The sequence below is a fragment of the Nicotiana sylvestris genome, chromosome 8 (assembly GCF_000393655.2).
Source record: "Nicotiana sylvestris chromosome 8, ASM39365v2, whole genome shotgun sequence".
In the NCBI taxonomy this organism is placed as follows: Eukaryota; Viridiplantae; Streptophyta; class Magnoliopsida; order Solanales; family Solanaceae; genus Nicotiana; species Nicotiana sylvestris.
The window spans coordinates 20,538,385-20,610,190 of record NC_091064.1 but is presented as its reverse complement, the minus strand read 5'-3'; the positions used below and the strand labels follow the sequence as shown (position 1 = coordinate 20,610,190).

Below are 71,806 nucleotides of genomic sequence, written 5' to 3'. Positions count from 1 at the left end.
TCTAGTAAATTATCGTGATTACTCGGGAGAGATTCACGGTAAAAAGTGTGTTCATGGTTGATAGAGATGTGTTGGTAAATCTATATGAAACATAAACAGAAGGGATTCCATCAATAAGGGAAATCACTACCTTAGAACCTTCTCATTATTGTTCACAACTTAAGCATATTTAGTTTACAACTGTTTATTGACATTCAATCTTAGTTATTAAATATACCATCAACTTTTATTCACAACATTTGGGGAAGTTGATTCTAAAGAATTTAGTAAGTCCAACGAAAGTAATTGATAGGTTAATTCTCTGTGGATTCGACTCTGGGCATAAATACTCAGGTTATATTTGCAATGTCCGCATTGTCCTTTTATAAGGCATAGTTGGGCGTGATCAAATTTTTGGCGTTGTTGCCGGGAAATTAACAGTGTTATCAATTACAATTGAATGAAGTGCATGCCTAGAAACTCATCGAGATCTGGTGAAGTATTTGAAGCATTATTAGATCTCGAAAAAGTTTTCAAGGCCTTGAATCGGGCTAATCGGAAAAACAAACAACAACCAACAACTGCACAATTCGAAACAGTCATGGGGGATCACGAGGAAAACCCAGCGGTACCAATAGTGCCAGAGGCTGCTCTCTATGACTGGGCACAACCCACAGCTAAAAATCTATCCACAACCATTGTAGTTCCGCAGATACAGGCTGAGTCATTCCAAATTGTGAATAACATGTTGCACTTGTTGCAGAACAAGGGACTATTTTCGGGGTCGCAAGTCGAAGATCCTCAGCAACACTTGAAGAACTTCCTCTCTATCTGCAAAACCCAAAGGCAGCCCAACGTAACTCCTGAAGCAATCAAGCTGTTATTGTTTCCATTCTCAGTGACAGGAGCTGCCCAGACTTGGATAAACTCACTTCCCATAAATTCTATAACAACTTGGGATGAGTTAGTCAGGCAATTTCATAACAAGTTCCACCCACCCAATAAGACTGCTCAACAAATTCATAAAATTTTGAGTTTTAAACAGAGACCAATGGAGACACTGCATGAAATATGGGAGCGCTTTAAAGGGATGCTGGTTATATGCCTGTACCATGGTATTCCAGATCTGATGTTGGGGCAACGGTTTTACATGGGATTGTCAGATAGAGTGAAGAACATTGTTGATGCTTCAGCTGGTGGAGCATTTTTGAGCAAAACATGGAGAGAATGCCAGAGTCTGCTTGACAAGATGGCACAAAATTCGGGATGGACAACCAGGAATGCACCGATCACTCCAGTAGTTCACTCAGTGCCCTTAGATCCATCCAAGTCTATGGCTGAAAATATGGCCACCTTATTGACACAGATGAGTATACTCACCAAAAAGGTGGAAGAGTTAGGGCAGAAGCAGCAGGTACACATCGTAGATACTACCAATGGGGGCTTGTGCGCATCTTGCATTAGTCAGCCAATCGGTAACCAATGGAATGCAGAACATGATCATCACTACTACCCTGAAGACATGAATTATGTGCCTAATCATGGAGGCCAGAGACAGGGTGGTCAGAATTGGGGCCAGCAAAATCAGCAATACAGGCTAGTCCATCCATAGTTCAACAATGGAAACATGTGAAGTTTGAGACCCCCTAACAATATGGCACCTTATCCAAGGCCACATGGATATAATAATTAGAATCAGCAGCAAGGGTATGACCCTCCTCAGCAGTAGCATGGTGGAAGGCAGGAAGATGGGTTTGCTAGACTTGAGGTAATGATGCAGCAGGTTATTGGGTCTAATTCAAAGATTAATGAGAGAGTGGATGCACATGATGCAGAAATCAAGAATATTGAAGTGCAAGTGGGCCAAATTTCTATGTCTTTGAACAATCGTCCTCATGGGACACTACCTGCAGACACCCAGATAAATCCAAAAGATCAAGGCCCAAAGCAGCTGATGGCAGTAAGTCTACGTAATGGCAGAAATCTGGATGTAGAGCAAGAGAGGGCTCGAGAAACTAGACAAGCTGAGACACTTATACCAGTGCCCATTGAGCTGGATGAGTCAACCAAACTGACGGAGGTGCCAGTCTAGACTGCCCAAGAACAAAATAGCATTCAGAATGCGACCGAGAAAAAAGCTGAGACAGTCCAGGAACCAGTAGTTAATGTAGCAGTTGATAAGGATCAATCCCAGTTGATTGGGAAGAAGAGACCTCTTACACCTTTCCCTCAGAGGCTGGCTAAGTACCAAAAGGAGGAACAATACAAGAAGTTCTTCGAAATGCTGAAACAAATCCGGGTAAACATACCATTGATTGAAGCTTTGAAGGAGATTCCTGGGTATGCAAAAATGATGAAGGACTTGATGTCCCAAAAGTTTGATTTCCAAGACTTGGCCACAGTTACTCTTACTCAGACATGTAGTGCAGTGGTGCCTAGACCAATTGCAGAAAAGTTGTCTGACCTAGGAAGCTTTACAATTCCATGCACTATTGGTAATTTTGCTTTTGCTAAAGCACTGTGTGATCTAGGGGCCAGCATCAATCTTATGCCCCTGGCGATTTACAAAAGGCTGGGCATTGGAAGAGCTAGACTCACCTCTATGTTGTTGCAGCTGGCTGACAGGACAGTGAAACGACCCTCTGGTATACTGGATGATGTGCTAATTCAGGTAGGGAAATTTGTGTTCCCTGCAGATTTTGTGATCTTAGACTGCAGAGTGGATGAAGAGATTCCCATAATTTTGGGAAGATCGTTCTTGGCCACAGGGAGAGATCTCATTGATTGTGAAACCGGGGAGCTCAAGATGAGATTGAACGATGAGGATATAACATTCAATGTGCAGAAATCTATGAGGCGACCAAGTGAATTCGCCAGTTGTTCTCTTATTGATGTCGTTGATGTAATCGTAGAGACTGATGATGAGGTGCTAACCATTGAGGACCCCCTTGCTGCATGTTTAATGAATTTGGATGAGGTGAATGGAGAGGAACTGACGGAATGGGTGTTGGCATTAGAGGGTAGAGGGTTCTGGGATAGAACTCTAGAATTTGAGCCCTTGCACTTGGAAAATCGAGAGACTCCTCCAGCCAAGCGATCTATCAAAGAACCACCAAAGTTGGAGTTAAAGCCATTGCCCAACCATATCAGGTATGAATTCCTTGGACCTAACTCCACATTACCTGTTATTATCTCATCTAGTTTGTTAGGTGTGCAGGCGCAACAACTCTTGTAGGTACTTAAGGAGTGCAAGACTGCCATTGGGTGGACCATGGCAGATATAAAGGGGATCAGCCCCGCCTACTGTATGCACAAAATTCTATTGGAAGAGGGACACAAACCTTCCAGGGAACACCAAAGAAGGCTGAACCCTAACATGAAGGAAGTGGTGAAGAAGAAAGTAATAAAGTGGTTAGACGCGGGAATTATCTTCCCAATCTCTGACAGCAGCTGGGTTAGCCCAGTTCAATGTGTACCTAAAAAGGTTGGCATGACGGTAGTTAAGAATGATAACAATGAATTGATCTCTACAAGAACAGTCACAGGCTGGAGAATTTGCATGGATTATAGAAAGCTAAATCTAGACACCCGGAAAGACCACTTCCCACTTCCCTTCATTGATCAGATGTTAGACAGACTGGCAAGAAGGTCACACTTCTGTTTTCTGGACGGGTACTCAGGATACAACCAGATCTCCATTGCACCGGAGGACAGAGAGAAGACCTCTTTCACTTGCCCTTATGGCATTTATGCCTTTCGGAGGATGCCCTTTGGCCTATGCAACGCACCCGCCACATTCCAACGGTGCATGATGTAAGCACGTGATTTTTGCCCAATATGAGAATTACTCCCAAAAAATTCAAAATTAAAATAATTTTCCTTGGTGTGCAATTTTGTGATATTTTGTGATATTTTGAATAATTATTTGTATTTGTCTGTGCATGTTTATTTGCTAAATTAATAAAAAAAATACAAAAATATGTCGCATTTTGCATGTAGGATTTAATTCTACAATTTGTTAGTAATTAAGTTTGTTTACAAAAAAATAAAAATTTACAAAAATAGGCATCGTTTGCATTTTTAGCATTTAATGTCCAAATATACAATTTTATGCTTAATTATTACTTAATTGTGCGTTAATTGTTATTGGAAGTTAATTTGCGCTTTTATAACTTAATTTAGTTCTTAATAATAATTTAAGTACTTTTATAATTTAGTTTTAGAAAAATAAAAGAAGAAAAGAGAACAAAAATACAAAGAAAAATCGGATTGGGCCACTTCTTCAATTTCAAACCACAGGCCCAAATAATTGCCCAACTTTCCCCATGACCCGGTCCGTTTCAAACCGGGTCGACCCGGTCCGCTCCATTAACCCAACACCCCATCTTCATTTTTGTCCAACACAAAACAAAACCAAAAAAATAAAAAATAAAAGGTGAATTATCACTATTAATAGTTTTATTTTTTGTTTTTTTTATTAGCAGCCATGGCTGCCCTACCCCCTCACCCAACGCCACCCCCTCCAGCCCTTCCCCCTCACCCCGTCACACTCACACACACATGCACCAACAACTCCATAGCTGCCCTCCTCCATCGAGCTTCGTCATCGTCGAGTTTGAGCTCATCCATGGCTTCCCCTACTGCATCGTCTGCTCCTCGTTGCTGCGTTTGCTGCTGCATTACAGCATTTCCGAGCAGCTGTTGCTGCGTCTCTTCTCTTCGTGTTGCTGCTGCTCGCGACCGCTACTGCTTAAGCAAAAGCTTCGTCCAAACGAGCATCGTCGTCTCCATCACTGCCACTAGTTGAGTAGCGTTGCTACTGCTGCCCGCGTCGCCACTGCTGCTGCGTTTTTTCCAGCTATTTGCTGCTTCACTTCATCGTCTTCTTTGCTGCTATTGATGCTTGTTGCTTTGTCGTCTTCAAGTTCGTTTATGTCCAAGTTTCGTTGGTTTCGTTTAGAGTTCGTTCGATGTTCGTCGTTGATCATTCACGGTTAGGTGTTCTAAGTTTTATTTCATCCATAATTTGTTTGATATTTTCAGATTTGATATTTTCAGATTTGGAATTAGTATAAGTTTGCTTTAGTTTTCTTATTTATTTTAGATAAAAATTGTTAGTTTAATTATATTGTTGTTAGATTTAAGTTGAAGATCCGATTTAATTATTTTTCAGCTTGTTTTATTAATTTTAAGAGGATTTAGTTTTAATATAGAAAAGGTATTAGTTTAAATCGTTCAAATCCGTTGTTGGTTGTTAATATAGATTTAGTTCGTGTTCATCTTGTTTGAAGTTCGTTTTTAATTTAGTAATTTAATGCGAAGTTATGTTTTGGTTTTAATTTTTGGATCATGCATCTTTGTTATAAGTTTTGTTGGATTTAATTTAAGAAAGATTAGTTGATTATTTGAAGATTAGTGATTTGAATATGTTTATTTGTTTTGTTTAAGTTTAATTCGAAGTTTGAACAAAGTTTGTTTGTTATTGTTATTGAATATTTTCATTCATGTTCATACTTTGTTTGGTTGATCTTGAATCCGAAATTTGTATAGTTTGATTTCTTGTTTATCATTTATGATTATTTCTTGAATTGGTCTCATAATCTTGTTTAAGTTTAATATAGGAATTGTTTGTTGTAATGTTGTTAGAGTTGATTTTAAGTTCAATATTATTGAATTTGGAAATCTAAATATACTTGTTTGATTGTTGTTGTTGAATCTGAAAATAGGATTGTTTGTTGCTAAAAAATATTGTTCAATCAAATTTTAGTTGTTCTTTGTTGTTCAATTTGTGTTCATGTGATTTGTTGTTGAAATATTGAAGAAATCATGTTCATGTGATTTGTTGTTTAAACATTGTTAGAAATTGATCATATTGTCTATATTTTGGTTAAGTTTGATTAATTGATTGTTATAGCTGATGGGGTAGTTTGGTAATTTGTAGTACGTTCGGGGGTAAAATAGTAATTTGCAATAAGGTCGGAGGGGTAGTTTAGGAATTGTACATTTTGTATTTGTTTATATGAAGCATGGGGGACAAAATGTAATGGGGTGGGTTGTGATATAGTTGTTTAATATAAAGGGGGGACAAGACAAAATTTAGTGGGGAGGAATCTTGTATTTATTTATGTTAGGCATGGGGGACAAAAAATAATGGGGTGGTGTGATATATTTATTTAATGTAATGGGGATAAGTGGGAAGATAATGGGTTTGGTAGAGAAAATGGATTGATTTTAATTGATTAAAGGGTTGGGATTATATATAGGAAGTCTTGAACACAAGACACGGACAGATACGAGAGAATACAGAAGAGAAAGGACGAATCTGAACAGAAAGAAAATAAGAGAGAGAAAAAAAGGCTGAACATTTAAGAGAGAGAAAATTCCGAAAAAATATTTAAACTTTCAAAAAAAAAACTAAAAAAAAATCTTTTGCTTTCTTTCATTGTTTGAAATCAGAATTAATTGTTTTTCATCAAAGCTTGGAGCTTTTGTTTTGAGATTAATACTCCATCGGTTTGCAAACTCTGTTCCTGGGTTGTTACTGCTATTGGACTTTTGTTGTTGTGCTGTATTGTTATTACTGCGTGGCTGACTTTCTTCTTCTTATATTGGCAATACCAGGTACACAACTGTAATTTTGGCATTTTGTAAGCTGAAATGAAGAACGGAATGTTAAATTTTTAATTTAGTTTTAATTTTTTTTTGTATTGTATTTAGATTATTCATGTATTATTATTCTGTCAATCACTGTCATTTGGCATAATTAGACATGTTATAGAGATATATTAAATAACGCCTTAACCGGATTATTAGGAAATATATTCAAGACGGATTACTAATTAAAACTATTTAATAATCAAAATAGAAGAAATAACGTAAAAAATGGCGTTATTGAATCAGTTTGGCAAAAAATTGATTAATTCCTTATTCATAAGGTTTTTTTGTCAACATTAAGTTAATCGGAATCATGTAGTTAATTTCAGTTAAAACATGAATTAGTTTGCGAATCAAGTATTAGGACATGATGTGAATTAAAACAAAGTTAGTTAAGTTTAAATTGTTTAACTTTTAGAAATATGGTTTAGTAATCAAGTTTTTTTTTAATTTTCAGTATTTGTAAATAATTAATTTCAATAAGCTTAAGTCATACTAACAATATGTTTTAATCCAACTATGGGATAATTAGTTTTTTTTTTACTTTTTGGGCAATTCCATGTTGTTCGTAATTATCATTTTAGTAATATTACTTTCCATTAATATTTGTTTTGAATTAGTAATTAATATGTTATTTTTAAGTATGTAGAGATTGACTTCATAATTATGGACAAACTTAGTAATAATAAAGATATAGTCATTAAAGGGTATTCATAAAATAAGGGAGGATCTCGCTAACAAATAAATAAATATAAATAATACAAAAAATTGCAGTCCTCCAATCTTATTTATTTATTTTTTTATATAAGAAAATACCTAGATTTCAAGATGGGCGATTTAGTAAAATTCACGGTCTTACCTAATAATATCATAACGCGTAGTATTTTGGCGCATATTTAATAAGGTTATTTTCTTGAATACGGGTGTACATTTATGTAACCCAAATCACGATCTTGACGAAGTCAAAATGCGTCAACAAATCACGCGTGCACTGGTTGTGGCGTGGCTCGAGATGCGTTTTCACGACGTTGCAATTTTGTATAAAATAAATAATGATAAAAGCGGTTTTTAAAAGTTAAATTTGCACATAAGTTTATAATACGTATTATATCAGATAGTCAAGCCAAATATAACAGTTGAGCGACCGTGCTAGAACCACGGAACTCGGGAATGCCTAACACCTTCTCCCGGGTTAACAGAATTCCTTATCCGGATTTCTGGTTCGCGGACTGTAATACAGAGTCATTCTTTTCCTCGATTCGGGATTAAAATTGGTGACTTGGGACACCCTAAATCTCCCAAGTGGCGACTCTGAAATAAATAAACAAATCCCGTTTCGACTGTCCTTTAATTGGAAAAAACTCCTTGTACCCTCGCGGGGCGGAAAAAGGATGTGTGACACATAATGGACATATTCACTTACATGGTAGATGACATAATGGAGGTGTTCATGGATGACTTCTCAGTGGTGGGGAATTCATTTGATGAGTGCCTGATAAATCTGACGCGTGTGCTGAAACGGTATATCGAGACTAACCTGGTTCTGAACTGGGAGAAGTTCCACTTCATGGTATAAGAAGGCATAGTCTTGGGGCACCGAGTGTCAAGCAAAGGAATTGAGGTGGATCGTGCTAAAGTGGATGTAATAGCAAAGCTACCTCCTCCAACTTCAGTCAAAGCAATCAGAAGCTTCCTTGGGCATGCCAGTTTCTACTGGAGATTCATAAAAGACTTCTCAAAAATTGCCAACCCTCTCTGTAAGTTATTAGAAAAAGATCACCTTTTCTTGTTTTTTGATGATTGCAGGGTAGCATTCGAGGAGCTAAAAAAGAGACTGGTCACACCACCTATCATTGTTGCCCCCAACTGGGAGCAACCATTCGAACTCATGTGTGATGCCAGTGACTACGCAGTGGGGGCAGTGCTGGGACAGCGGAAGGACAAGTTGATGCATCCAATCTACTATGCTAGTAGAAGGCTGAGTGGAGCCCAGCTGAACTGTACTGTGACTGAGAAGGAGATGTTGGCTGTGGTGTTTGCTTTTGACAAGTTCAGATCATATCTGATTGGTTCTAAGGTAATTGTATACACTGATCATGCAGCTCTCAGGTACTTGATTGAGAAGAAGGAGCCTAAGTCGTGCCTGATTCGTTGGGTGTTGCTGCTGCAAGAATTTGACCTTGAAATTCGTGACCGTAAGGGCACAGAGAACCAAGTCGCTGATCATCTATCATGACTTGAGGGAGCTGAAAATGCAGTTGAGGTTGAAGATATTCTGGAAACCTTTCCAGACGAGCAGCTGCTCGCTACTAATTTTGAGGAAGCGCCATGGTATGCAGACTTTGCAAATTACCTGGCCTGCGGTATAGTTCCCTATGACCTTTCATCTGTACAAAAGAAAAAGTTTTATCGTGACTGCCGCATGTATTATTGGGATGAGCCTTACCTGTTTAGAATTTGTGTTGACAATATGATCCGGAGGTGTGTCCCCGAGATAGAACAATCTTCTGTTTTGCAGGCTTGTCACGCATCGGCTTATGGAGGACATTTTGGAGGGGTCAGGACAGCTGTGAAAGTGCTTAAGGCTGGATTCTTTTGCCCAACAATGTTTAAAGATGCACACCAATAGGTGAAGGGATGCAATGAATGTCAGCGGATCGGGAACATTTCCCGTCGCCATGAGATGCCCATGAACCCAATTCAAGAGGTGGAAGTGTTTGCTGTCTCGGGGATTGACTTCATGTGTCCCTTCGTCAGCTCTTATGGCAATAAGTACATACTTGTTGCTGTGGATTACGTGTCCAAATGGGTAGAAGCTACAGCGTTGCCCACTAATGATGCAAGCGTGGTGGTGGGGTTTTTGAAGAAGAACATATTCACCAGATTTGGGACACCAAGAGCGATTATCAGTGACGGAGGCACTCACTTCTGTAATAGAGCTTTCGAGAAGTTGCTTGCAAAGTATGATGTACGCCACAAGGTGGCTACCCCTTATCACCCGCAAACTAGTGGGCAGGTTGAAGTGTCCAACAGAGAGATAAAGAGTGTGCTAACCAAGACTGTGAACACCATAAGAACTGATTGGGCGAAAAAGTTATATGATGCACTCTGGGCCTATAGAACTGCTCTTAAAACACTGATTGGTATGTCACCATATAAGTTGGTGTTCGGGAAGGCCTGCCATTTTCCAGTGGAACTTGAACATAGAGCGTGGTGGGCACTAAAACAGCTGAATCTAGACATCAAGGCTGCGGGCACAACGAGAATCACATAATTGCATGAGCTCGACGAGTTCAGACATCTTGCTTTTGAGAGCACAAGGTTGTACAAGGAAAGAATGAAGAGGTTGCACGACAAGAATATTGTGGAGCGAAATTTCAATCTTGGAGATATGGTGTTGCTTTATAACTCACGATTAAGGTTATTTCCGGGTAAATTCAGGTCACGATGGTCTGGACCATTTAGAGTGGTCGAAGTTTTCCCTTCAGGTGCTGTCGAGATTGCCACAGAGAAAGACTCTCGTACATTTAGAGTCAATGGGCAGAGATTGAAACTATATGTGGGCATGAGCGAACCAAAGGAAGTGTCTGAGCTACACCTGATTGAACCACAGAGGTCGAGCGAGCCTTAAATGCGCTCATCTGCGTCGTGCCGCGATGTTAAATCAGGCGCTGCATGGGAGGCAACCCACGAATGTGTTGTAAGTGTAATGCATAAAAAAAAAGTAGCAGGAACATGCCCAGACCGTGGTCCCAGCGTAACCGCAGTAGGACCGCGGTCAAATACCCCCTCTAAAAGAGGTCTACCGCGGTCCCAACGTAACCGCGGTAGGACCGCGGCAGACCAGCGCGGGCTAGGTAAGTGCAGAATTTTTTTGGGGAGGGCTTGTCATGTGGATCCCAGCACCGTCTCCGACTCCGAGTGATGCTCAGGGAAGTCTTCTTACCCTTTTGCACTTTATTTGTGTTATGACATGGGGACATGCCATATTCTTTTTGTGTGGGGTAGGAGACTTGCTTTAGTGGTGTATTGTTAGTGTACATATACATTGAGTATGTTGTAGTTCTATATCTTTATTGTTGTGTATAATTGGTTGTACTCACCTTAGAAGTAACTAACTTGGCCCAACGACGGACACTTGTCGACGGGTCTCTTGAGGGTCAAAGTCGGGTTTAAAAAAAACTAGTGTAGTCCATTTATATTTTATTTTATTTTTCATTTTAGGTAGTGTAGTAATTCCTCCTTGGTTTTTCTTTTGATCACGGTTCTTTTCCAAGGGCTTTTCTTGAACCGGGTTAGGTAGATTTTTCTTTAATATTTTTTAGGACCCTTAGGACTCTATTGGACTAAGATGGGTGAGGGCAAGAATGCAACCGTAATGTACACACCTGCAAATAACTAAAACGAACTTAAGGGTGCGACGTGTAGGCTCGTTTGTAGACTCATAATTTTATGCCCTAATTCTGCACACCTTGTCTTTCTTGAATGATCACATGAGTGTCTTGACAAACTAATTCGGAATGAGTTACATGCCAAGTGTGTGTGAGATAATACTTGTATTCTATGCTTGCATGCGATACCTAGAACTTGTCATGTGTGTTTGCAAAGCGAAAGAGAAGTTGTTTGGCCTTAGAGATGATTGAGGCATTTCCTTGTGTAGCCTGTACAATTATGAATCCACCTGTACATATTGCCATAGTTAACCCCTTCGAGCCTAAAGCCTGTTCTTTGATAACCTTACAATAACATACATCCCTGTGTTTGAATAGTTTGACTGTTTGAACCTGTACCTCCTAGAAGCACTTGAATCGTTAAAGAGCATATAAAAGTCAAAGTGTGAGTTAGTAATGGAATGGGAAAAGAAAAATCAGGAAAATACTTGAATGGTGCAATGGCTGTTAAAAAAAAAAAAAAAAAAAAAAAAAAGGCCAGTTGCACCTAAAGAAAATTGGGGGTAGCCTATGAAACAAGTGTGGAAGAATGATTGGTTTGAACATGGAAATTGGAAAAAAAGGGAACGATTGTATTAAAAGTGCTTAGGGAGGTTAGTCACTATATCCAAATATATCCTACCCGTCCCTTAGCCTACATTATAACCAAATAAAGACCTCTTGATCTTGGACTGAACAACTCGATTAGTAGAGTATTACACTAAGGGCAAGCTTATGGTGTATCTGTGTGGCATGTGAATGTTCTTTGCTGAGAGTGAGTGGATTTGTTCTATCTATAGTTCCTTGTTGCTTGATTTTATGTGTGTGGAACTTCTCTCAGAAATGTGATGTGAGGGCATGTGACTCAGGAAGAAAAGGCAAGTTTTCACCTCTGTTTAGAGTAAGCACGAGTGTGGCATGGCATTAGAGTCTTCATCTGAGGTGTGACTGTTGCACTGCTTAGATTGTTCTTTCATACTGGCGGGTGTGACATAAACTGGGTAATGCATCGAACGATTAGGCCTAGAAGTGTGGTTCAACTTGCTCGAGGACGAGCAAAGATTTAAGTGTGGGGTGTTGATAATAGGTGAATTGGACTATAATTAGGCCCTAAAGAACCACCTTCTTGTATAATTTTTATGGTAAAGAGTGATAACAAAATGCTTGATTAGTGCTTTTCATGCGTTGCAGGCTATATACAATAAAAGAAGTCTATGGAGTACTTTTGGGATCAATTACAGAGAAAAAGAGGCCAATCGTACAATATCCGCTAAGTGCACCACGCGAATGCAGCAAAACTGGAGATGGACTGCCGCGGTCCCGACGTAACCACGGTCGGACCGCGGCAGAAGGCTGTTGCGAATTCTGAGAGGCTAGTTGGCCGCGGTCCTAGCGTAACCGCAGTAGGACCGCGATAGGAAGCGGAAAATTGAGGGACTGAAGTGCAAAAATACGGGATTTTTAGCCCAAAACCCTATATTAAACAATAGAACTCGCCCAAGGGAGACATGTAATGTTTTAGAGAGTACTTTGGCAAGAAAAACAAGTGTGAGAGATCACCCAAAACATCATATTTTCTTCTTCTCTTTATTTTTCTGGCAATTTTGATCATGAATATTTTCATAGTTTATTTACCCATTGTCATGAGTAGCTAAATCCTTTGTCTAGGGTTTTGATGGAACCTATTGAAGGATGAACTTCTTGATTATGTTAATATAGTTTGCCAGTTTAATCTCTATTTGTTCAACTACGTGTTTGTTGTAGTTATTTGACAGGATCCTCAATTAGCTGTGCCTATTTAGTATGCATAACTCGGGAGAGAGTGCATATTTAGGTAATTGTTGAACAACATCACTCCCAAAGTATAAGAGGGATCTATAACTGCGGGTTTAAAGGCGGGATTAGGGATAACGAAGTCTTGGGTGCAATCTAAAGTGAACTGTAATAAACAAAGCCAGGTAGCGTATCTCGGAAGAGTGCGTCTAGTAAATTATCGTGATTACTCGGGAGAGATTCACGGTAAAAATAGTGTTCATGGTTGATAGAGATGTGTTGGTAAATCTATAAACAGAAGGGATTCCATCAATATGGGAAATCACTACCTTAGAACCTTCTCATTATTGTTCACAACTTAAGCATATTTAGTTTACAACTATTTATTGACTTTCAATCTTAGTTATTAAATATACCATCGACTGTTATTCACAACATTTGGGGAAGTTGATTCTAAAGAATTTAGTAAGTCCAACGAAAGTAATTGATAGGTTAATTCTCTGTGGATTCGACTCTCGGCATAAATATTCAAATTATATTTGCAACGTCTGCATTGTCCTTTTATAAGGTATAGTTGGGCATGATCACTAATACTTACATTATTTTTTCTAATACTTGCCAAATGACCCCAACAAATTTTCAGTCTAAATGGCCGGCTAGTCGTAATAGTTTAACGTATTTTAAACGTGCGAAAGGGGCTTCTTGACTTTATCATTTTATGGTTTCAGCCGGTAGATGGGGACAACCTACAAATTATGTGGCCAAGGGGACAACCCAAATGTGAAAAACTAATTATTATTTCGTTCATTTCAATTTATGTGTCTTATTTTATTCAAATTTTTTTTATCTTTTTAAATAGTAGTAAATTTTTAATACCAATGTTTGTATTTTACTCTTAATGACACCCGTTATAAGGAATCATATGGCATATATATATATATATATATATATATATATATATATATATATATATATATATATATATATATATATTGACTTGAAGAGTACTTTTTATAGCTTATACACACCTTTAATTTAAGGTAAACAATATTAAAATTCATTTTACATTTTAGTCCATTTAAGCTATACCCACCTTTCATTTAAGGTAATATTAAAATTCTTTTTACATTTTAGTCCAGTTAATCTAGAACATATCAGATGAAACTGATCAGAGAGTAACGATTTAAATTTTCTCTGAAGCAGCTTCAGTCATATGAGGCGCAATATCAAATTTCTCCTTTTTGGCTAACGAAATAAAAATAAATGCGTTAGAAGTCTCTGGTCCGAATAGTAGTTGTTCGTTTAAAACGTTTATAAATTTAAAGTTCTACTGTAGCCGAACACGTTTGTGTATAACTATATATATAGACAAAATTAATAGTCAGCCACCAAATCAGTAGGTTAATCTTTTAAAATGAGGCTATTTAACTAAAGCTATAGTCTATGTACAATTTCAGGCAACCCTATGCTACTTCAACAACCTTGGTCCCCTTGAAGATCTCAATATCCCACCTTATCACCTTATCTTGTTGATGCTACAACGTATTGTATTTGATTCTTTTACTTTTATCCTGAGTAGTGGATTTATTGGAAACAGTCTCTCTACCATCACAAGGTAGGAGTAAGGTGTGTGTACACTCTACCACTCCCAAACCCCACTTTGTGGGATTACATTGTCTTTGTTATTGTTGTTGTTGTCGTCGGCGGCGGCGGCTTGAAGTTCTCATTATATTAGCAGCCTTAAGTTCTTGTTCATTCTTGTTTCTTATACTGCCAGAACAAATTTTTCTTTTTGAGAAAAGACATTATGGCATGTAACATCGAAGTTATTTTTGGTCAAGCAAAATTTGCTACATCTGGTGAGCCAAGATTGTCATATAGCAGAAAATGGAGTGGAAAATTTGCTATATTTTCTGTAGCTACTGGCCCGAGCCAAGTTACTGAGTTACAAGGGAAGCTTGCTTACCATGAAAAAAAGAGAGCAATATTTAGCAATGAAAAGTTTGGGATTTTTGGTGGAAAGTTCGTACCTGAGACGCTTATATCTTCTTTAACAAAGCTTGATTACGAATTCAACTCTGCTTTGCATGACCCTCAGTTCCAGGTTTTTCTTAAATTCCCTTACTTGTACATGTAACTATTTTTTTATACGTTTTCACGTACTCCTACACAGTTCTAGAGAGTTGTTTCCCATGAGTATCCTTGGGCTAATTTAGCTGAACAACTATTATCAGAGCCCAGAATCAGTAGGAGCATGACGATTACAAAGTGATGATGCGAGGCTCGGTTTGGAGACGTGCACTCAAAAAGAAGCTAGTAGCAGGCTTCGATTGCCATAAATACTCTAAAAATGTGCATGACACACAATGAATCACGTAAATTGACCCATGGATTGTGATAGTGGCCACGTAAAAATTGATCCATCTCCATACCAATACTTCGGACAAGATACATATCCAGGGAAGATCCATCCCTCAATATCATCAACTGCGCTCACAGGGGGTGTAAAGACTCCGGAGGGGATTCTCTGAGCTTAAGCGATATATCAATGCCAGCGAAGGCATGATCAGTATCTTGCTGCGGTGTGTAGCCCTATCCCATACTGTCAATCAATATCAGGCTCTCGGCCTTACTCAGTCAATGCTCTCCAGTCTCACACGCATGTGCTAAGATGTCATGATACAAGCCCGAATAATGATATGATATGTCAAATGGAATAATCGAGACTGAAGCATGATATAATATGCATGAACAGGATTGAGTATAGAATATAAATGAAGCTAATAATATGACAGCAAGAAAAGACCTCTCGGGTCTCAACAGTATTGGCGTGAAGACTTAACATGGTAATTAGCATGATGTTGCAGCTCATTGACTTAATCACATAGATGCAACACAGATATCAGCAATAAAGAGTCACTAAGTGGAGCTCTGGAATGATCCAGGCTGCTTTTCTCACGGTGCACGCCCATACGTCCGTCACTTGGCATTTGCGTCACCTCAATAATAATCATAGAATACATAGTTCGGGGTTTCGAACCCTCAGAACCAAGTTTGGAAGCGTTACTTACCGCAAGTCAAGCCAAAATCTAGCCCGCAACGCCTTTTCCTCTCGACTCGGCCTCCAAATGCCCGAATCTAACCAAAATTAAAACCATAACATCAATATATACTTAGGGAACAAAGTCCATGCGAAAATAATCAAATTACAACACAAATTCCAAAATTTGGTCAAACCCGAACCCTGAGCCCACTTCTCGGATTTCGATAAAATTTACAAAACTAGAATCCTTACACTCTCACGAGTTCATACACACCAAGAATACCAAAATCCGACCACAAATGACCCCTCAAATCCTTAGATTAAGGTCTCCAATTTCCAAGTCCTAAACCCCTAATTTTTGCTACTAATTTCAATAGATTTCAGGATTAATCAGTAAATTACCACCATAGAAACAAAACATCTTACATCCATGGAATCCCCTTGAAATCCCTCTTCAAAATGCTCCGTCAAGCTCAAGCCCGTATGAGAAAAATGATGAAATAACTAAAAATTCGCGAAGGAAACCTTATATACTTTTTGACCCAGGTATTTCGCACTTGCGGTCCATTTCCGCTTCTGCGCTACAACTTTTGCAGTCAAACGCACCGCTTCTGTGGGGTTCTCTTTGGTTCCAGGAACCGCACCTGCGCCTTCCCTTTTGCACCTGCGGTCTCGCAGGTGCGCTCCACCTTCCGCACTTGCAACTTCTAGACTTCTTGCTCTTGGCCGCATCTGCGGCTTGCCAAGCGCTTCTGCAGGTCCGCACCTGCGGTCCTCAAGCCGCAGGTGCGGTTATGACGGGAACTTCAGCAACCACAGCTGCAAATTTCCAACTCCAAACTTCCCGTCAACTACCTGAAATCATTCCAAGGCCCTAGGGACTTCAACCAAAAGGATGAACAAGCCATATACCACTATCCAAACTTATACCAATCTTCGAAACACCTAAAAACATCGAATCAACAAAATAACATTGGATTTAAGCCTAAGGTTCCAAAAACTTTTGAACTCCGCTTTTGATCAAAATGTTTATCAAGACTCGTCCAAGTGACCTAAAATTTTGCACACACGTCCCATATGACACAACACGCCTACTGCAACTTCCAGAATTCTATTCCAACCCCTATATCTAAATCTCCCCTATCAACCGGAAAACACCAAATTTTAATTTTGCTAATTCAAGCCTAAATCTACTCCAGACCTCCAAAACACATTCCGATAATGCTCCTATGTCCCAAATCACCTCTTGAAGCTATCTGAATCATAAAAACCGGATTTCGAGATCGTTTACTCACAAGTCAACTTCTGGTTGACGTTTCCAACAAAAGGCCAACTTAAGAGACTAAGCATCTCATTTCTCTACCAAACCACTTCGAACTCAAATTAACCAATACGATACATATAATACAGCTGAACAAGGCATAAAGAAGCAGAAATGGGGGAAACATAGTGCTAACTCATGAAATGACCGGTCGGGTCGTTACATCCTCCCTCTCTTGAATGGTGCAATGGCTGTTAAAAAAAATAAAAAAAATAAAAAAAAAGGCCAGTTGCACCTAAAGAAAAGTGGGGGTAGCCTATGAAACAAGTGTGGAAGAATGATTGGTTTGAACATGGAAATTGGAAAAAGGGGAACGATTGTATTAAAAGTGCTTAGGGAGGTTAGTCACTATATCCAAATATATCCTACCCGTCCCTTAGCCTACATTATAACCAAATAAAGACCTCTTGATCTTGGACTGAACAACTCGATTAGTAGAGTATTACACTAAGGGCAAGCTTATGGTGTATCTGTGTGGCATGTGAATGTTCTTTGCTGAGAGTGAGTGGATTCGTTCTATCTATAGTTCCTTGTTGCTTGATTTTATGTGTGTGGAACTTCTCTCAGAAATGTGATGTGAGGGCATGTGACTCAGGAAGAAAAGACAAGTTTTCACCTCTGTTTAGAGTAACTAGAGTAAGCACGAGTGTGGCATGGCATTAGAGTCTTCATCTGAGGTGTGACTGTTGCACTGCTTAGATTGTTCTTTCATAATGGCGGGTGTGACATAAACTGGGTAATGCATCGAACGATTAGGCCTAGAAGTGTGGTTCAACCTAACAGAATTACTAGAAACTCTTGACTAGCAATATTTTAAACTAACAACATATAAAAGTTTTTATGCAGATGGAGCTCGAAGTGGCACTAAGGGACTACGTAGGCCGTGAAACTCCTTTATACTTCGCTGAGAGACTAACAGATCACTACAAGAGCAAAAATAGGGGAAAAGGGCCAGACATCTATCTAAAAAGAGAAGATTTGAACCATGTTGGAGCACACAAGATCAATAACGCTATTGCACAAACAATGTTGGCTAAGCGCATGGACTGTAAAAATATCATAGCAGCCACCGGTGCTGTCCAGCATGGCGTCGCGACGGCGGCTGCCTGTGCTAAACTCTCATTGGAGTGTACTGTATTCATGGGAAGCTTAGATATGGAGAGACAACCTTCTAATGTACTCTTGATGAAGCATCTTGGTGCAAAGGTACTTCTTCTATCACAAAATTATCTCTGTATTTTGATCTTGTATTTGAACGTAAAGTCTTTAAGTTTTTAAAAATTATAAAACTTACACATTTGAAAACTGCGTAAAAATTTACTTTAAGTCACAACAATTAATGTTTTTTAAAAAGAAATAATTATATTTAAAGAATAATTGGTTATATAAATTGAAATAGAGAGAATGTAATGGTAAAGTCATAAATTTATTTTTATCTAATTAAAGTAACTAAATTATGTATAAATTACTTAGCGAATATAATTATGGAAAGTCAAATTTTCCTACACCACGTTGTGTTTGCCTTAGTGCTTTGTCACTCGGGAAGTTAAAAAGTAGCAAGGTGTTGTCATACCGTAACTCGACACCAAACGTTTCACCATCTGGTCTGATAAAGAAATAATTTTATGATTTTATTATTATAGTGAATAAAAGTTCAGTAATCAGATGTAAAATTATCCTATTAAAAGCTCCTAGTCAAAGAAGACCATTTATTGCTTGGGACTTGTCTATATATGGAGTACAAAGAGATGAAAATCCTTACATGTTTGAATATTGATGCAGGTGAAATCTGTTAAAGGAAGTTTTAAAGATGCAGTGTCAGAAGGGATTAGAAGTTGGGTTAACAACTTGGAGATAAGCTATTTGGACGTAGTATCTCTTAAGTTTTTTAAGATAAAAAATTACGTAAAAAATACTATAAGTCACAATAATTTATAATTTAAAATATTCAAACACACAAAAATTATGGTCAAAGAATAATTCGTTTAACTCTCAAAATTTAAATACCGTCACATAAATTGGGACACAGAGAGTATAATCATAGGCGAAATTTTAGGTGATTCAGGTTCGGCCATGCAAATAGCGTGGGTTATAGTATACAAAATCTGGGAATTGAGTGGAATTCTAGTTTTATGGTCCAAAAACACTAAAAACTGAGGAACGGTCATAACGATGCGATAATTATTTTATGGGTCGATAAAATTTTAGGCATAATTATCATGGTGCAATGAGCTATCTGTTACAAGATGAGGAAGGACAAATTATTGGACCTTACTCAATAGGTGTGGGGTAAGTTTTCACTTTAATTTTAAGCGTACGGATAATTTTAATCAAGAGAGCTCAATTATATAGAATGTCATTTGTCACACCTCCTTTTTGTGCGCCCGCCCCAAAGGATAAATGCGCGAGGGAGTTTTTCCAATTTAAGTGACAATATTCGAAATGAGATTATTTATTTAATTCAGAGTCGCCACTTGGGAAAGGTTTGGCTTTTGGTGTCCCAAGTCACCGGTTTATCTTGAATCCCAAATCGAGGAAATTTTCGACTTTTCCAAATGAAGTCTGCGAACCAGAAATTCTAAGTAAGGAATTCTGTTGACCCGAGGGAAGGTGTTAGGCACCCTCGAATCCCGTGGTTCTAGCACGGTCGCTTAAATTGTTATAATGGCTAAATATCTGATTTAAATACATGTCGTGACTTATGTGCTTTATTAAGTTTAAAACCGCTTTTATTATTATCATTTATTTTTATAGAATTGCAAAGTCGTGAAAATGTATTTCGAACTACGTCGCAATCAATGCACCCGTAATTGTTAAACACATCTCGACTCCGTTGAGATTTGGATTCGGGTCGCATCAATGCGCACCCAAGTTTAAGAATGTAATTTAATTTGAACCGCGCCTAAAGAGTTTAACGCATTATTATTTTTGGAGAAGGCCATGAAATTCACTAAACGGCCTATCCCGAGTTCTAGATATTTGTTATGGTTAATCATTGAGGGCCTCACAATTTGCATTTTTATTTAGCGAGGCTCGTCTCATTATTTTAGAAGAGGATATCCTAAAGTGACTACATTTCTATTGTGTTTGTCTCTAATAAAATGAAAGAAAGAGGATTACATGCTGATTACATGCTTGACCAACTTCGGATCCTTATTTGACTATCTGATTTTATGAGGCGTGAATTATTTTGTGCTTTATTTGATGGATGAACATGTTATTAATTTGTCAGAGGGAATTAATATACAAGATCAATATAACTACTAAAGCTTATGATAAATGTTCTCCAGATCCGAGTTTGAAACTCGCTTATTTAAACCAAGTCAATAGAATTATCATATCGAAAACTATTGCTAATAGAGTTTGAACAGGATCATGTGAACTACCTATAAAGATTCGATAAAACTAAATATCATATCTGGCAAGCTTAAAGCATTCTTTCCTATACATGCAGAATATTAATTGAAAAGTCACCTAATTATCTGTGTGTTAAAACACTCATACATTCCTCATTAGACAACCCATTAAGCAAACGAAATCACAATTTAGGACGGACTGAGCTGCGATTAAGTACAAGGCTACCTAACGTGTTTCTCTATTGAATTACAAACTAAACAAATTACACAGATCTTAATAACATTCATAAAAATAAAAACTGTAACTGCAGCAAACGGATGATTAAACTCCTGCATATCTTTGATTTCATGCTTTCATTGTTACATCAGATGCAAAGTCTTAGTATGTACCTGGATGTTGGATACCACAGAAGAAGCAAGGGGTCAGTAGGACAATAGAAGCAACACCAAACAGCAGCAGTAACAGCAGGTACAAATAGAACAGCTCCCAGTGCAAGATACAGTTAGGACCGATAAAAATGGCAGAAAGGCAGCAGCAAACAATGCAGTAGGAAACAGAAATCCAGACAATCCAATTCCAAGGGAATCAACCAAGGCAAACCAAACTAACACACTTTAGCTGATACTTGAAAGAAAGGAAAACTGGTTGAATAGGCTGAGCAGGCTAAGAATTGAACAAAAGCAGGAAGAAAAACCAGTTTCTGATTTCTGTATCTTTATTCCTCTTACTATCTATTTCTTTTCAAAATCCAATGTCCAATTTCAGTCTTGAAATCTATTTTTGGCTATCCAAAAGAATTCTTTTCCAGTTTTCTGTTTTTCAGAACTTAACTCTCCTAAAAATGTTCCCTCTCAATTCAACCTGTTATTATCAATGTCTGTCTGTGTGTGTGTATTCTTGCTCCCCCCCTTTTACTGATGGAAGTCCTGCCCTTTTATAAGCCTTAACATCATCCCTTTAACAGCCTGTTAGACCAAAAGAACACCCCTCCCATGTGCTATCTTCTTTTCAGTTTCCACTTAGCTATTTAAGTATTAACCCCCCCATCACATTCCCTGGAAGACTTACTCTTTTAAATGAGGTTTAATACTTCTTAAACTAAAGCAGGGTAATGGGCAGCATAATATATCTGACAGCATATGCTGTCAAACTATTTTTAAATCAAAAAGCCCTTTATGCAGGAACCAGGTTGTGCACAAATGCACCTGTGGTGCACAAATGCACATGTTGTGCACAAGTGCACATGCCCTCCAATTCAGAACTTAAACAAAACATTCCTTTTACATTTCTGATTCAAATTAACAACTATAAGTAAACAAACTCAGTTCCTAATTGATTCAAGCAAATGCTTAGCAGAAGTAAGTCGATTTGTTATTGTTCGGACAACTGAAACTAATTGACGACATATGTCGACTCGACTATACTAGTTATAACACATACAATCGTAACCAAAAATCAGACATTTAACAGTATCGACACATGATTTGAATTATACTGACTAAGCAAAGTGGTACTCGAGGAATCAATTAGTCAGTCCAAATTTGAAAATCAGCTAATTGCACAACACTTACATACACATTATCAGAACAAATGGAAGAAGGACTCAATCAAACGCAGAGTTTCAGGCAAGGTGGACAGGACACAGTTGGTAAAATTCGAAACACAAATTTCACAAAACATGAACAGCCTTTTAAACAATCACATGGACTAAAACAAATAAAGAAAAGAAAGCAAAACTCACCTTAAACCCCGAAAAATTAAAAACCCTAGCTTGGACTCGAACAGACCTTTCTTAAGGCTGAACGGACTTTAATCGAGAAACACTTCGATTAAGGTCCATTAGACCTTAATCTCTTGGTTTAAACGAGATACGGACCAGTGACGAGGAACCCTAAGGTTCCAAAAATTAGATCCGGGATTCATGCTTCCCTGGTCAGATTCGGACCAAACCAAGCATGGTTTGGTCACGAGGGGGTCTGGGGAGTGTCTGGTGTGAAGTTGAGGCCGACTGGTGTAAATCAGGTTCCGACTCGAATCTTCAAATGAAGATTCGAGAAAGTGGGAGGGAATTCGAAGTGTGTGATTGGTGCATTTGGGTTCAGGATGGTGAGGAGCATCTATGGTGTTAAGGGTGGGGTCACCGGCGTCCATGCCGCCGGCTTTCATGGTGAAAGTATATAGGGGCGGCTAGGGTTTGAAGGGGAAGGGTCTGGTGAAGACGAAGGCTGGGGTATTGGATAGGGGGCAGGGTATGGTTGTAGGTTTATATAGTTAGTGGATAGGTGGATCCTGGCCGTTGGATGAGACATGATGAAGGGCCAGGATCCTTCGACTAACAGGGAACGACGTCGTTTCAAGGGTAAAGGGTTGAGGTCGGTCCGGGTGAGACGGGTCGGGTCTGTTAGTGGGTTCGGGGTGAGAGATCTTGGCCATTGATCTTTCAGAGATCAACGGCTCAGATCAGCCTGGATTAAAACGGCGTCGTTTGGACGTTCTTGAAGTAGGCTGGTCACGGACCGGGCAAGCATGGGTTTTGGGCTAAATTTGTTTGGGCCAATTTGTTTAAAATTGGACTGGCCCAAGTCCGAGAATTTTTTTCTTTTATTATTATTTTATTTTCTTCTTTATTTTAAAAACAAAACCTAAGTAAATCAAATTAAAATTAAATAAATACTTAATACAATTATTTGCACACACATATTAAAATATTTAAAACAGGTAAAATCAAACAAAAACAAAATCACGGACAAAGATGCCTATTTATGATTTTCTATTTAACGAACGGATCCCGGTTCAAATTACGCATGACACATACATTTTTTGTATTTTGCTTTAATAAAAATAAAATGGGCAAAAATTATAAATAATTAACAAAGTGCCATGTAAAATCCAAAAAATTGTACAATAGGACCATTTGTTATTATTTTTATTTCTTTTTGGAGCGATTGTCGCGTAAAACAAAAATCACGTGCTCACAGCTGCCCCTCTTTGTTCGGAAACACGAAGAGTTTTCGTGCAAAGATAAAGTGAGCGGATATAAGCGATTTTTGCCTATGGACTACTCCGTGTGAAGCATGTTTTGAAAGTTTTGACCGAATCTTGCTTCAAAGATTTCCTACATATCCCGGGCTAAACAGGAATCAGGTCAATGTAGTTCGGGAAGTTTCGGTAGCTGGGACTACCATGGGACTGCAATGCTTGCTGTTACTGCTGTTGCTGTAGTCACCACTGCTTTACTGAGCGCCTTATTACAACCAAAGAGAAATTGAAACTGAACTTAAATACTTATATGCATGTCAACTGCTAGTTACAAGATCCCTATCTATGATTCTTTTGCGACTTGATCATGGGTCTTAGCTGACTTTGCTTGGAGACTTCGATCCGAATCTTGATGCTTGCGAGTTGTAGGTGCTTGCTTATTCTCTGGGATGCTGAGTGAGGCGTGACTGGCAGAGTTTTGAATCTTAATCCAATGTTGGAGTCGATCCGCATTCCATTTAACTCCGATATCTCGGGACATCTTCTTTTTGTTTTTTTTTTTTGTTTTTTTTTAATTCTGAGTTGAGGCTCACTTCGTGGGTCGTTTGATCTGTGTGGCTCGAGGTTAGACCTGCGGGAGAAAAACAAACAAACGAACGAAATTTTCTGCCCCAGTTTCACTAGGAAAATTTCGTGAATTATTAGCCAGGAAGTTCATAAAATTGATGAAAGAGGATATGCATGCTCAGTTCAGGGTTGGGGCCCTAATACCGACTAGCTGGGGAGAAGTTTGGTTTTAGAGTTGAAACTCTAATACTGACCAACTGGGGGAAAGTTCAGTTTGGGGTTTAAAACCCTAATGCTGATTAAGAGGAAAAGTTCAGTTTAGGGTTTAAAACCTCAATGCTGCATGGAAAAGCTCAGTTTAGGGTTTTAAAACCCTAATGCTAGCTGAAATGAACAAAGTTCAGTTTAGGGTTAAAAACCCTAATGCTGATTGCATGGAAAAGCTCAGTTTAGGGTTTAAAACCCTAATGCTGGCTGAAAGGAAAGAGTTCAGCTTAGGGTTTAAAACCCTAATGCTGATTAAAGGAAAAAGGGCAGTTTAGGGTTTAAAACCCTAATGCTGACTGCATGGAAAAGCTCAGTTTAGGGTTTAAAACCCTAATGCTGGCTGAATGGAAAAAGTTCAGTTTAGGGTTTAAAACCCTAATGCTGATTGCATGGAAAAGCTCAGTTTAGGGTTTAAAACCCTAATGCTGACTAAAAGGAAAAATTCAGTTTAGAGTTTAAAACCCTAATGCTGATTGCATGGAAAAGCTCAGTTTAGGGTTTAAAACCCTAATGCTGGCTGAATGGAAAAAAGTTCAGTTTAGGGTTTAAAACCCTAATGCTGACTAAAGGAAAAATTCAGTTTAGGGTTTAAAACCCTAATGTTGATTGCATGGAAAAGCTCAGTTTAGGGTTTAAAACCCTAATGCTGGCTGAATGGAAAAAAGTTCAGTTTAGGGTTTAAAACCCTAATGCTGACTAAAGGAAAAATTCAGTTTAGGGTTTAAAACCCTAATGCTGATTGCATGGAAAAGCTCAGTTTAGGGTTTAAAACCCTAATGCTGGCTGAATGGAAAAAGTTCAGTTTAGGGTTTAAAACCCTAATGCTGACTAAAGGAAAAATTTAGTTTAGGGTTTAAAACCCTAATGCTGATTGAATGGAAAAGCTCAGTTTAGGGTTTAAAACCCTAATGCTGGCTGAATGGAAAAAAGTTCAGTTTAGGGTTTAAAACCCTAATGCTGACTAAAGGAAAAATTCAATTTAAGGTTTAAAACCCTAATGTTGATTGCATGGAAAAGCTCAGTTTAGGGTTTAAAACCCTAATGCTGGCTGAATGGAAAAAAGTTCAGTTTAGGGTTTAAAACCCTAATGCTGATTGCATGGAAAAGCTCAGTTTAGGGTTTAAAACCCTAATGCTGGCTGAATGGAAAAAAGTTCAGTTTAGGGTTTAAAACCCTAATGCTGACTAAAGGAAAAATTCAGTTTAGGGTTTAAAACCCTAATGTTGATTGCATGGAAAAGCTCAGTTTAGGGTTTAAAACCCTAATGCTGGCTGAATGGAAAAAAGTTCAGTTTAGGGTTTAAAACCCTAATGCTGACTAAAGGAAAAATTCAGTTTAGGGTTTAAAACCCTAATGCTGATTGCATGGAAAAGCTCAGTTTAGGGTTTAAAACCCTAATGCTGGCTGAATGGAAAAAATTCAGTTTAGGGTTTAAAACCCTAATGCTGACTAAAGGAAAAATTCAGTTTAGGGTTTAAAACCCTAATGCTGATTGCATGGAAAAGCTCAGTTTAGGGTTTAAAACCCTAATGCTAGCTGAATGGAAAAAATTTCAGTTTAAGGTTTAAAACCCTAATGCTGACTAAAGGAAAAATTCAGTTTAGGGTTTAAAACCCTAATGCTGATTGCATGGAAAAGCTCAGTTTAGGGTTTAAAACCCTAATGCTGGCTGAATGGAAAAAAGTTCAGTTTAGGGTTTAAAACCCTAATGCTGACTAAAGGAAAAATTCAGTTTAAGGTTTAAAACCCTAATGTTGATTGTATGGAAAAGCTCAGTTTAGAGTTTAAAACCCTAATGCTGGCTGAAAGGAAAATAGATCAGTTTAGGGTTTAAAACCCTAACGCTGATTAAAGGAAAAGGGTCAGTTTAGGGTTTAAAACCATAATGCTGATTGCATGGAAAAGCTCAGTTTAGGGTTTAAAACCCTAATGCTGGCTGAAAGGAAAAAAGTTCAGTTTAGGGTTTAAAACCCTAATGCTGGCTGAATGAAAAAGTTCAGTTTAGGGTTTAAAACCCTAATGCTGACTAAATGGAAAAGTTCAGTTTAGGGTTTAAAACCCTAATACTGATTGCATGGAAAAGCTCAGTTTAGGGTTCAAAACCCTAATGCTGGCTGAATGGGAAAAGTTCAGTTTAGGGTTTAAAACCCTAATGCTGACTAAAGGAAAAATTCAGTTTAGGGTTTAAAACCCTAATGCTGATTAAAAGGAAAATTCAGTTTAGGGTTTAAAACCCTAATGCTGATTGGCTGGGGACAAAGTTCGAGAATACTAAGCGACCTCTTTTTTTTAAATTTTCTTGTTTTAGTATAAGATAAAAAGGGAGTTTCGTGGAAACTTACCTTTCGAGTGAATTCCTTATTGCCAAAATATTTCTTGTACCCATGTACCTTCTTCTTTGGGCGACACCTGCTTCTTGCACGGTTGTCTTGGGTTACACCTGTTTCAACTTTTCAGACAAAGAACAATTGTTAGTTCGGAAATGACGGTCGGTTTGGTGACCTTGATCGTTCCGGTTGCTTTGTTGCGTCTTCATTTCTGTTGCGAAGTCCCACCATTGATTTGATTCATATGCCGAAACCCTTTAGACCGCTCAGGCTTGTATTTCCAGATTTTGTGATGATTTGCCTCGTAAGGCTCTTTTTTTCTTTTCTCTTTTTTTTTTAGTGTCCCGTTTTTCTTGGAGGTTCTCAACGGGGATTTTATTGGAGGTATTCTATGGGGATTTGTACAAAGGAAACCCTATGGGGGAATATTTACAAAGTGGATTCTTTGTGTGGATTTTTGCACAATGGGGCATGCTGGGGATTTGTTTCGAAGCGGGCTTTCTAGGCTTGGTTGGGGTAAGCTTGTTGGGGAATTTTTACAAAGGGACTCGCTGGGGATGTGCTGGGGAAATTCCAACGGGGATTTTTTTTTTATATATATTGGGGAGACTTTGTGGGGGATTGTACAAAGGGAGACTCTGTGGGGATTCGTCCGAAGGCGGACTTGCTGAGGGAAATTTCTCTTTTTCCTCTTTACTTTGAACGCCATCAAACATCATGATTCATCAGGCTTGGACAAACGTACCAACGAAACGAGGCGTTTTCCTTCATGAAACGGAATTCCGTGCAACCAAACCTGCCACCTGTCCTTTCCGGTACATCTAGAACTTGGGCTTAAACATAAAAGAGATTCGAAGAAAAACAAAGAAAAGATAAAACGAATTTCAGAAAAGGAGTGCCCCCTTCGGGACGAGAAAGACTTATCTGAGGAAGATAATGCTGGCTTTAAATGACATGACATGCTCTTTGGACTGGACACCTGACTTTCCATGAGCTTGCGTTTCCCTCAACCAGAACGGATTTGTGATTCCAAACCTGGTGGAACTTTGCCGAAACCTCCTTGGGTGGGGTCACTCTTTCGGCCAACAGCGCCCTTTGCGGGTTTTCGCCGGCTGACCTCTCTCATTTCTCTTCTTGTCATCGCTTGATAGCACTCTTTGTGAGTTTTTACTAAACAAGCTCTCTCATTTTGGTTTCTCTACTCCTGTCGCCTCGTGGTGCCCGAAGGTTTTCACCGACGAGACTCTCATTTTATCTCTCTCAATTCAGAGTGTGTCGGTCTCCATTTGTGACGCTTATTGGTTTCCCACTATATTTGGTAATTGATCTGAGGGCTTGTGCTTGGTAAAAAGAGGTGGATGATACTAACTTCTAAACTGCTCGACGTGCCCCGGTTTCAATTTCAGGGCGAATGAGATTTTATTGTTGGTGTGACTGAACCTCAGGGAGAGGCTGCCTACGTATCCTTTCGGAATCAAGTCAAACGTAGTTCAAGCCTCAATCAATGTTTTGTTTTATTTTCTTTTTTTCTTTTTTTTTAAGCGGCCCAAAGGCTTGTAGAGAGAATTGGGTAGTGTTTGGGAGTAGTGGGGAATAAGACCTTCGTCATTTTCAAATGTGTCAGTACCACTGGAGTATAATTTAGACGTAGTATCTCTTGACTGCATCTGCATTTACTGTTGTTTCGGGGTCATTTCCTTCGATATCACCTAAATACAACGCTCCTCTTGGCAATATCTTCCTTATGATGTATGGGCCTTTCCAATTTGGAGCAAACTTCCCTTTGGCTTCCTCATGATGCGGCAGAATACGCCTCAGTACCAGCTGACCTACTTCGAAATTCCTGGGCCGGACTTTCTTGTTGTAAGCACGGGCCATCCTTCGTTGGTACAACTGTCCGTGACAAACCGCGGTCATTCGCTTTTCATCAATCAAAGTCAATTGCTCTAACCGAGTCTTGACCCACTCGCTGTCTTCGATTTCTGCTTCGACAATGGTTCGAAGCGAAGGAATTTCTACCTCTGCTGGTACTACCGCCTCGGTCCCATAAACCAAAAGATAAGGAGTCGCTACTACTGACGTGCGTACCGTAGTACGATATCCCAACAACGCAAATGGTAACTGCTCATGCCACTGTCGGGAACCTTGGATTGTTTTTCTCAAAATCTTCTTGATGTTCTTGTTCGCCGCTTCTACAGCACCATTGGCCTTTGGCCGATAAGGAGTAGAGTTCCTATGCGTTATTTTGAATTGCTCGCATACATCTCCCATCAAGTGACTGTTCAAGTTTGCTGCGTTATCTGTAATGATAGTCGCAGGAATACCGAAACGACAGATAAGATTTGAGTGTACAAAATCCACTACAGCTTTTTTAGTGACCGACTTGAGAGTGACAGCCTCTACCCATTTTGTGAAGTAGTCTATGGCAACCAGTATAAACCTGTGTCCATTCGAAGCCTTTGGTTGGATTGGTCCAATGACGTCCATGCCCCAAGCGACAAATGGCCAAGGCGCAGACATGGGATGCAGTTCTGTGGGAGGTGCATGAATCAGATCACCGTGCACCTGACACTGATGACACTTCCGAACGAAGCTAAAGCAATCCTTTTCCATGGTTATCCAGTAATAACCTGCTCGAAGGATTTTCTTCGCTAAGACATACCCGTTCATGTGAGGTCCGCACACACCTGCGTGTACTTCGTGCATGATCTTCCTCGCTTCCTCGATATCGACACATCTTAGGAGATTGAGGTCCGGGGTCCTCTTATATAACAATTCACCGCTCAGAAAGAAACCACTTGCATGTCGCCTAATGGTCCTCTTTTGATCTCCAGTAGCGTGCTCGGGGTATTCTTGTGTCTTCAGGAACCTCTTGATGTCATGGTACCAAGGCTGCGTATTTGATCCCGCCTCGATTACATTGCAGTAACCGTGTCTTTCCTTGATTTGGATTTCCAAAGGATCGACGTGGGCGTTGCCCGGGTAGGGTAGCATTGAAGCCAAAGTAGCAAGTGCATCTGCCAGTTCATTGTGACACCTCGGGATATACCTGAACTCTATTGATGTAAAGCGCTTGCTGAGGTCCTCCACATGCTGTCGGTATGGGATAAGTTTGACATCCCGAGTTTCCCATTCACCTTGGACTTGTAGGATAATCAGGTCAGAATCTCCCATAATCAGTAAGTCTTCGACATCCTGATCGATTGCCATATGCATGCCCATGATGCAGGCTTCGTACTCAGCTGTATTATTTGTGCAAAAGAAACGCAGTCTAGCTGTGGCGGGATAATGCTGACCGGAAGGCGAGATCAAAATTGCCCCAATTCCTACACCTTTGGCATTCACGGCTCCATCAAAGAACATCTTCCAAACATGAGCGTCCTCTGAGACCACCTCTACGGCGTTTACTTCTTCATCTGGAAAGTAGGTACTCAATGGCTGGTATTCCTCATCGACCGGATTTTCGGCCAAATGATCTGCTAGCGCCTGGGCTTTCATTGCCGTGCGAGTGACATAGACTATGTCGAATTCCGTAAGCAAGATTTGCCATTTAGCCAGTCTCCCAGTAGGCATTGGTTTCTGAAATATATACTTCAAAGGATCCAACCTGCTTATGAGGAACGTAGTGTGGGCTTGGAGATAATGTCTCAGCTTTTGAGCAACCCATGTGAGAGCGCAGCATGTCCTTTCCAGCAGAGTGTATTTGGCCTCGTAGCCGGTGAATTTCTTGCTCAAGTAGTAGATTGCTTGCTCCTTCTTTCCGGTTACGTCGTGTTGCCCGAGGACGCAACCGAAAGAGTTCTCCAAGACTGTCAGATACAAGAAAAGTGGCCTCCCCGGTTCTGGAGGGACCAAGACTGGGGATTCGAAAGGTATTCTTTGACTTTATCAAAGGCTTCTTGAAACTCAGTTGTCCATTTAATCGCCGCATCTTTCCTTAATAGCTTGAATATGGGCTCACACGTGCTTGTCAGCTGGGCAATAAACCGACTGATGTAGTTCAACCTGCCCAACAGACTCATTACGTCTTTCTTTGTTCTCGGGGAGGCAGATCTCTGATGGATTTTATCTTAGTTGGATCTAGCTCGATACCTCTCCTGCTTACGACGAAGCCTAAAAGTTTGCCTGACGGAACTCCGAAAGCACATTTGGCTGGGTTCAGCTTCAAGTCATACTTCCTTAATCTCTCGAAGAATTTCCTCAGGTCTTGGATGTGATTATCCTGCGTCCTGGACTTGACTATCATGTCGTCCACGTACACCTCTATTTCCTGATGCATCATGTCATGAAAAATGGCAGTCATGGCCCTCATGTAAGTAGCCCCAGCATTCTTCAAACCAAATGGCATGACCCGATAACAGTAGGTGCCCCAAGGCGTGGTGAAGGCAGTTTTCTCGGCGTCCTCTTCATCCATCAATACCTGATGATACCCAGCGTAACAATCTACAAAAGACTGTATCTCGTGTTTGGCACAATTATCAACGAGGATGTGGATGTTGGGCAGCGGGAAATTATCTTTAGGACTTGCTCTGTTCAGATCTCGGTAATCTACACATACCCGAGTTTTCCCGTCCTTTTTTGGTACTGGAACCACATTTGCCAACCATGTTGTATATTGGACTACCCGAATCACTCCCGTTTTCAGTTGTTTGGTGATCTCCTCTTTAATCTTGTCACTGACCTCAGTTTTGAACTTTCGTTGCTTTTGTTGAACTGGAGGACAATCAGGATGAATCGGCAATTTATGAACCACTAGATCAACACCTAGTCCCGGCATGTCATCATATGACCAAGCAAACACGTCTTTAAATTCAAAAAGAAGTTGAATTATCGCCTCTCGCGTTTTCTTGTCCGTGTGAATGCTTATCTTGGTCTCCCGGATTTCTTCAGGAGTTCCTAAATTTACCGGTTCGGTGTCATTCAGATTTGGCTTAGGTTTATTCTCAAAATATTCCAACTCTCGGTTTATCTCCCTAAAAGCTTCTTCCGCATCATATTCTGGTTCTGGGTTCATTAATTCGCAGTTAAATAGCTCATTGTGATCTGGGCGTGAAATCCGCAAGCATGTCATATTTAAAGCCGCATTATTATAACTGAAAAGAAAGATAAAAGGAAAAATAACAAAAATCAGAACAAAAGAAAGAATGGGAAAGCAACGATGATGATTTTTTTATTTTTCTTTGGGAAGTTGGAAGACAACACTGTTTACAACTTAGGAATTCGAAACAACAATTGAAAGGAAAAAAAACGTTCAAGTTATGTCCTGGAGATAACTTGCGACACAGGAAAGGTGGCAGGATAGGTCTACCCGGACTTTCGTCTAGTCGGGAATGGCATGGCCTCCCAGTTTCGAAGTTTGGCGTTCGGCCCCATGTACAGCATCTCAGCAGTGCTTGTGCCTTCACCTGGTTGAACTATGTGAGTCTCGTAGAGCATTTCTCTCATTGCTCCACATATCTCCTCAATTTCCTCATCCATGAAGACCTCATCGTCCTCTTCTTTGGTGTATCTTGGCCTGATGAAAGTTTCGTACAAATCCGGCAATGGTTGAGTTAACTTCGAACCCTCATTTCTCCTCTTCTTTGCCCACTCTTCATCTGCTGGAGTAGGTTTGAAGCCTAGTCCAAAAGGTTTCTTGGTGACTGGCAAGGTAATGGGTTCTGTTATTCCCTGAAGGGTTCGTCCAAACCCTTTCCCTGGCCTAAATCCGTGCCGGATCATCTCTTTGGCCACCATAACCGAGGTGTTAGACAAGAAAGGCTGGGGGCAGGGTATTCCCTCTTCGTGCTGCTCTGCCAGTACAATCTCAAAAGCTTGATAGACCGTATGTTCGCTCCCTTCTCTCGGTTCCAGATATGGGATGGATGGGTCCCGATAAATGGCATGCTCATCTTCCCCATGGACCACGATCTCTCGGTCTTCGTACTCGAACTTCACCATCTGGTGAAGAGTGGAAGGCACGGCTCCTGCCGCATGGATCCAAGGTCTGCCAAGGAGAAAATTGTAGGATGTATCCATGTCGAGCACCTGGAAGGTTACTTGAAATTCGACTGGTCCTATGACCAACAACAGGTCTATTTCTCCCATGGTATCTCTCTTGATGCCGTCGAAAGCCCTTACGCAGACATTGTTGGGTCGGATTCTTCCGGTCCCAATTTCCATTCTTTGTAGCGTGGAGAGCGGGCAAATGTCAACGCCTGAGCCCCCATCCAACATTACCCGCTTGACATAATAGTCTTCGCATTTAACTGTTAGATGCAAAGCCTTGTTGTGTGCCGCTCCTTCCGGGGGTAGATCGTTCTTGCTGAAAGAGATTTGGTTGACGGCGAAGAATCTTTCTGTCATCCGCTCTAATTGCTCTACCGAGGTTTCAACTGGCACATATGCTTCATTCAGGGTCTTTAGTAAGATCTTTTGATGCTCGGTCGACCTCATTAACAATGACAGCATGGACACTTGCTCTGGCTACTTGTGCAGTTGATCTATCACTTCGTAATCTGGCATTTTCATTTGTTGGAAGAACACTTCCGCTTCTTCAACACTTATGGGCTTCTTTGGCGGGAAACGCCTTTGTGTGGCGTCGTTCAGTTCTTGGGTATTTGAATACCTTCCAATGAAAGTATTTTCTGGAAGTTCTCCCATGACCTCTTTGCCTTTGTACATTACCAAAGTCTTTTGATAATTCCACGGCACTGTGGACGGGTTGGTCATTGGCTTTTGTGGCACGCGTCCGATAACCACTGGCTCATTCAGCCGAGGTGGTTGAATCGTTCCCCGGACCACATAGGCCCCTTTCGGCACGTACATAGGTTTTGTCTTTTTGATTGCGAAGTTCTGCATCTTCTCAGCTCGACCTCGTGGTATGTAAAGAACTCCATCCTCTACAGGTACCACTTTCTTCTCCACCTTCTTTTCAGGCTCTTTCTTTATAGCCTTGGCCTCCTCCCCCTTTTCTGGTTTCTGGTCTGTTTCAGGCCTCTTCCCCGTGTCGACAATGGCAATTATAGCTTTCAAAGCAGGATCGAACTCTTTGTCTTCACAAATCATTCCGATCAGCGGCCCATTATTGTGAGCAGGTAATGGATTGTTAGTTACGTTCGGGATTTCCTCGTCCCTTAGCACTATTTTCCCTTGCTCTATCAAATTTTCGACCACTCTTTTCAACGACCAGCAGTCATTTGTATCATGTCCCTCGGCCCCTGAATGATAGGCGCATCTGACTCCAGCTTTGTAAGAAGGTGACGTCGGGTTTTGCCTTGTTTGAGGGATTGGTTGCAAGAAACCCAACTGGACTAGCTTCGGGAACAAAGTTGAGTATGGTTCACCGATGGGCGTGAAAGTCCGCCTTCGGGGTGGCTCTTGAGGGCGGAAGTTATTCTGCGGGGGTTGTGGGTTATAGTGGTTGCGGTAAGGAGGCTGATTTCTGGGAGGTGGAGCTGGGCCTCGGTTGGCTTGTTGTGGTGGATGGGCATAAGGCTGGGCATTCATGACCATATAAGGTTGATGAGCATATGCCAAATTGGAGTGGGGGTAGTAGTGTTGTGGGGTTCTTTCCGGGAAACGGGGCATGGGATGACGATACTCCCTTGCTTCCGAGGCTGCCATAGTTGTTTCTTCTTTCTTCTTCCCTCTGGTCATTCCTCCGGACCCGCTTTGGACGGCCTGGGAGGTTGCCCTTATGGCTGCTTGACTCAGAATCCTACCTGTTTTCAGACCATTTTCTACCATCTCTCCAATCTTGATCGCTTCCGCGAATGGCTTACCCATGGCTGACATCATGTTTTGGAAATAGTCAGATTCTTGAGCCTGGAGAAAAGTAGTGACCATTTCCACTTCATCCATGGGAGGCTTCACTCTTGACGCCTGTTCACGCCACTTAATAGCATATTCTCTGAAGCTTTCTGACGGTTTCTTCTTCAAATTCGACAGAGAATTTCGGTCTGGCGCAATGTCGATGTTATACTGGAATTGTTTCACAAAATCTCTGGCGAGATCATCCCATATATGCCATCGGGACATTTCCTGGTCCATATACCATTCCGAGGCTATCCCTACTAGACTTTCCCCAAAATATGCCATTAGCAGTTCTTCTTTTCCGCCGGCTCCCCGTAATTGGTTGCAGTATTTCTTAAGATGTGCAATGGGGTCACCGTGCCCATCGTATTTCTCGAACTTTGGGGTCTTGAAACCCGCTGGCAGGTGCACGTGAGGGAACATGCATAGGTCGGCGTAAGAGACGCTCTTCTGTCCGCTCAATCCTTGCATATTCTTCAAACTTTGTTCAAGGCTTCTCATTCTCTTGGCAATCTCATTTTGTTCTGCAATTCTGGGGTTCTGATCCTGCCCGGGTGCAAGCTCGCACTGAGGCGGTAGAGGATTAGTGCTGGTAGCGAACCTAGTTGGTTCCATTGAGAACGATGGTGCTTGGAATGTAAAAGAGGATGAGTCAAAGCTTGGCTTGTACGTGGTAGGCTGTGCCGTAATCGGGCAAGGCGATGCAGTAAAGATGTTCATGCTTGCATCAGTGGATGACATTCGGGGATGAGGCTCAGAAGGCGATCCAGCAGAGAAGGCTGAGGTGGCTGGGTACCCGAATGGGGTAGCAGGATAATTTATGGGGACATTAGAAGTCCCACTTGACCTGGAGAATAATTCAGGGAACCCGGGGACGACACTTGGCGGCTCTTTCCCATTATTCCAGTCGTCCAGCATTTCCAACATGCGGAGCCGTAGGATTCTATTTTCCTCCGCAGTTGCGGATTCAGGTGTGAGGACGGCTGAGATCGAGCTCTCCTCGGAAACAGGGATTGTTTGCAATGGAATTTCTGAAGACATTTCCACACTTCCTTTTGACCTGGTGAAGTAAGTGTGAGTACTGCTTCTGGTCCTAACAACAGGTAGTTGAACACTTCTTCTTGACCTCGTGAAGTATGAGTGCGAGGCCAGACTTTCACCAAACCAACCGTCTTTTCAAAAACCCTGGAATTTCTCAACGACAAACGCACGGTTAATTTGCAGCAAATAACAGATGGTCGATCTCACGTTGGGCATGATGCACCTATATAGTTAAGTGGATCACTACATGTTTGCTACGAGAGCATGCGTCATTCCGGCATTTTCCTCTCATTTTTTTTTTATTATTTTTTTTTTATTTTGCAGTAAAAGAAATGCGACCGGATCCGATGAGGATTGCCTACGTATCACGATGCCTACGTGAATCAGATCATTACGTAGTTCGAAAAACACAAATGAGCGTAAAAGAAACAACCTCTTTATTGTTGAAATGGTCTATTACAAACTACATTTTGCAAAAGAAAGAGCAAACTTTGAAAATAAACCTGGACTCAGAATAGACTAAAAATCAGCCTGATGGGAAAAACAGGCAGAAGATGCTAAGATACAGACTTGACTTATGGGTGCATTATGGTTTTGAAAATTGGTGTCCGCGGGGCATCATTCAGCCTCGCCGCGGTTCTAGACGTGAGATCCCTCTCAAGTTGTTCCAGCTCATGCATAGTCTGCTTGACATAACTCATCATTGCCGAGAGGACGGTAACGCTGGTCATGTTCTCACATCGTAGACACCGTCTGGTGATGGCATGGGCAATGGCCCTGATCCTATCTCTGGTTTGCTTCTTCTCTATGAGTAGGCGTTTTATCTGATCGCTACATATCCTAAACACCTGAGCATCCTGTATATGCTGATGCTTCAGTCGTCGTACTTCCAACTTCACCTGGGCTAATGAGTCATACCAGTATCTGCTCTCAATTTGGAAATTCTTGGCCTGATCAGCTGCTTTGATCTCAAGTATAGCCATCTCTTTCTTCATTTTGGCAACAGTTTTCTCGTGGTCGCGTTTCGATTGGTTCAAATATCGGCGATGCTTCTCTATTCTTATTCCCCACTGTGCCTTGAGCTTTGCCATAACCTTTCCCGATTCTTTTAAACCATCTCGCCACTCCGCGACTTCTCTTTTTAAACCCTTAATCAACTGCTGGTCTGATTGACTTTTGGACTGTTCATCAAGAGACAATCTCAATTTTTGGATTTGGGCCTTAAGTTCTTCATTCTCTTGGACCAATTTATTCTTTTCACTTTGATCCGCCGCGATTTGTATGTTGTTATTGAACTTCAGACTGTCAATTTGTAGCTTCAAATCACCGATCTCTGCCCGATACTCCTTTTCTTTCGCTAACCAATTCCATTTCCCTTGGGATGATTCTACAAAGTCTTTGAGATGCGGTCTCTTAGCTGGTCTTTCGCAAGACAGGTCGCCTCTGAACCAAGCGTGATACCCTGGGGAAACTTCCCCTTTTGCTATATCTATCACACAGGTTCCTACCGTCAGATGTTGGCACTCACTCCAGATTTGGCGAACTTCTTCTTCGGGGAAACGCCCATCTGGACTGATCTCAATCACTTGGGTACTCAGATCTTCATCTTTCGGCACCACTTGATACCTCCCAAGTTGCCTCAGAACCCGATATGGGGTGTAGGGTTGGATGCTTTTAAGTCCCATCAACAGAAAGTGGGGCCTGGTTGCTGGCATGTATATGATTTCCTCAACAGGCGACCATCCGAGCGTCCATTGGATTTGGCTAGCAGTGAGAGTTCGAAAAAATGAGGTCCATGATGTGACGCCCTCAGGTAGATTGAAACCTTTGACTCTAGTGTAGAATTCTTCAATGCAAGTCTTCTCAGGCGAACCGTAACCCAAGAGCGGAGAGCGGCGGCATAAGTGATCGGTCATCCATATTTGCAACAGTAGGTTACATCCTTTGAAAAACGCCCCTGGCTCGACAAGCAGTGAGAGCCCGAAAAATGTCAGCCATAATCATAGGCGCTAGAGTACTCTTATCTTGGGTGAGCAAAGTACTGACAACCCCAGTTATTTTTAGATCGATGTTGCCGTCCTTCCTCGGGAACACTATAAGACCTAAGAAAGCCGTCATGAAAGCTAACTGCCTGTGTTCGTCCCACTTTTGTCGGTTGCCTTTACTACATAGTTTGAAATCCGGCTTATTGAACCCGCCTTCATGACCGTATCTAGCATATACGAGATGGAGACTGCAGAAACCTTTGGCAAGATCTGGATGGTGAAATGTTCGGGGTATTTTCAGAAAATCCAAAAACCGGTGTACCGTGACGGCCCTAGGTGCAATCAAGTACTTGAACCTTAACGGAGCTTCATCACCCCCAATGTATCCCGCAATTTCTTCCAACGTCGGGGTGAGTTCGAAGTCCGATAAATGGAATACATTGTGCGCCGAATCCCAGTAAGTGACCAATGATATGATAATATCGCCCCGAGGCTGAATGTCTAGTAAATCCGGGAGATTTTTCAGATATTTCCTCACTTTGCCTTGCCCCTCCTTGCCTAAGTCGTTCCACCATAATCGCAACTCAAAAGGGATCTTGGTCATTATTGAAAATGGTTCGTTTTGTATCGTGCTCATCCTGCACATTTATTTAGGGTGATAAACTTTATTAGACTCAAAAATTAAAATTATCTAGATTTTTTTTTTTTGCAAAAACGGGAGGTTGGACCCGCCGAGGGTTGCCTACGTATCTCACCCCGTGCGAGAATCATACCGGCGTAGTTCGGTCGGATCAAAATAGGGGAAACAAAAATAAAATCCCTTAAAGAAAAGAAGAATAACCCCCTTTTTTTTGAAATTTTGTTATATGTTTTGTTTTTCATTTTATTATTTATTTTTGAAAAGAGACCAATGAAATATTTACACATTTTAAACTTCCTCTTTTTTTGAAATTTTGAAAATCTTTTAAAGAAGTGCTACAAATGAAACATTTTATTTATATTTTTTTTTTATTTTGAAAGTGATTAAAATGAATAGTCGAACTGAAAGGCAAGCTCTTTTTTTATCAGCTTTTTTATATTTTTTAGAAAATTCCGGTTAGGTTTGATATTACGCGGACATGGTTTTTTTTTTTTTTTAAAAGAATAAGTGATTATCTCCCTACTCTGCTATTTTTTGAAATTTTCGGAAACCGGTCAACATGCAGATCTGAAACAAATAGATGCGCACAACAAACGGGATGCAGCAGGATGGTCTTTTCATTCCAGGTTACATGTCCTAGACGGACCCAACCCCTGTGTTGAGTCCCCTATGTCAAATGCAACATGATGCAGATAAGCGTTCCTACTAGGGATCCGGCATGAGGTTTCGTTATACTAGGTTTATAACCTGGGTAGATGTTCTAGACTGTGTACCCGAGCGGACAACTCGAGTCGAGGAGGGGCAACTTACCGGGAACCAAAAGGCCGTCCGGCTTCGTAACTTATCCGTCCTCTTTCTTATTTTAGGTATCGACACTAACAGAATAGGGAGCCTCGACCAGCGAGCTTCTCCCGGAGGTGAAGAGAGAAGGGTTCGGCACAGTTTATATACAGTTCAGATAATATCAAAGCAGTAAAAAAACAAACATTGCAGCACGTTATGTCAAAACATGTAATAAATATCAGATAATAAAGCCAAATATAACAATTATTCTAAGCTAGAATTCTTGAACCCTGAACCGGAGGTTCTGGGTATTAGTCCCCAGCAGAGTCGCCAGAGCTGTCACACCTCCTTTTTGCGCGCCCGCCCCGAAGGATAAATGCGCGAGGGAGTTTTTCCAATTTAAGTGACAATATTCGAAATGGGATTATTTATTTAATTCAGAGTCGCCACTTGGGAAAGGTTTGGCTTTTGGTGTCCCAAGTCACCGGTTTATCTTGAATCCCAAATCGAGGAAATTTTCGACTTTTCCAAATGAAGTCTGCGAACCAGAAATTCTAAGTAAGGAATTCTGTTGACCCGAGGGAAGGTGTTAGGCACCCTCGAATCCCGTGGTTCTAGCACGGTCGCTTAAATTGTTATAATGGCTAAATATCTGATTTAAATACATGTTGTGACTTATGTGCTTTTATTAAGTTTAAACCGCTTTTATTATTATCATTTATTTTTATAGAATTGCAACGTCGTGAAAATGCATCTCGAACCACGTCACAATCAATGCACCCGTGGTCGTCGACACATTTTGACTCCGTTGAGATTCGGATTTGGGTCACATCAATGTGCACCCGTGTTTAAGAAGGTTAAATTATTAAAGGTGCGCCTAAAGCAACTAGCGTATTGTTATTTTGGGAAGGCCGTAAAATTCGCTAAACGGCCTGTCCCGAATTCTAAGTATTTTAATATATACATTTAGAGGGCCCCGCAGCTTGTGCATTTTTGTTTGTCGAGGCTCGTCTCATTATTTTAGAAGAGGATATCCTAAAGTGACTACATTTCTATTGTGTTTGTCTCTAATAAAATGAAAGAAAGAGGATTACATGCTGATTACATGCTTGACCAACTTCGGATCCTTATTTGACTATCTGATTTTATGAGGCGTGAATTATTTTGTGCTTTATTTGATGGATGAACATGTTATTAATTTGTTAGAGGGAATTAATATACAAGATCAATATAACTACTAAAGCTTATGATAAATGTTCTCCAGATCCGAGTTTGAAACTCGCTTATTTAAACCAAGTCAATAGAATTATCATATCGAAAACTATTGCTAATAGAGTTTGAACAGGATCATGTGAACTACCTACAAAGATTCGATAAAACTAAATATCATATCTGGCAAGCTTAAAGCATTCTTTCCTATACATGCAGAATATTAATTGAAAAGTCACCTAATTATCTGTGTGTTAAAACACTCATACATTCCTCATTAGACAACCCATTAAGCAAACAAAATCACAATTTAGGACGGACTGAGCTACGATTAAGTACAAGGCTACCTAACGTGTTTCTCTATTGAATTACAAACTAAACAAATTACACAGATCTTAATAACATTCGTAAAAATAAAAACTGTAACTGCAGCAAATGGATGATTAAACTCCTGCATATCTTTGATTTCATGCTTTCATTGTTACATCAGATGCAAAGTCTTAGTATGTACCTGGATGTTGGATACCACAGAAGAAGCAAGGGGTCAGTAGGACAATAGAAGCAACACCAAACAGCAGCAGTAACAGCAGGTACAAATAGAACAGCTCCCAGTGCAAGATACAGTTAGGACCGATAAAAATGGCAGAAAGGCAGCAGCAGACAATGCAGTAGGAAACAGAAATCCAAACAATCCAATTCCAAGGGAATCAACCAAGGCAAACCAAACTAACACACTTTAGCTGATACTTGAAAGAAAGGAAAACTGGCTGAATAGGCTGAGCAGGCTAAGAATTGAACAAAAGCAGGAAGAAAAACCAGTTTCTGATTTCTGTATCTTTATTCCTCTTACTATTTATTTCTTTTCAAAATCCAATGTCCAATTTCAGTCTTTAAATCTATTTTTGGCTATCCAAAAGAATTCTTTTCCAGTTTTCTGTTTTTCAGAACTTAACTCTCCTAAAAATGTTCCCTCTCAATTCAACATGTTATTATCAATGTCTGTCTGTGTGTGTGTATTCTTGCTCCCCCTCTTTTACTGATGGAAGTCCTGCCCTTTTATAAGCCTTAACATCAGCCCTTTAACAGCCTGTTAGACCAAAAGAACACCCCTCCCATGTGCTATCTTCTTTTCAGTTTCCACTTAGCTATTTAAGTATTAACCCCCCCCCCCCCCATCACATTCCCTGGCAGACTTACTCTTTTAAATGAGGTTTAATACTTCTTAAACTAAAGCAGGGTAATGGGCAGCAGAATATATCTGACAGCATATGCTGTCAAACTATTTTTAAATCAAAAAGCCCTTTATGCAGGAACCAGGCTGTGCACAAATGCACCTGTGGTGCACAAATGCACATGTTGTGCACAAGTGCACATGCCCTCCAATTCAGAACTTAAACAAAACATTCCTTTTACATTTCTGATTCAAATTAACAACTATAAGTAAACAAACTCAGTTCCTAATTGATTCAAGCAAATGCTTAGCAGAAGTAAGTCGATTTGTTATTGTTCGGACAACTGAAAATAATTGACGACATATGTCGACTCGACTATACTAGTTATAACACATACAATCGAAACCAAAATCAGACATTTAACAGTATCGAACACATGATTCGAATTGTACTGACTAAGCAAAATTGTACTCGAGGAATCAGTTGGTCAGTTCAAATTTGAAAATCAGCTAATTGCACAACACGTACATACATACGCATTATCAGAACAAGTAGAAGAAGGACTCAATCAAACGCAGAGGTTCAGTCAAGGTGGACAGGACACAGTTGGTAAAATTCGAAACACAAATTTCACAAAACATGAACAGCCTTTTAAACAATCACATGGACTAAAACAAATAAAGAAAAGAAAGCAAAACTCACCTTAAACCCCGAAAAATCAAAAACCCTAGCTTGGACTCGAACAGACCTTTCTTAAGGCTGAACGGACTTTAATCGAAGTGTTTCTCATATGAGAAACACTTCGATTAAGGTCCATTAGACCTTAATCTCTTGGTTTAAACGAGATACGGACCAGTGACGAGGAACCCTAAGGTTCCAAAAATTAGATCCGGGATTCATGCTTCCCTGGTCAGATTTGGACCAAACCAAGCATGGTTTGGTCACGAGGGGGGTCTGGAGAGTGTCTGGTGTGAAGTTGAGGCTGACTGGTGTAAATCAGGTTCCGACTCGAATCTTCAAATGAAGATTTGAGAAGGTGGAAGGGGATTCGAAGTGTGTGATTGGTGGATTTGGGTTCAGGATGGTGAGGAGCATCTACGGTGTTAAGGGTGGGGTCACCGACGTCCATGCCGCCGGCTTTCATGGTGAAAGTATACAGGGGCGACTAGGGTTTGAAGGGGAAGGGTCTGGTGAAGACGAAGGCTGGGGTATTGGATAGGGGGCAGGGTATGGTTGTAGGTTTATATAGTTAGTGGATAGGTGGATCCTGGCCGTTGGATGAGACATGATGAAGGGTCAGGATCCTTCGACTAACAGGGAACGACGTCGTTTCAAGGGTAAAGGGTTGAGGTCGGTCCGGGTGAGACGGGTCGGGTCTGTTTGTGGGTTCGGGGTGAGAGATCTTGGCCGTTGATCTTTCAGAGATCAACGGCTCAGATCAGCCTAGATTAAAACGGCGTCGTTTGGACGTTCTTGAAGTAGGCTGGTCACGGACCGGGCAAGCATGGGTTTTGGGCTGAGTTTGTTTGGGCCAATTTGTTTAAAATTGGACTGGCCCAAGTCCGAGAATTTTTTTCTTTTATTATTATTTTATTTTCTTCTTTATTTTAAAAACAAAACCTAAGTAAATCAAATTAAAATTAAATAAACACTTAATACAATTATTTGCACACACATATTAAAATAGACAAAGATGCCTATTTATGATTTTCTATTTAACGAACGGATCCCGGTTCAAATTACGCATGACACATACATTTTTTGTATTTTGCTTTAATAAAAATAAAATGGACGAAAATTATAAATAATTAACAAAGTGCCATGTAAAATCCAAAAAAATTTACAATAGGACCATTTATTATTATTTTTATTTCTTTTTGGAGCGATTGTCGCATAAAACAAAAATCACGTGCTCACATCATTTTCAGCTCAAGTAAGGAATAAAAGAACATGTTTTTTTTTGAGCCATCTGGTATATGTAATCAACTGATTCGGCTACTTTAGATCTGTGTTATATAGGGCAATGGCGAAGCCATTCTTTGCCATAGGGTGTCAATTGATACCCCTTTGCTAGAAATTTACATTGCATAGATAGGTAAAAAAATATTTTTATATATATATAATATATGTTGACTCCCTTTGCCTTTTTGCATGTTTACTTTTTATGTTTTGACTAAGCCACTGGCATAGGAAAAGCACTCCCTATAAGGAATTTTTCTATTTAGAGGGAACCCAATACCTCTAGTTAAGGGTGGAGGAATCTCTTCCAATCCACCATATCGTGTAGTGACATGGAGCATATATGTGGATTGATAAACCAAGTTCTATTGATAAAAATATTTTTTTATTAATAAGATCACCTATAAAGTAATTATATGTAAATATCCTTAATGCGTTAATGGGTAACCTGATAAAATTGACAACTTATTTGCTATCACGGCTTAAACTATATCATTGATAGTATATTAAAAAAAAAATCTTTAACGTTAGCTATACATAATTTAAGTCTTATCCTTGCTATAAATGAGTATTCAATGTAACCTTCCAAATTTAATGCAATTAATATTGTTGAATATGCAGATTAGAGTACCCAGGTGTTAGCCCAGAGCTTAGCTTTCTAAAAGATATCGGGCACGCAGAATTTTCTACTGTCACAGATGAACAAGCCTTAGAAGGTAAATTAATTACCTTTTGTGGAAGATGGAATCATAACCATTCAAGTTTTCAATATTAATGAATGTTTGTTCAATTTTGTGGTTGCAGCATATAAACGGTTGTGCAGGCTAGAAGGGATATTCCCAGCCTTGGAAGCTTCTCACGCACTTGCATTTCTTGGCAAACTTTGCCCAACTCTAGAGGATGGTGAGAAAGTGGTTGTTAATTTAAGCGGCCGCGGAGATAAGGATGTTACCATAGTCTTCAATCATACTACAAAGGATGAATGAATAAATGAATGAACCAACAACGAATTACTACATTAATGAATTGATGTGTATATTATAATTTGTAAAAAGAGAAAGAGATATACATAAATGTCAACCTAGCAAGTAGGATCACAAATCAAATTAAGAGATATTCTAGTACCTAAGTAAGTCAGTGACAATATTTTCAAAGGTGTTTCACAAAATTGCTATATCCATAAAAAGATAGTAGTAGTTAATTTTATTTTTTTTGGTCGAATGAAATTTTTTATTCATCACCAGAACAAGTATAATGAGGAAATACAAAACGACTCTAGCACCCTGCTATATATAAATTCTCGTACTTACTCAGCTAAGTACAAGTAAATTTATTTGTATCCTATTTTGTACAAATAGTATTTATTTTTATCCCCTATCTAGCTATATACTTCTTCTATCCATCTTCTATCCTTGTCCGGCTTCCGTTTGTTGATTATCTCCATCACACGAACTTTGCATTCCTTTTTGATTTGATCACATAACCTGCTTGGTCTAGGCACTAAACTTTTTCATAAGGCTTCGTTTCTCCCCTTCCATATGTGGTAGTTCAATGCTGCCAATACAGCAAAGGAGAACTCCTTCCTTAGTTTACTTCCCATTTTTCTGCCTACTCGTTTCCATAGATGTTGTCCTTCATAGTTTGTGATTCTTATCTTTAACCACTCAAGAATTTTAGTAATACACAATTTAGAAAATTGGCACACATAGAACAAGTGTTCAATTGATTCTCCACATAATACACATATGCCATCTGAATTGATCCCTCTATGAGCTAGCCTATTCTTTGTGAGCAGCTTTCTTTGCATAATCAGCCAACAAATGAAGCTATGTTTTGGAATATTTTGTTTATTCCAAACCCATCTTCCCAAATGGCATTTGACCAGATTTCCTTTCAACCATGAGTACCTTTTCATGATTGTATATCTACCTGTTTGTGATTGCCATCCTCCCTGATTATATACCCCGGCAAGCTTGTCTCTTATATGGCAAATTTTCTTCTAATACTAGCTACTATCTTGTGGTACACTGTATAGCCACCAATCAGTGTTCTTTAAGTATATATGGTTGATCCATTTGACCCACAAAGAATCAGCCTTTGTCGTTATATCCCAAACATATTTCCCTATTGATGCCTTGTTCCATGCTATACAGTCCTTTATTCCTATTCCTCCCTCTTGCCTTGGCCTACAAACAAGATCCTAGGCCACTAATGGTCTTCTATTTGTTTCCACCTTGCCATCCCATAGATAGTTACAACATATTGTTGTTATTATTTTGAGCACTGCTTTGGAAAGCAGAAAATTCGATGCCCGGTACGTGTGGAGATGCATCAACATTGCATTAATCATTTGCACTCTCCCGGCATAAGATAGGTGTTTTGAACCCCAACTCCTTATTCTAGTTATTATTTTATCTATTAGTACTTGACAATCCATTTTTGATAGCTTATTCAATGATATTGGAACATCTAGGTACTTGAAGGGAAGACTGCCTCTACTATAGCTAGTTATTTCACATAAGCTCTCTATCTCCTGAGTCTCCATATTAACAGCATATATGTTGGAGTTTCCTGCATTAATTGTTAGTCCTTGTCACGACCCCGGTTCGCCCTCCGTGAACCATCGTGACGGCACCTAGTCTCTATGACTAGGTAAGCCTAAAACGCATAAGATAAACCAATTTGCGGAAGAATACAATTTAAAATAGAAATAATGTAATAAAACAGCGTTTTAAAAGTGCCGCTTGGCATACAAAATATAACTATCAAATCCAATATATATACTTCTCCCAAAATCCGGAAACCCATGAATCACAAGCTAAGAGATACATAAGAAGCTCTAACTCTAGAAATGTCTAACCAAAAGAGGAATACTGAAGGGATATACTATTACATAAAGATAGAAAGGGATAGTCAGTCCAACCTAGCCCTACGTGGGCCACTGATCCTCACGAACTAGCCTATCATATTTAAAAATTATTTTTGTATTGTTTTAACCTAAAATAAATATATATTTTTTTTACAAGTCAAAAAATTATACTTATTGGATAGAAAGTTTCTGCAAAATTTAATAGCTTTTGATATTTTTCCAATGGATTACTACAAAATACAAAAAAGGAGGACAATATTTCATTCATTAAAAGTCAATACTCAAAATAAACTATCCAAAAATATTTTTAAAGTGCTCATAACATATCCAATACCAACAAATCATCTTCAGCAAGCACATTTGAATCCTTTTTATGAAACAAAAATGTCTCAACATCTTTATTTTTAACTAAATCTATAAATATACACAATTTTAATTAGTTAAACATTAAAAAATCACTAAATTTTAAGAACAAAAAATATGTTGAATTCACATTATATAATAGTGCAAATTGAGATTGGACTCTTCTTCTTTTTATTTTTAGTTCCCTATTTTTTTTAATTGAATATTTATTAAGCCCACGAGCCGGTCCAGCCCAGTCTCAGTCAAGCCTCATGGGCCACGGGCTTACTTGGGCCGAGCTTAAAAAGCCTCATTTTTTGAATGGGTTCCAAAAATCTTGGCCAACCTATCAAATGACAGGCTGGGTTAGGCCGGCCCACCAGGCCAAGCCAATATTGACGGCTCTATAGAGACGAGTGCATTGAACAAGCCATAGATTTATCGAAATCCAATAACACATATTAAAATAATTTATTAAATAATATAAATAACAAATATTAGACTCAATAAATCTACTTGATTGTAGTAAATTAGAATCTCGAAACTATAATATTCAAATCCTCTATAAGACGGGGTCTGAATAAAAAGTATTCTCACTATAATCATCCAAACATTTATTCAAGTAATGAAATTATTATCAAGAAAATGTAATAGAGATATTAATACGGACGATACAAAGTAGCAATAGTAAAACTATGTCCAAATAGAAAGTATTCTGATAGTAACTTAGTAATTTGAATATATGAGATAATATCTATTGGGTATGGTATTCGAACTTATTACTATTTGCATATGGATAATGGACTAAATATAAAGTATAAAAATGACGGATTCTCGGATATCCAAAAAACTGAAGTATCAAATCCAAAATCCAATCAAAAAATAATAAAAACTAAATCCATAATCCAATCCGTAATACGAAAATCCAAACCAAAAATCCAAAAATTTCGATTTGAATTTAGAGTTTAGCCCAAACTATGCCCAACTCTAGTTAATAGTCTTTAGTCCGAATGATAGCTGTTCGTTTAAAACGTTGATAAATTTTAAGTACTACTGTAGCCAAACACGTGTATGTAACTATATACACAAATTAATAGCCTTAGCCATCAAATGAATAGGTTAATCTTTAGACTGAGGCTATTTAACTAGAGCTGTAGTCTATGTACAATTTCAGGCAACCCTATGCTAATTCAACAACCTTGATCCCCTTGCTATATATATCTGTTTGTGTTCAATGGGTCTCTTCCCTATAAACTGCTATAACAAGAATAACACACGTGAGATAACAATTTCAAATCTTTCTTGAAGTTCTTAGTATTCTTTCGCTTCTGTTATTCTATCACTCTGTCACCTTATCATCTTATTTTGTCGATGTTACTACATGTTGTGTCTGCTTCTTTTACTTTTATCTTGAGTCGGGGGTCTACCGAAAATAGCTTCTCTATCTTTATAAGGCAGGAGTAAGGTCTGCATACACTCTACCCTCTCAGACCCCGCTTTGTAGAATTACACTGGGTTTGTTATTGTTATTGTTGTCTTGAAGTTCTCAATATATTAGCAGCCTTAAGTTCTAGTTCATTCTTGTTTTTTATACATCCCTAACAAAGACATTATGGTATGTAACATCGAAGTTAATTTTCGACAAGCAAAAATTGCTACATCTGGTGAACCAAGATTGTCATATAGCAGAAAATGGAAAGGAAAATTTGCTATATTTTCCGTAGCTACTGGCCCGAGCCGAGTTACAGAGTTACCAGGGAAGCTGGTTTACTATGAAAAAAAGAGATCAATATTGAACAATGAAAAGTTTGGGATTTTTGGTGGAAAGTTCGTACCTGAGACGCTTATATCTTCTTTAACAAAGCTTGATTACGAATTCAACTCTGCTTTGCATGATCCTCAGTTTCAGGTTTTTCTTAAATTCCCTTACTAGTACTAGTACATGTAACTATTTTTTTATACGATTTCACGTACTCCTACAAAGTTATGAGAGAGTTGTTTCCAATGTTATTCCAACAAAAAAACGAGTTGCCTGTGTATTATCGCTGAAATTGATGCACTATAACAGTAAAGTCATAAAACTACTTTTGCTCCCATTATAGTAACTAATCACCTATGTGCGAAATGCTCAGTAAATTTCGCCGCCCACGTCATTTGCCATATCAGCGCTTTACCCACTTTATTTGTAAACTTCATGTCAGATAATAAAAGAATTTGTTGGGTGTGCGAACAACCTGCGTATAAGACGTAGGGAGAATTTTTAACGATGTTAGAACTTTTGGAAAAAATCGTGCGGGCTTGTCCAAAGCGAATAATACACACCATATTATGAGTATCCTTGGGCTGGTTTAGACCAACAACTCGTATCAGAACCCAGGATCAGCGGAAGTATATGGCGATGGCAAAGTAATGATGCGAGGCTCGGTTTGGAGATGCAAACTCAAAAAGAAGCTAGTAGCAGGCTTCGATTGCCATAAATACTCTAAGAATTTGTATCGCACACGGTGAATCATAGAAATTGACCCGTGGATTGTGACACGTGAAACTTAGTTCAATTCGAGGGGGAGATTATTGGGCGTGCGAATAAAGTCTCACATTAGTAGCTGAAAAGATTGTGAGCCAACATGTGAGATTGGGTCGTTTGATGGTGTGAGACCTTTTAGAAAAAATCGTGCGAGTGTGACCTAAAGCAGATAATATCTGACTATGTGTTAAGAGTATCTTTGAGGTGGTTTAGCCTACCAGAATTACTAGAAACTCTTGACTAGCAATATTTTAAACTAACAACATATAAATTTTTTTATGCAGATGGAGCTCGAAGTGGCACTAAGGGACTACGTAGGCCGTGAAACTCCTTTATACTTCGCTGAGAGACTAACAGATCACTACAAGAGCAGAAATAGGGGAAAAGGGCCAGACATCTATCTAAAAAGAGAAGATTTGAACCATGTTGGAGCACACAAGATCAATAACGCTATTGCACAAACAATGTTGGCTAAGCGCATGGACTGTAAAAATATCATAGCAGCCACCGGTGCTGGCCAGCATGGCGTCGCGACGGCGGCTGCCTGTGCTAAACTCTCATTGGAGTGTACTGTATTCATGGGAAGCTTAGATATGGAGAGACAACCTTCTAATGTACTCTTGATGAAGCATCTTGGTGCAAAGGTACTTCTTCTTTCACAAAATCATTTATATTTTTTGTCATACTGACATCACTAACTTTATCTGCTACTTTCTCTGTCCTATATGTGACACTTTTTCATTTTCGAGATTTAAACTTCTTATTTTGACATTGTGTTTGGACGTAAAAATTTTAAGTTTTTCAAAATAAAAAAACTACGTAAAAAAATAGTATAAGTCACAATAATAAATAATTTGAAATATTCAAAAATTACGGTCAAAAAATAATTCGTTTGACTCTCGAAGTTCGAATATCGTCACGTAAATTGAGATGGTGAGAGTATAATAGTAAAGTCGCAAACCAATGTGTATCTCATTAAAGTAACTGAATTATTGTGTAAATTACTCAGATCCTAACATGTTTGAATATTGATGTAGGTGAAATCTGTTAAAGGGAGTTTTAAAGATGCAGTGTCAGAAGGCATTAGAAGTTGGGTTAACAACTTGGAGACAAGCTATTTCTTAGCAGGTGCAGCGATAGGACCACACCCATGTCCAACCATGGTTCGTGAATTCCAATCAGTGATTGGAAAAGAAACGAGGAAACAAGCCATGGACAAATGGGGTGGGAAACCAGATGTGTTAGTGGCTTGTGTAGGTAGTGGCTCTAATGCGTTGGGTCTATTTCATGAATTTATTGAAGATGAAGATGTGAGGCTAATAGGAGTTGAAGCTGGTGGGGTAGGTCTTGATACAGGAAAACACTCAGCAACTATGGCTAGAGGTCAAGTTGGGGTGTATCATGGTGCAATGAGCTATCTGTTACAAGATGAGGAAGGACAAATTATTGGACCTTACTCAATAGGTGTGGGGTAAGCTTTCACTTTAATTTCAAGCGTACGTATAATTTTAATCAAGACAGCTCAATTAAATACAATGTCATTTTCAGCTCAAGTAAACAATAAACGTGTTTTTTTTGGGGAGAGGGCGGGCAGGTTAAACCATATGGTATCTGTACTCAACTGACTCGACTAATTCAGATTCGTGCTGCAGAGAACAGTAGCAGAGTCATTCTTTGCCAACGTGTGTCAATTGATACCCCTTCGCCCTAAATTTACAGTGCATAGATAGGTATAGGTGTATATATATCTTGATTCCCTTTTGTCTTTTTGCATGTTTATTTTTCATATTTTGACTTCCCTTGGTGAGAATCCTGACTACGCTACTAGTATAGGGAAAACACTCCCTATACAAAATTTCTCCATTCCGAGGGAACCCAACACCTCTAGTTAAGAATGGAGGAATCTCAATCATCCCACCACATGATATGGTGGTAAGGAGCATATATGTAGATAAATGAAGACTTTATTGATAATTTTTTTTTTTACCAATCAGGTCATCGATAAAATAGTTATATGTAAATCTTGTTAATGAGTTAATTGGCAACTTGATAAAGTTGACTACTTATTTGTTTGTTACAGGTTAAATTACATTATTGATAGTATAAAAGAATCTTAAACGTTATCGATACAAAATTGAAGTCTTATCCTTGCTATAAATGAGTATTTAATGTTACCCTCCAAATTTAATAATGCAATATTGTTGTATGCAGATTAGAGTACCCCGGTGTTAGCCCAGAGCTTAGCTTTCTAAAGGACATTGGGCGTGCAGAGTTTTCTAGTGTCAAAGATGAACAAGCCTTAGAAGGTAAAATTAATTATCTCTAACTTTTTGAAAGATGGAATCTTAACCATTCAAATTTTCAATAGTAATTGATGTTTATTCACTTTTATGGTTGCAGCATATAAACTGTTGTGCAGGCTAGAAGGGATATTCCCAGCCTTAGAAGCTTCACATGCACTTGCATTTCTTGACAGACTTTGCCCTACTCTAGCGGACGGTGAGAAGGTAGTTGTTAATTTGAGCGGTCGCGGAGATAAGGATGCTGCCACAGTCTTCAATCATACAACAAAAAATGAATGAATTACAACATTAATGAACTAATATGTATATTGTAAATTGTATACAAACAAAGAGATATACATAACTGCAAGTAGGATCGCAATTCAAATTGTACCTAAAGATATCTCGATAGGTTATAGTGAGTCAGTGACAATACTTTCAAAGGTGTTTCACATACATTGCTATATCCATAAAGATATACTAGTAGTTAATTTGATATATAGTTTAGTGTAAACATTGGACGAAAATAATATTTTTTCATGTATTCAAATACTACTGTGTACGGAGAACAATACAAATTAAAATAAATAATTAATATACACTATATAAAAAGGAAAAAAACAAGGGAGAGATGGGATCATTTTTCTATTCTAGTCTTGTCAAGAAAATATATTATGCTGTTACATAATTTTTCTTGTCGAGTGCAAAAAAAAAAAAAAAAAAAAGATATTTTATCATAGTTGGCCGCTTGGTTCTACAATTTTGAAGCAATAAACTAATTACAATAGCTTGCTAGTGAAATATAAAATCTCAATCAACGGCATCTCAAACCCACATAAGATGGTTCAAATGACTTTTTGTCACGACCCAAAATCTAACCATATCGTGATGGCGCCTATCGTGATAATAGGCCAGCAACTTATTTCCAAACATTCCATTTTTCAAATAAATACTTAAGGAAAATTATAATTTTAAAAGAAATTCAATAAGATAAAAGTATAAATCAAAATCTAGCGGAAAGAAACATAAATTGACAGCGGAAGGACAAGTTGATGCATCCAATCTACTATGCTAGTAGAAGGCTGAGTGGAGCCCAGCTGAACTATACTGTGACTGAGAAGGAGATGTTGGCTGTGGTGTTTGCTTTTGACAAGTTTAGATCATATCTGATTGGTTCTAAGGTAATTGTATACACTGATTATGCAGCTCTCAGGTACTTGATTGAGAAGAAGGAGTCTAAGCCATGCCTGATTCGTTGGGTGTTGCTGCTGTAAGAATTCGACCTTGAAATTCGTGACCGTAAGGGCACAGAGAACCAAGTCGCTGATCATCTATCACGACTTGAGGGAGCTAAAAATGCAGTTGAGGTTGAAGATATTCTGGAAACCTTTCCAGACGAGCAGCTGCTCGCTACTAATCTTGAGGAAGCGCCATGGTATGCAGACTTTGCAAATTACCTGGCCTGCGGTATAGTTCCCTATGACCTTTCATCTGTACAAAAGAAAAAGTTTTATCGTGACTGCCGCATGTATTATTGGGATGAGCCTTACCTGTTTAGAATTTGTGTTGACAATATGATCCGGAGGTGTGTCCCCGAGATAGAACAATCTTCTGTTTTGCAGGCTTGTCACGCATCGGTCTATGGAGGACATTTTGGAGGGGTCAGGACAGCTGCGAAAGTGCTTAAGGCCGGATTCTTTTGGCCAACAGTGTTTAAAGATGCGCACCAATGGGTGAAGGGCTGCAATGATTGTCAGCAGACCGGGAACATTTCCCGTCGCCATGAGATGCTCATGAACCCAATTGAAGAGGTGGAAGTGTTTGATGTCTGGGGAATTGACTTCATGGGTCCCTTCATCAGCTCTTATGGCAATAAGTGCATACTTGTTGCTGTGGATTACGTGTCCAAATGGGTAGAAGCTGCAGCGTTGCCCACTAATGATGCAAGAGTGGTGGTGGGGTTTTTGAAGAAGAACATATTCACCAGATTTGGGACACCAAGAGCGATTATCAGTGACGGAGGCACTCACTTCTGTAATAGAGCTTTCGAGAAGTTGCTTGCAAAGTATGATGTACGCCACAAGGTGGCTACCCCTTATCACACGTAAACTAGTGGGCAGGTTGAAGTGTCCAACAGAGAGATAAAGAGTGTGCTAACCAAGACTGTGAATGCCACAAGAACTGATTGGGCGAAAAAGTTAGATGATGCACTCTGGGCCTATAGAACTGCTTTTAAAACACTGATTGGTATGTCACCATATAAGTTGGTGTTCGGGAAGGCCTGCTATTTGCCAGTGGAACTTGAACATAGAGCGTGGTGGGCACTGAAACAGCTGAATCTAGACATCAAGGCTGCGGGCACAACGAGAATTACAGAATTGCATGAGCTCGACGAGTTCAGACATCTTGCTTTTGAGAGCACAAGGTTGTACAAGGAAAGAATGAAGAGGTTGCACGACAAGAACATTGTGGAGCGAAATTTCTCTCCTGGAGATATGGTGTTGCTTTATAACTCACGATTAAGGTTATTTCCGGGTAAACTCAGGTCACGATGGTCTGGACCATTTAGAGTGGTCGAAGTTTTCCCTTCAGGTGCTATCGAGATTGCCACAGAGAAAGACTCTCTTACATTTAGAGTCAATGGGCAGAGATTGAAACGATATGTGGGCATGAGCGAACCAAAGGAAGTGTCTGAGCTACACCTGACTGAACCACAGAGGTCGAGCGAGCCTTAAATGCGCTCATCTGCGTCGTGCCGCGACGTTAAATCAGGTGTTGCGTGGGAGGAAACCCACGAATGTGTTGTAAGTGTAAAGTAGCAGGAACACGCCCAGACTGTGGTCCCAGTGTAACCGCGGTAGGACCGCGGTCAAATACCCCCTCTGAAAGAGGTCTACCGCGGTCCCAGCATAACCGCGGTAGACCAGCGCGGGCCAGGTAAGTGCAGAATTTTTTTGGGGAGGGCTTGTCATGTGGATCCCAGCACCGTCTCCGACTCCGAGTGATGCTCAGGGAAGTCTTCTTACCCTTTTGTACTTTATTTGTGTTATGACATGGGGACATGCCATATTCTTTTTGTGTGGGGTGAGAGACTTGCTTTAGTGGTGTATTGTTAGTGTACATATACATTGAGTATGTTGTAGTTCTGTATCTTTATTGTTGTGTATAATTGGTTGTACTCACCTTAGAAGTAACTGACTTGGCCCAACGACGGACACTTGTCGACGGGTCTCTTGAAGGTCAAAGTCAGGTTTAAAAAAAACAAGTAGTGTAGTCCATTTAGATTTTATTTTATTTTTCATTTTAGGTAGTGTAGTAATTCCTCCTTGGTTTTTCTTTTGACCACGGTTCTTTTTCAAGGGCTTTTCTTGAACCGGGTTAGGTAGATTTTTCTTTAATATTTTTTAGGACCCTTAGGACTCTATTGGACTAAGATAGGTGAGGGCAAGAATGCAACCCGTAATGTACACACCTGCAAATAACTAAAACGAACTTAAGGGTGCGACGTCTAGGCTCGTTTGTAGACTCGTAATTTTATGCCCTAATTCTGCACACCTTGTCTTTCTTGAACGCTCACATGAGTGTGTTGACAAACTAATTCGGAATGAGTTACATGCCAAGTGTGTGTGAGATAATACTTGTATTCTGTGCTTGCATGCGATACCTAGAACTTGCCATGCGTGTTTACAAAGCGAAATAGAAGTTGTTTGGCCTTAGAGATGATTGAGGCATTTCCTTGTGTAGCCTGTACAATTATGAATCCACCTGTACATATTGCCATAGTTAACCCCTTCGAGCCTGAAGCCTGTTCTTTGATAACTTTACAATAACATACATCCCTGTGTTTGAATAGTTTGACTGTTTGAACCTGTACCTCCTAGAAGTACTTGAATCGTTAAAGAGCATATAAAAGTCAAAGTGTGGGTTAGTAATGGAGTGGGAAAAGAAAAATCAGGAAAATACTTGAATGGTGCAATGGCTGTTAAAAAAAAGAAAAAAAAAAGAAAAAAAAAAGAGGCCAGTTGCACCTAAAGAAAAGTGGGGGTAGCCTATGAAACAAGTGTGGAAGAATGATTGGGTTGAACATGAAATTTGGAATAAAGGGAACGATTGTATTAAAAGTGCTTAGGGAGGTTAGTCACTATATCCAAATATATCCTACTCGTCCCTTAGCTTACATTATAACCAAATAAAGACCTCTTGATCTTGGACTGAACAACTCGATTAGTAGAGTATTACACTAAGGGCAAGCTTATGGTGTATCTGTGTGGCATGTGAATGTTCTTTGCTGAGAGTGAGTGGATTCGTTCTATCTATAATTCCTTGTTACTTGATTTTATGTGTGTGGAACTTCTCTTAGAAATGTGATGTGAGAGCATGTAACAAATCTACACGAGTCTCAAGACCCCCAATCACAACTATACATGAAAGATGGATACGATCTACTACACTAGAATCACCTACCGGTATAGATACACATACAGGAGCACTCAAGGAATCACTAGGCATGACCAAATACGAGGAAAAATAAGACGACACATAGGAGTACGTAGATCCAGGATCAAATAAAACTGAAGCATCTCTACTACAGACCAGAATTGTACCTGTGATAACTGCATCGGAAGTCTTAGCCGTAGGCCTGGCTGGAAGAGCATAACATCGGGACTGGGCCCTACCACCCTGAACTACATCTTTGGGACGGCCTATTGTTGGCTGGCCTCCACCTCTAGTTGCCTGACCTCCACCTCTAATACCTCTTCCTCCACTTCTAGCCCCTTTACCTCCACCCTTTGCTGGCTGAGTGGGTTGTGGAACACTCGGTGCCTGAACCATAGCACGGGAACCTTGATGACGATAGCTGCTCAATGCTCGAGGAGAAAACCTAGTAATATGACCCATATCACCACAAGTATAACAAGCCCTCGGCTGCTGAGACTGTTGACCCTGATGACCTGAATGACCACCCCAAAAACACTAGAGCGGCGGTGCACTGATAGGAGCTAGTGGAGCACTGTAGGTTTGCTGATCAGAATATTGCATATTAGAACCATGACCACCTGAAGCACTAGAGAAACCTGAAGTGCTGACTGAAAAGGCCTAGGAGAATGGCCTCTACCATACGAATCCGAGTCTCCAGACGAGGTACCACTGAATCTACCTGAATGACGAGGCCTTTTGTCAGTCCCCTGACCACCTTAGAAATCATCACTTAAGGTATGAACACTACAAACGAAGTCACATTAGTCATAGAATAAGACTCACGGGCATATTTGACACCAACGTATAGATACTCGTCACCATGCCTATACGTCGTACTCAACAATAAAACATAGCAAATAGGACTCAACTCCTAATCCTTCAAGCTAAGGTTAGACCAAACACTTACCTCCTAATCCTTCAAGCTAAGGTTAGACCAAACACTTACCTCGATGCCACGAACACAATTCAAGTCTCAACTATCGCTTTACCTCTTGATTCCACCACCAATTCGCTCGTATCTAGCCACAAGATACTTAACTATATCAATAAATGCTAAATGAATAAATTCCAATGCATGAAAATAGGTTTTCTAAAGTTTTTCCCAAAAAGTCAAAAATCGCCTCCGGGCCCACATGGTCAAAACCCAAGGTTCGAACCAAAACCCGATTACCCATTCCCCCAAGAAACCAAATATATAATTTATTTTGAAATCGAACCTCAAATCGAGGTCCAAATCCCCAAAATTTGAAAAACCTAGGTTCTACCCAAAACACCCAACTTTTCCCATGAAAACCTTTGATTTTGAGTTGAAATCATGAGAAAAGATGTTAAAGATTGATGAAAACAAGTTAGAAATGACTTACAATTGATTTGGAAGAGTACTTGTCTTTGAAAAATCGCCCAAGAGTGTTTTGGTTTTGAAAGGGTTTGAAAAATGAAAGATTTTCGGCTAAGTTATGAATTTGCAGGTCGCAGATGTCGCAATTGCGAACCCTTAAGGAACCTGCTACCTTCGCATTTGCGATCATATGTTCGCAATTGAGAACTCGCATTTGCGGAGAGGGTGTCGCATTTGCGACCACTGGCACCTACTGAAGGCATCGCATTTGCGAAGTGTACCTCGCATTTGCGAGGTAATGCTGGCCCTGGGCGTTTTCGCATTTGTGACATAATTCTCGCATTTCCAAGCTCGAAAATGCGAAGCCTGCAGTCCTGCAACATACCGGTTAAAAATCTGCAACATCCTAAGTTACATTCCACTCTATGGCCTATCCAAAACTCACCCGAGCCCTCGGGTCTCCAAACTAAACATGCACACCAACCTAAAAATATCATACGGACTTGCTCGTGCAATCAAATCATGAAAATAACATGTAAAACCTCAATTAAACCTCAAAACTCATCATTTTTCTCAAGAACACTTAAAGTTCATAACTCTTCAACCGGAAGTCCAAATCACGTCAAATAAACTCCATATTTCACCAAATTTCACTGTTATCCTTTAAATACTATAACAAGTTTGTACCATGCTCTAGAACCAAAATACGGGCCCGATCCGCAGCAGAAGGCTGTTGCGGATTCTGAGAGGCTAGTTGGTCGCGGTCCTAGCGTAACCGCAGTAGGACCGCGATAGGAAGCGAAAAATTGAGGGACTGAAGTGTAAAAACATAGGATTTTTAGCCCAAAACCCTATATTAAACAATAGAACTCGCCCAAGGGAGACATGTAATGTTTTAGAGAGTACTTTGGCAAGAAAAACAAGTGTGCGAGATCACCCAAAACATCATATTTTCTTCTTCTCTTTATTTTTCTGGCAATTTTGATCATGAATATTTTCATAGTTTATTTACTCATTGTCATGAGTAGCTAAATCCTTTGTCTAGGGTTTCGATGGAACCTATTGAAGAATGAACTTCTTGATTATGTTAATATAGTTTGCCAGTTTAATCTCTATTTGTTCAACTACGTGTTTGTTGTAGTTAATTGACAGGATCCTCAATTAGCTGTGCCTATTTGGTATGCATAACTCGGGAGAGAGTGCATATTTAGGTAATTGTTGAACAACATCACTCCCAAAGTATAAGAGGGATCTATAACTGTGGGTTTAAAGGCGGGATTAGGGATAACGAAGTCTTGGGTGCAATCTAAAGTGAACTGTAATAAACAAAGTCAGGTAGCGTATCTCGGGAGAGTGCGTGTAGTAAATTATCGCGATTACTCGGGAGAGATTCACGGTAAAAATAGTGTTCATGGTTGATAGAGATGTGTTGGTAAATCTATATGAAACATAAACAGAAGGGATTCCATCAATAGGGGAAATCACTACCTTAGAACCTTCTCATTATTGTTCACAACTTAAGCATATTTAGTTTACAACTATTTATTGACTTTCAATCTTAGTTATTAAATATACCTGTTATTCACAATATTTGGGGAAGTTGATTCTAAAGAATTTAGTAAGTCCAACGAAAGTAATTGATAGGTTAATTCTCTGTGGATTCGACTCTCGGCATAAATATTCAGATTATATTTGCAACGTCTGCATTGTCCTTTTATAAGGTATAGTTGGGCGTGATCACTAATACTTACATTATTTTTTCTAATACTTGCCAAATGACCCCAACAAATTTTCAGTCTAAATGGCCGGCTAGTCGTAACAGTTTAACGTATTTTAAACGTGCGAAAGGGGCTTCTTGACTTTATCATTTTATGGTTTCAGCCGGTAGATGGGGACAACCTACAAATTATGTGGCCAAGGGGACAACCCAAATGTGAAAAACTAATTATTATTTCGTTCATTTCAATTTATGTGTCTTGTTTTATTCAATTTTTTTTTATCTTTTTAAATAGTAGTAAATTTTTAATACCAATGTTTGTATTTTACTCTTAATGACACCCGTTATAAGGAATCATATGGCAATATATATATATATATATATATATATATATATATATATATAGACTTGAAGAGTACTTTTTATAGCTTATACACACCTTTAATTTAAGGTAAACAATATTAAAATTCATTTTACATTTTAGTCCATTTAAGCTATACCCACCTTTCATTTAAGGTAATATTAAAATTCTTTTTACATTTTAGTCCAGTTAATCTAGAACATATCAGATGAAACTGATCAGAGAGTAACGATTTAAATTTTCTCTGAAGCAGCTTCAGTCATATGAGGCGCAATATCAAATTTCTCCTTTTTGGCTAACGAAATAAAAATAAATGCGTTAGAAGTCTCTGGTCCGAATAGTAGTTGTTCGTTTAAAACGTTTATAAATTTAAAGTTCTACTGTAGCCGAACACGTTTGTGTATAACTATATATATAGACAAAATTAATAGTCAGCCACCAAATCAGTAGGTTAATCTTTTAAAATGAGGCTATTTAACTAAAGCTATAGTCTATGTACAATTTCAGGCAACCCTATGCTACTTCAACAACCTTGGTCCCCTTGAAGATCTCAATATCCCACCTTATCACCTTATCTTGTTGATGCTACAACGTATTGTATTTGATTCTTTTACTTTTATCCTGAGTAGTGGATTTATTGGAAACAGTCTCTCTACCATCACAAGGTAGGAGTAAGGTGTGTGTACACTCTACCACTCCCAAACCCCACTTTGTGGGATTATATTGTCTTTGTTATTGTTGTTGTTGTCGTCGTCGGCGGCGGCTTGAAGTTCTCATTATATTAGCAGCCTTAAGTTCTTGTTCATTCTTGTTTCTTATACTGCCAGAACAAATTTTTCTTTTTGAGAAAAGACATTATGGCATGTAACATCGAAGTTATTTTTGGTCAAGCAAAATTTGCTACATCTGGTGAGCCAAGATTGTCATATAGCAGAAAATGGAGTGGAAAATTTGCTATATTTTCTGTAGCTACTGGCCCGAGCCAAGTTACTGAGTTACAAGGGAAGCTTGCTTACCATGAAAAAAAGAGAGCAATATTTAGCAATGAAAAGTTTGGGATTTTTGGTGGAAAGTTCGTACCTGAGACGCTTATATCTTCTTTAACAAAGCTTGATTACGAATTCAACTCTGCTTTGCATGACCCTCAGTTCCAGGTTTTTCTTAAATTCCCTTACTTGTACATGTAACTATTTTTTTATACGTTTTCACGTACTCCTACACAGTTCTAGAGAGTTGTTTCCCATGAGTATCCTTGGGCTAATTTAGCTGAACAACTATTATCAGAGCCCAGAATTAGTAGGAGCATGACGATTACAAAGTGATGATGCGAGGCTCGGTTTGGAGACGTACACTCAAAAAGAAGCTAGTAGCAGGCTTCGATTGCCATAAATACTCTAAAAATGTGCATGGCACACAATGAATCACGTAAATTGACCCATGGATTGTGATAGTAGCCACGTGTAACTTAGTTCGAGGGGGAGATTGTTGGACATGCGAATAAAGTTCCACATTAGTAGCTAAAAAGATTGTGAGCCTTATATATAAGTGTAGGGATCTCTTGATGATGTGAGGGTTTTTGGAAAAAACCGTGCAGGTTTAACCTAAAGCAGACAATGTCTCACTATGTTAAGAGTATCTTTGAGGTGGTTTAACCTAACAGAATTACTAGAAACTCTTGACTAGCAATATTTTAAACTAACAACATATAAAAGTTTTTATGCAGATGGAGCTCGAAGTTGCACTAAGGGACTACGTAGGCCGTGAAACTCCTTTATACTTCGCTGAGAGACTAATAGATCACTACAAGAGCAGAAATAGGGGAAAAGGGCCAGACATCTATCTAAAAAGAGAAGATTTGAACCATGTTGGAGCACACAAGATCAATAACGCTATTGCACAAACAATGTTGGCTAAGCGCATGGACTGTAAAAATATCATAGCAGCCACCGGTGCTGTCCAGCATGGCGTCGCGACGGCGGCTGCCTGTGCTAAACTCTCATTGGAGTGTACTGTATTCATGGGAAGCTTAGATATGGAGAGACGACCTTCTAATGTACTCTTGATGAAGCATCTTGGTGCAAAGGTACTTCTTCTATCACAAAATTATCTCTGTATTTTGATCTTGTATTTGAACGTAAAGTCTTTAAGTTTTTAAAAATTATAAAACTTACACATTTGAAAACTGCGTAAAAATTTACTTTAAGTCACAACAATTAATAATTTAATGTTTTTTAAAAAGAAATAATTATATTTAAAGAATAATTGGTTATATAAATTGAAATAGAGAGAATGTAATAGTAAAGTCATAAATTTATTTTTATCTAATTAAAGTAACTAAATTATGTATAAATTACTTAGCGAATATAATTATGGAAAGTCAAATTTTCCTACACCACGTTGTGTTTGCCTTAGTTCTTTGTCACTCGGGAAGTTAAAAAGTAGCAAGGTGTTGTCATACCGTAACTCGACACCAAACGTTTCACCATCTGGTCTGATAAAGAAATAATTTTATGATTTTATTATTATAGTGAATAAAAGTTCAGTAATCAGATGTAAAATTATCCTATTAAAAGCTCCTAGTCAAAGAAGACCATTTATTGCTTGGGACTTGTCTATATATGGAGTACAAAGAGATGAAAATCCTTACATGTTTGAATATTGATGCAGGTGAAATCTGTTAAAGGAAGTTTTAAAGATGCAGTGTCAGAAGGGATTAGAAGTTGGGTTAACAACTTGGAGATAAGCTATTTGGACGTAGTATCTCTTAAGTTTTTTAAGATAAAAAATTACGTAAAAAATACTATAAGTCACAATAATTTATAATTTAAAATATTCAAACACACAAAAATTATGGTCAAAGAATAATTCGTTTAACTCTCAAAATTTAAATACCGTCACATAAATTGGGACACAGAGAGTATAATCGTAGGCGATATTTTAGGTGATTCAGGTTCGGCCATGCAAATAGCGTGGGTTATAGTATACAAAATCTGGGAATTGAGTGGAATTCTAGTTTTATGGCCCAAAAACACTAAAAACTGAGGAACGGTCATGACGATGCGATAATTATTTTATGGGCCGGTAAAATTTTAGGCGATAATTATCATGGTGCAATGAGCTATCTGTTACAAGATGAGGTAGGACAAATTATTGGACCTTACTCAATAGGTGTGGGGTAAGTTTTCACTTTAATTTTAAGCGTAGGGATAATTTTAATCAAGAGAGCTCAATTATATAGAATGTCATTTTCAGCTCAAGTAAGGAATAAAAGAACATTTTTTTTTTGAGCCATCTGGTATATGTAATCAACTCACTCGGCTACTTTAGATCCGTGTTGTATAGGGCAGTGGCGAAGCCATTCTTTGCCATAGGGTGTCAATTGATACCCCTTTGCTAGAAATTTACATTGCATAGATAGGTAAAAAAATATGTTTATATATATATAATATATGTTGACTCCCTTTGCCTTTTTGCATGTTTACTTTTTATGTTTTGACTAAGCCGCTGGCATAGGAAAAGCACTCCCTATAAGGAATTTTTCTATTTAGAAGGAACTCAATACCTCTAGTTAAGGGTGGAGGAATCTCTTCCAATCCACCACATCCTGTAGTGACATGGAGCATATATGTGGATTGATAAACCAAGTTCAATTGATAAAAATATTTTTTTATTAATAAGATCACCAATAAAGTAATTATATGTAAATATCCTTAATGCGTTAATGGGTAACCTGATAAAATTGACTAACTTATTTTCTATCACGGCTTAAACTATATCATTGATAGTATATTAAAAAAAATCTTTAACGTTAGCTATACATAATTTAAGTCTTATCCTTGCTATAAATGAGTATTCAATGTAACCTTCCAAATTTAATGCAATTAATATTGTTGAATATGCAGATTAGAGTACCCAGGTGTTAGCCCAGAGCTTAGCTTTCTAAAAGATATCGGGCACGCAGAGTTTTCTACTGTCACAGATGAACAAGCCTTAGAAGGTAAATTGATTACCTTTTGTGGAAGATGGAATCATAACCATTCAAGTTTTCAACATTAATGAATGTTTGTTCACTTTTGTGGTTGCAGCATATAAACGGTTGTGCATGCTAGAAGGGATATTCCTAGCCTTGGAAGCTTCTCACGCACTTGCATTTCTTGACAAACTTTGCCCTACTCTAGAGGATGGTGAGAAAGTGGTTGTTAATTTAAGCGGCCGCGGAGATAAGGATGCTACCATAGTCTTCAATCATACTACAAAGGATGAATGAATAAATGAATGAACCAACAACGAATTACTACATTAATGAATTGATGTGTATATTGTAATTTGTAAAAAGAGAAAGAGATATACATAACTGTCAACTTAGCAAGTAGGATCACAAATCAAATTAAGAGATATTCTAGTACCTAAGTAAGTCAGTGACAATATTTTCAAAGGTGTTTCACAACATTGCTATATCCATAAAAAGATAGTAGTAGTTAATTTTAATTTTTTTGGTCGAATGAAAATTTTTATTCATCACCAGAACAAGTATAATGAGGAAATACAAAACGACTCTAGCACCCTGCTATATATAAATTCTCGTACTTACTCAGCTAAGCACAAGTAAATTTATTTGTATCCTATTCTGTACAAGTAGTATTTATTTCTATCCCCTATCTAGCTATATACTTCTTCTATCCATCTTTTATACTTGTCCCGCTTCCGTTTGTTGATTATCTCCATCACACGAACTTTGCATTCCTTTTTGATTTGATCACATAACCTGCTTGGTCTAGGCACTGAACTTTTCCATAAGGCTTCGTTTCTCCCCTTCCATATGTGGTAGTTCAATGCTGCCAATACTACAAAGGAGAACTCCCTCCTTAGTTTACTTCTCATTTTCCTGCCTACTCTTATCCATAGATGCTGCCCTTCATAGTTTGTGATTCTTATCTTTAACCACTGAAGAATTTCAGTAATACACAATTTAGAAAATTGGCACACATAGAACAAGTGTTCAATTGATTCTCCACATAATACACATATGCCATCTGAACTGATCCCTCTGTGAGCTAGCCTATTCTTTGTGAGCAGCTTTCTTTGCATAATCAGCCAACAAATGAAGCTATGTTTTGGAATATTTTGCTTATTCCAAACCCATCTTCCCAAATGGCATTTGACCAGATTTCCTTTCAACCATGAGTACCCTTTCATGATTGTATATCTACCTATTTGTGATTGTCATCCTCCCTGATTATATACCCCTTCAAGCTTGTCTCTTATATGGAAAATTTTCTTCCAATACTAGCTACTATCTTGTGGTATACTGTATAGCCACCAATCAGTGTTCTTTAAGTATATATGGTTGATCCATTTGACCCACAAAGAATCAGCCTTTGTCGTTATATCCCAAACATATTTCCCTATTGATGCCTCGTTCCATGCTATGCAGTCCTTTATTCCTATCCCTCCCTCTTGCCTTGGCCTACAAGCAATATCCCAGGCCACTAATGGTCTTCTATTTGTTTCCACCTTGTCATCCCATAGATAGTTACAACATATTGTTGTTATTCTTTTGAGCACTGCTTTGGGAAGCAGAAAATTCGATGCTCGGTACGTGTGGAGATGCATCAACATTGCATTAATCATTTGCACTCTCCCGGCATAAGATAGGTGCTTTGAACCCCAACTCCTTATTCTAGTTATTATTTTATCTATTAGTACTTGACAATCCATTTTTGATAGCTTATTCAATGATATTGGAACATCTAGGTACTTGAATGGAAGACTGCCTCTACTATAGCCAGTTATTTCACATAAGCTCTCTATCTCCTGAGTCTCCATATTAACAGCATATATGTTGGAGTTTCCTGCATTAATTGTTAGTCCTTATCACGACCCCGGTTCGCCCTCCATGAACCATCGTGACGGCACCTAGTCTCTACGATTAGGTAAGCTTAAAACGCATAAGATAAACCAATTTGCGGAAGAATACAATTTAAAATAGAAATAATGTAATAAAACAGCGTTTTAAAAGTGCCGCTCGGCATACAAAATATAACTCTCAAATCCAATATATATACCTCTCTCAAAATCCGGAAACCCATGAATCACAAGCTAAGAGATACATAAGAAGCTCTAACTCTAGAAACGTCTAACCAAAAGAGGAATACTGAAGGGATATACTATTACAGAAAGGGACTCCACGATCTGCGAACGCGACAGATATACATCGATGTCTCTACAGAAGCGCATCGCCTCAAGGATGATAAGACAGAGTGAAAGTACCTGGATCTTCACATGAAAAACATGCGCAGAAGGGGCATGAGTACACCACAGCGGTACTCAATAAGTGCCAAGCCTAACCTCGGTCTGGTAGTGACGAGGAAGGTCAGGGCCCTACTGAGGTTAAATAAAATACAAAGTATAACAGTGTAGAACAAGACAGTATAATTAAGTGCAACAGTAAGAAATAACATAGAATAGAAAGAGTAACAACAACTAGAACAGAGGCAAAGTCATCACCGAGGGAACACAGCTCAACACAGAGATAGCAATCGGGGATCTACCAGGATACCGTCCTGTAGCCCCCAAATGTAAATGTCCAGTGGATCTCCCGGGTGTCGTCCCGTAGTCCAACTTATAGTGCGCCGGGGATCTATCGGAATCCCGTTTCGTAGCCCCCAAATGTAAATACCCAATACTGGGGGAATCTACCAGGTGCAGTCTCTTAGTTCCATATAACTGTGCAGATGGATCTACCGGAATCCCACATCCATAGTCCCAAATAAACAGGCAAGGGGGAGGGGATCTACCGGAATCCCACATTCGTAGTCCCAATGTAAATACACAGCAGCAACAGCAAAATATTCAGAAATGGCAATGTCATATTAAGGCGAACAAGTAATTCTAGTCTAGCATGCTGCACAAAATTCAGGTAAGGCAGTTTGAGCAAGTAAAGCAATTAAGTCACTTAGACATGCTTTCCTAAGCTACCAACAGGCTTAATAGTGCAAGTAATAAAAACAGGAAAGGAAACATACCAGTAATTACTTAAAGAAAATCAAATTTCCAATAATTAGCACAAGTACAAACTCATCACCTCACGTACAAGGCATTTCAATTACCAAATATACCAAATCCTAAGGGGAAGGTCCCCCACAAAAGGTTAGACAAGTCACTTACCTCGAACCGGCTCAAAAATCAATCTGATACCACGCTCTTGCCACGAATAATCGTCTCGAAATGGCCCAAATCTATTCAATTCAATTGTATAATGTAAATAACACTTCAGGTAACTGATTCTACAAAGAAATTCTAAGCTAATACGCGAATTTAGGTAAAATGACCGAAATGCCCCTCGGGCCCACATCTCGAAATCGGGTAAAATTTATATTTCCAGAACTCTCGCACTCTCATGAGTTCAGTCATATCAAAAGTACCAAAATCGGACCTCATTTTGTCCCTCAAATCATCACTCAAAGGTCTCCAATTAGACAAGCCCCAACCCCCCAATTACCACTAATTTTCCTTACTTTTTCATGCTTAAATTGATAAAATTCATTCCAATAACGAGTTTAGGGACCAAAGACCTTACCCCAATGAACTCCTCTGAAAATCCCTCTTGAAAAGTGTTCCCCAAGCTTCTTCCCGTTTTGAAAAAGATGAAAAATGGCTAAATTTCGCGAAAACAAGAATTTATATGTTCTGCCCAGCGATTTCCGCATCTGCGGTTCCTCTTTTGCGGATCAAAGGTCGCACCTGCGACTTTTCACTTAATGGCCAGGTTCCGCATCTGCGACTTCCAATACGCAGATGCGGTACCGCTTCTGCAGAATTACAATCGCTTCTGCGGTTCCTGAAGAAATTCCCAAATTCCACTTCTGCGGTCACTGAGCCGCTTCTGCGGTGCCGCACCTGCGGAACCCAAACCGCAGGTACGGTTATGACAGAACCAGCAGCTGAAGCGGCAACTTAACTCCAAAAATCTTTCCGGCAACCATCCGAATTCATCCCGAGGCCCCCGGGACCTCAACCAGACATGCCAACCAATCTTAAAACATCATTCAAACTTGTTCCAACCTTCGGAACGCTCAAAACAACATCAAAACACCTATTTTTCATCGGATTTCAAGCCTAAGAATTTCAAAAACTCTAAAAATACGCTTTCGATCAAAAAGTCTATCAAACCTCGTCCGAATGACCTGAAATATTGCACACACATCATATTCAACACTACGGAGCTACTCCAACTTCCGGAATTCCATTCCAACCCTCGGATCAAAATCTCACTATCGGACCGGAAACTTCAAAAATTCAACTTTTGGTATTTCAAGCATAAATTAGCTACGGACCTCCAAAACACAATCGGAACACGCTACTAAACCCGAAATCACCCAACGAAGCTAACAGAACCATCGGATTTCCATTCCGAGGCCGTCTTCACATTGTTCCGACTACAGTCAACTTTAAGCTCTCATTTAGGGACTAAGTGTCCCAAAACTCTCTAAAACTCGAAATCAAACATCCCGGCAAATCAAAATAGCAGAAATAAACTCGGGGAAAGCAGTTAATAGGGGATCGAGGTGTAAATTATTAAGACGACCGGTCGGGTCGTCACATCCTCCTACACTTAAACATTTGTTCGTCCTCGAACGAACATAGAGACATACCTGAACTAGTGAAAAGATGAGGGTAACAGCTGCACATATCCTGCTCGGTCTCCCAAGTCACCTCCTCGACCGGCTTACCCCGCCACTGAACCTTTATTGCAGCAATGTTCTTTGACCTCAGCTTTCTAACATGCCTGTCCAATATTGATACTGGCTCCTGAACATAAGATTGATCCTTGTCCAACTGGACTAAATTGAAATCCAACACGTGCGACAGATCACCGTAATACCTCCGGAGTATCGAAACATGAAATATCGGATGAACTCCTGCCAAGCTGGGAGGTAAGGCAAGCTCATAAGCAACCTCCCCAATATGCCTCAATATCTCAAAAGGGCCAACAAAACTCAGACTCAACTTCCCTTTCTTCCCAAATCTCATAACACCCTTCATAGGCGAAACCCGAAGCAGAACCCATTCTCCAACCATATAGGAAACATCACGAACCTTCCGCGTAACTCTTCTGTCTGGACTGGGCTGTACGGAGTCTATCCTGAATCACCTTAACCTTCTCCAAAGCATCCTGAACTAAGTCTGTACCCAATAATCTAGCCTCACCCGGCTCAAACCAGCCTACAGGGGATCTACACCGCCTACCATATAAAGCCTCATACGGTGCCATCTGAATGATGGACTAATAGTTGTTGTTGTAAGCAAACTCCGCCAATGGTAAGAACTGTTCCCAAGACCCTCCAAACTCAATCACACACGCACGGAGCATATCCTCAAGAATCTGAATAGTGCGCTCGAACTGTCCGTCCGTCTGAGGGTGAAATGTTGTACTCAACTCCACCCGAGTACCCAACTCATGCTGAATGGCCCTCTAGAACCGTGATGTGAACTGAGTACCCCTATCTGAGATGATAAACACTGGAATACCATGTAGACGAACAATCTCCCGGATATAAATCTCCGCCATCCGCTCCAAAGAATAAGTAGTACACACAGAAATGAAATGAGCAGACTTGGTCAGCCGATCCATAATCACCCAAAAAGCATCGAACTTTCTCAAAGTCCGTGGGAGCCTAACTACAAAGTCCATGGTGATCCACTCCCACTTCCACTCCGGAATCTCTATCAGTTGAAGCAACCTACCCAGTCTCTGGTGCTCATACTTCACTTGCTGACAGTTGAGGCACCGAGCTACAAATCCAACTATATCCTTCTTCATCTGCCTCCACCAGTAGTGTTGCCTCAAATCCTGGTACATCTTCGCGGCACCCGGATGAATGGAATACCTCGAGCTATGGGCCTCCTATAGAATCAACTCTCGAAGCCCATCAACATTGGGTACACAAATCCGACCCTGCATCCTCAATACCCCATCATCACCAATAGTCACATCTCTGACATCATTATGCTGAACCTTATCCTTGAGGACAAGCAAATGAGGGTCATCATATCGTCGCTCCCTGATACGATGAAATAAGGAAGACCGAGAAACCACGCAAGCTAGAACCCGACTGGGCTCCGAAAGATTCAATCTCACAAACTGGCTGGCTAAGGCCTGAACATCCATCGCCATAGGCCTCTCCGATGCTGGTAAATAAGCCAAACTCCCCAAACTCTTTGCCCGGCGACTCAAAGCATCGGCCACCACATTGGCCTTGCCCGGGTGATACAAAATAGTGATATCATAGTCCTTTAGCAACTCTAACCACCCCCCTCTAGCGCAAATTTAGATCCTTTTGCTTGAACAGGTGCTGCAAGCTCCGATGGTCAGTATAAATCTCACAAGGCACATCGTAGAAGTAATGGAGCCAAATCTTCAGGGTGTTAACTCAAGGTCGTGAACAGGGTAGTTCTTCTCATATATCTTCAACTGTCTGGACGCGTAGGCAATCAACTTACCATCCTGCATCAACACCGCTCTGAGGCCAATCCTCGAGGCATCACAATAAACCGTATAAGACCCTGAACCTGTAGGCAATATCAAAACTAGGGTTGTAGTCAAAGCTATCTTGAGCTTCTGAAAGTTCGCCTCATACTCCTCTGTCCACTGGAACGGAGCACCCTTATAAGTCAGTCTGGCCATAGGGGCTGCAATCGATGAAAATCCCTCAACAAAACGACGGTAGTAGCCCGCCAAGCCAAGAAAACTGCAGATCTCCGTAGCTGAGGATGGTCTGGGCCAACTCTGCACGGCCTCTATTTTCTTCGGATCCACCTGAATACGCTCACTCGATACCACGTGGCCTAAGAATGCCACTGAATCCAACCAAAACTCACATTTTGAGAACTTAGCATATAAATTCTTCTCTCTTAGAGACTGAAGCTCAGTCCTCGGGTGCTGCTCATGATCTTCCACACTCCAGGAATACACCAGAATATCATCAATAAAGACAATGACGAACGAGTCGAGGTACGGTCGGAACACACTGTGCATCAAATGCATAAAGGCTTCTGGGGCATTGGTCAGCCCAAATGACATAACAAGGAACTCGTAATGACCATACCGAGTCCTGAAAGCAGTCTTCGGGATATCTGGCTCCCGAATCTTCAACTGATGGTAACCTGAGTGCAAATCAATCTTAGAAAACACCCGTGCGCCCTAAAGCTGGTCAAACAGATCATCAATACGAGGCAAAGGATAACGGTTCTTCACTGTAACCTTGTTTAACTGGCAATAATCAACACACATATGCATATAACCATCCTTTTTCTTCACAAACAAGACAGGAGCACCCCAAGTGATACACTTGGACGAATAAAACCCTTGTCAAACAATTCCTGTAACTGATCTTTCAACTCAGGAGGAGGCATACGATACGGAGGAATAAAAATGGGCTGAGTGCCAGGCAACAGATCAATGCCAAAATCAATATCTCTATCAGGAGGCATGCCTAGAAGGTCAGCTGGAAACACATCGGGAAAATCCCGTACTACTAGAACTGAATCAACTAAAGGGGTGTCAATACTGACATCTCTCGCATAAGCTAAATACGCATCATACCCCTTCTTAACCATATGCTGAGCTTTAAGAAAAGAAAAAACTCTACTGGGAGTGTGATCTAAAGTACCCCTCCACTCAACACGCGGTACACCTGGCATAGCCAGCGTCACGGTTTTGGTGTGACAATCAAGAATAGCATAATGGGGCGACAACCAGTCCATGCCCAAGATAATATCGAAGTCAACCATCACTACTAGAAATCCGAAAAAAAAGCAACCAAAATTTGGCGACCAAAATTGGTCTATCAAGAAAAACGACCAACGTTGGTCGCTAAATTGGAGAAAATAATTAAATAATTATTTTAAATACATTAGCGACCAAGGTTGGTCGCTTTTTGGTTGATAATTTGGTCAAAATGTTGACCGGACTAGTCAGACTTGCTTGGTCAAGGAAATACTGAAATTAGCGACCAACTTTGGTCACTAAAGTGGGACCCACTTATAAAATTTTAATAATTATATTATTATTTAAAAAAATTATAAAATATAAATAAATATAATTTACAATTAGCGACCAAAGTTGGTCGCTAACGAAAGGGGAAGCAGATAGAGACCAACTTTGGTCGCTAATCTGGGACCCAGTTATAAAATTTTATTAATTATATTATTATTTAAAAAATTTATAAAATATAAATAAATATAATTCAAAGTTAGCGGCCAAAGTTGGTCGCTTACTAAAGGGGAAGCAGATAGAGACCAACTTTGGTCGCTAATCTGGGACCCAGTTCTAACGTTTAAAAAATATATTATTATTTTAAATATTATATAAAATATAAATAAATCTGATTTAAATTTAGCGACCAACGTTGGTCACTAATTTTAATTTTTTGGATAATTAGCGACCAACTTTGGTATTAGCGACCAAAGTTGGTCTCTTTTCAGGTCAACATTGGTCAAAATTAAAAATCACTTTTGTATTTACTATCTAAATAATATAAATGTAATCCGTTAACACTTTTGTAATACAAGGGATGAATACACTAAAATATACTCTAACATACTATATATG

At 39.5% G+C, this 71,806-nt stretch overlaps 5 protein-coding genes across 5 annotated transcripts in view; 4 read left to right on the top strand and 1 right to left on the bottom strand.

Moving 5' to 3' along the window:
* Window positions 1-1,753: 1,753 nt before the first annotated feature.
* On the top strand, window positions 1,754-3,214 carry LOC138874767 (uncharacterized). The gene is made up of 3 exons (XM_070153549.1): window positions 1,754-2,059; window positions 2,174-2,650; window positions 2,825-3,214. The coding sequence occupies exons 1-3, from the start codon at window positions 1,754-1,756 to the stop codon at window positions 3,212-3,214; spliced, it is 1,173 nt and encodes a 390-aa protein (XP_070009650.1).
* An 11,035-nt stretch (window positions 3,215-14,249) lies between these two features.
* Window positions 14,250-44,292, top strand: LOC138874766 (tryptophan synthase beta chain 2, chloroplastic-like). The gene is made up of 7 exons (XM_070153548.1): window positions 14,250-14,940; window positions 18,047-18,406; window positions 18,983-19,121; window positions 19,230-19,284; window positions 19,409-19,489; window positions 43,902-43,996; window positions 44,085-44,292. Exons 1-7 carry the CDS (start codon window positions 14,644-14,646, stop codon window positions 44,264-44,266), a joined length of 1,209 nt encoding a protein of 402 aa, XP_070009649.1. The 5' UTR covers window positions 14,250-14,643; the 3' UTR covers window positions 44,267-44,292.
* A 3,443-nt stretch (window positions 44,293-47,735) lies between these two features.
* Window positions 47,736-51,847, top strand: LOC104217575 (tryptophan synthase beta chain 1-like). The gene is made up of 5 exons (XM_009767859.2): window positions 47,736-48,400; window positions 49,300-49,659; window positions 50,053-50,486; window positions 51,227-51,321; window positions 51,416-51,847. Exons 1-5 carry the CDS (start codon window positions 48,104-48,106, stop codon window positions 51,595-51,597), a joined length of 1,368 nt encoding a protein of 455 aa, XP_009766161.2. The 5' UTR covers window positions 47,736-48,103; the 3' UTR covers window positions 51,598-51,847.
* A 7,809-nt stretch (window positions 51,848-59,656) lies between these two features.
* Window positions 59,657-63,623, top strand: LOC104230843 (tryptophan synthase beta chain 1-like). Its single transcript, XM_070153547.1, has 6 exons — window positions 59,657-60,347; window positions 60,917-61,276; window positions 61,861-61,999; window positions 62,230-62,368; window positions 63,096-63,190; window positions 63,279-63,623. The coding sequence occupies exons 1-6, from the start codon at window positions 60,051-60,053 to the stop codon at window positions 63,458-63,460; spliced, it is 1,212 nt and encodes a 403-aa protein (XP_070009648.1). The 5' UTR covers window positions 59,657-60,050; the 3' UTR covers window positions 63,461-63,623.
* Window positions 63,624-70,396: 6,773 nt separating this feature from the next.
* LOC138874765 (uncharacterized) overlaps window positions 70,397-71,806 on the bottom strand; it is a 5,590-nt gene continuing 4,180 nt past the window's right edge. Inside the window, exons 3-4 of the mRNA XM_070153546.1 lie at window positions 70,531-70,700; window positions 70,397-70,465 (exon numbers count right to left, since the gene is read on the bottom strand). Coding sequence (XP_070009647.1) covers window positions 70,397-70,465; window positions 70,531-70,700 — 239 coding nt within the window. The remainder of the gene's footprint in view (window positions 70,466-70,530; window positions 70,701-71,806) is intronic.

Bases quoted from the DNA above. Each gene is read 5' to 3' on its own strand.
- LOC104217575 (XM_009767859.2), top strand. From the start codon at position 48,104: ATGGTATGTAACATCGAAGTTAATTTTCGACAAGCAAAAATTGCTACA. The intron at 49,660-50,052 runs GTACTTCTTCTT...ATATTGATGTAG, and splicing joins TGAAGCATCTTGGTGCAAAG to GTGAAATCTGTTAAAGGGAG. The intron at 51,322-51,415 runs GTAAAATTAATT...TTATGGTTGCAG, and splicing joins AGATGAACAAGCCTTAGAAG to CATATAAACTGTTGTGCAGG.
- LOC138874767 (XM_070153549.1), top strand. From the start codon at position 1,754: ATGCAGCAGGTTATTGGGTCTAATTCAAAGATTAATGAGAGAGTGGAT. The intron at 2,060-2,173 runs GTGCCAGTCTAG...GATCAATCCCAG, and splicing joins AGTCAACCAAACTGACGGAG to TTGATTGGGAAGAAGAGACC. The intron at 2,651-2,824 runs GTAGGGAAATTT...TTCAATGTGCAG, and splicing joins TGGATGATGTGCTAATTCAG to AAATCTATGAGGCGACCAAG.
- LOC104230843 (XM_070153547.1), top strand. From the start codon at position 60,051: ATGGCATGTAACATCGAAGTTATTTTTGGTCAAGCAAAATTTGCTACA. The intron at 62,369-63,095 runs GTAAGTTTTCAC...TTGAATATGCAG, and splicing joins CCTTACTCAATAGGTGTGGG to ATTAGAGTACCCAGGTGTTA. The intron at 63,191-63,278 runs GTAAATTGATTA...TTGTGGTTGCAG, and splicing joins AGATGAACAAGCCTTAGAAG to CATATAAACGGTTGTGCATG.
- LOC138874766 (XM_070153548.1), top strand. From the start codon at position 14,644: ATGGCATGTAACATCGAAGTTATTTTTGGTCAAGCAAAATTTGCTACA. The intron at 19,122-19,229 runs GTCACAATAATT...ATTGGGACACAG, and splicing joins TTACGTAAAAAATACTATAA to AGAGTATAATCATAGGCGAA. The intron at 43,997-44,084 runs GTAAATTAATTA...TTGTGGTTGCAG, and splicing joins AGATGAACAAGCCTTAGAAG to CATATAAACGGTTGTGCAGG.